We start from the raw sequence: 71,855 nt of genomic DNA, 5'->3' as shown, positions 1-71,855 counted from the left end.
CTTTACTTCATTTGTCTCACGGAAAACCCATCCCAACCAGAAAAAAGCCAGGGAGAGAGGAATGGCCTAAAACAGCTAAAGCTTTCTATGGCTAATCTTCAAGTCCATTGCCAAAAAGTTTAACGAAGGGGCTTCCCTAGTGGCGCAGTGGTTAAGAATCTGCCTGCCAATGCAGGGGACATGGGCTCGATCCCTGGTCCAGGAAGATCCCACATGCCCCAGAGCAACTGTGGCCCACGAGCCACAACTACTGAAACCTGCGTGCATAGAGCCCGTGCTCCGCAACAAGAGAAGCCACGACAATGAGAAGCCCGCATATCGCAACGAGGAGTAGCCCCCGCTCGCCACAACCAGAGAAAGCCTGTGCACAGCAACGAAGACCCAACACAGCCAAAAATAAAAACAAACAAACAAAAATTTAATGAAGATCTGCCACCTAAGCTGCAAATAAAAATATTTGGAGTTGTCCAAATTATTATCAAATTCAAAGACAGAAGAGGAAGGGGCTAAGGAAGGGGAGGATAATGTGGGGAAGGAGAGGAGGAAAAGATGGGGTGGGGAGACGTTAGCTGGGGGAGAAATTCTTTACCTTATTCGTGAGTGTGCGGCGGTGAGGAGCGCTCCTGAAACTGGCATCTCTGAGAAAATACCCACTGGAGGGAAGGGCATTCAGCTCCTCCTGCCAAGTGCACAGGCCACCCTCTGGTCTCTTCCCCTCCCCCGAGCTTGGAAGCCATGACGACTGTCATGTGACCCAGCAAACACAGTCCCTCCAGGGCTGCACGGCCGGGGGCTCCTCTCTGCTGTGGGAGATTCCCAGAGCCCCCCGGCTGACTCTTCCCCATGGCAGGGGCTGCCTTCAGGGCGCGTGGGAGAAAGCCTACCAGGATCTCAGGAGAAAGGTAGGGGGCAGGGGCACAGAGCTGGACCCCGGATGCCAGGGCTCCCCTGGAAGCCAAAGGCGAATTTTCTTTTCAGAGATGGAATAGTTGAAATGACATTTCCTTAAAAGGTTGGTCATATATGTTGCCATACAATAAAAATTCCATTAAACAGACTATGGTTTTCAAGTGCTATGTTTTAGGACCATCCTTTCTCAAACGTGGCACGTGTTTATAAAGTACTTAGCTTTACCTAAATGATCCAAAAGGCAAAAAGAGCCCAGGAACCCTTTCCCCTATCAAAACAGCATACTCCAGTGGGGACTAGGAGATGACTTTTGTCTCTGTTAGGAGATATGTTATTCTTTCCACTTATCTGATGCAGACTTGGAACTCGGTTGAGAAGGTGGCTCTGTGGTCCCAAACAGCCCGGCCGTCTTCTGCCCCCGAGACCTCGCGGAGCCATCCAAGTGCAGGGTGCTGGCTGGTCGTCAAGGCTGAGAAACGCGCTGAAGAAGCAGCCGTTCTGGGAACCGGGGTGCCCTGGGATGATCTGAAGGGGCCCCCCAGGAGTGAACCCAAGATTCCTGCTCCTCCCGGGGTGCTGCGTGCCTGGGTGCAAGGCTGGCCCAGGGCCCCCTCACCCGGCCCTGCACCCGTGTCCCCATGAGAGCCCCGTGGAGCCTCTTGGCCACGTCCTGGGCTCACTGCCCTTCCTGCGACCTCCGATTCCGGCGCCTTCCCCGCCGGCTCTCTGAGGACAAGGACCGGCGCACTCCGCGTCTTGTTCTCCTGCTTCGGGTCGCTGCATAATTGATGGAAAGTGTTCGCTCGGTTCTCTTGTTTGTGCCCCCCAGTCTGGGAGGGCGGTGGCCTGGTCCTGTCACCCAGAGCATGTCGTGCGCGCTCAGCAAAGAGCTGTCGGTGGGGAAGGTTCACCACCTGATATCTCCGCGGTTCTTCTTCCATATCAGCGCGGGCTCGGCTCTTTAGAGGAGCTTGGCCAAGGACCCCTGGGGATGGAAGGGACTTTGGTGCAGCTTGTAGGAGGGCTGTGCCCACAGCACCTGCAGATTCAGACCCCTCCCCCAGCCCCGCGTCCCAGCAGGGCCTCAGCCTCAGAACCTCAACACCCATTCATGCCAAAGATAAAACAAAAATTACCTTAATAAAACAGAAATTGCTATTGATGTTTCCTTAACGTAAGCCTGGGGCCGTCTCCAGCCCTCCCCTCCCCCTCCCCCCACCCCAGCAGGCGCCCGAGCCTGGCTCACCTCCCCTGGTCCCCACGGCCCTGGGTGACCGCGCCGGCGTGAGGCCTTGTCCCCCTCCGCACGCAGTGGCAGAGGACCTCTCCCTTGCCTCCGCTCTCCAGGGGCCCCCTCACTTCAGGACACAGGTGCTGGCTCCTGAGCATGGCAGCCACGCCCTCTGCCCGTCTCCTGGCGCTCTGCGCACGTGCCGGCTCCGTCACCGCTCGGCTCGGTGGGTTTGGGCCCCAGGTGCCTTGCGCTCAGCCGTCACGTTGGACAGACGCAGCTGGGGAGCTGCCGCTTCCAGATCAGCAGCTGGTGATTTGTGAGCAAGTGTCTAGAATGTGGGGGTTCCTTCTTATGGGAAATGATAATACTTACAGCCCTTGTGCATTTAGTCCATCACATTTTACAATGTAAATTCTTCCCTTGTTTGTACATTTTCTGATAGGAAACTCTGCGTGGATCACTTTGCACTTAATCAATGGCTACGGTGCGCGTTCTGAAAACACCGCCAGAGGCTCAGAAAGTAGAGTCAGGTGGATTCAGGGACATAATTCACTGTCTCAAAGCCCGTTGGCAACAGAGTGCAGAGTAGAAAGTCAGCTGGCAGTTATGTTTTATGAGATCTCCCTCCACATGCACCTGATTCTCTACTTGAAAATGACCATGTAGGCTCATTTCCGAGGGCTGCCTCGCTGCCTCCAGGGGATGCTCAGGCTCTGAATTGAGTCCTGAGCCTCATGCAGAACTTTCTGCCCAGGCCAGCTTGAAATCTCTGGTGCCGTGAATAACGATCTACACACGTTCCCAGTGCCTGCAGCCAAGGAGCTGCCCGATCAAAGCTAGGGTAATTGCCTGGTAAGAGTGTGCCTGGGTCACACCGCCTGCTCGGCACAGGTGCAGGAGGCCCTGCCGCTGGTGGACACCTGCGCCCCGCCGACCCTTAGCCACCTCCACCTGAAACTCGGGAAGCTCAAGGTAACTTTCAGTTCTACTCCAGTTACTGTTATAGCTAACTAACATAACACCGAAGATGTCAGCTTAAAACCCAGGAAAATGAAAAAGGCAGGTTTCTCGTAAGGAAGAAACAAGTCACAAGTCACGTATCAAAAATAAAATGCCTCTAAGTAACCAATTAAGCCTGTCTCACCTGGAAAGGAGTGGTGGTAACTGCACCAGAAATCTTCTCTAGTGTCCCTGCTGACCTGGCAGGAATCCAGGAACAGGAGGCGCAGCAATTTGTTCAGTGCAGATCTAGAGTAATTAATTAGCGTCGTTCCTTTAAACCAGGCCATTTTGTGTCCACCTCAGAATATTTATTTCTTGAAGTTTAAGCCACCTGATGAGAGTAAGAATCACATGGTTATACTGATGGTCATGCCTCCAGAAGCAAAATGCTGTGTGCTCTTTATGTGCCTGCCAGGTGCCAGCCTAACTGGGCAGAACAAAAGAGAAGCAAGCCAACAGATCAATCAATTTAAACCCTAGAACAAGAGGGCTTTTGGTTCCTCTGGCCTCAAATCTCTTCTTCAGGACAGTATAAAAGCTATCTCTTAAAATATAAAGTGATTTCCTTTATATTTCACTGACACAGCTCAGAGTTTTTGAGGATGACCTAATTTCAGGAAGAATCACATCATCCTCACTGTTACTTCCACTCCGAGCATGTGAAGTTTGGCCCCATCCTAATGGGTCCCAGTTCACAGACACAGGAGCCCACGGCGTCACACAGGAAGCTGCTACGGCAGCGCTGGCTGGCGCGTGAAGAGGCGACCTAAACCCCAGGAAGGGTGGGGTTGAAGGGATCCTCCAGAGAGACCTGTGCCCAGGGTGGCCCAGGCACAGCCCCCGTGGGTCTGCACAGCTGGAGGAGGGCAGGCTGCCCGTCATCGACAGGGACAGCCGTCTGCTGCTGTGGAGGGGGTCCTGCGTCATGAGGACTGGGGTGCAGACCTGTGGCAGAGATGCCTACGAGCACAGGAGATCAGGGGCCCCCATCCACAGGCAGCACCAGAGCCGGGTGGACACGGAGCCTGGGCGCAGGGTCTGCCCATGAGCCAGAGCCAGGCGCCTCTGCCCTCTCCAGAGAGAGCTGCACACTGTCTGTGAATCGAGGTTTTACCCGGACCCGGGCTGGTTCCCCACCTACAGCAAAACCGGGACCCGAGCAATAGCTCTTGTGGACTGGGGCTCCCAGTCTACATGGGCCCTTATGAGCCTGTTAAGCCGGGACTCTTTAACCCTCACAGTGACCCAGAGACGGAGAGGCTACTGCATTCCCGGTTTACAGATGAGGAAACTGAGGCCCAGCGGCCACAGAACTCGGCAGGGTGGCAGCTAGAAAGTGGGGGAGCACAGCGTCCTGGAGGGGTGGCCGTGCCCCAGGGCCTGTGCCAGGCGGTTCTCAAAAGTTCCATTTCCAGGAGGTTTTCCAGGATAGGGTTTCGTTTCTCTGCTGGCAGACCCCTGGGCCCGGTATCTGGAAAGAGCGTGGAAGGTCATCTACTCCCGTGTCCTGCATCCTGCTCCTGTCCGCTACACTCCCAGCCAGGGTGCTGCTGCCGCCTTCCCACAACCCTGGGTTCTTACCCAAAGTAGAGTTCTCTGTGGACGTGGAGGACGGCAGGCCGCCACAGTCTTTAAAATCACCCTGCAAATGCTTAGAGACAGTCGCGAATCCTAAAAGCCCGTCTTTCCAAGGTAAATAACCTCTGTCCCCTGCACCCTACACACCCCAGCATGTGCTCACTGGCTCCATCATGGTCCTTTAACGTAGCGACCGTGACGGATTATTGTCATGAAGGCGGCTTTTTTCAGAAGTGCTCAATCCTTTTATTACCTGTAGCCTGTAAAATGTTTTCTTGAACAATTATTTAGTGGGTTTGTCACATGTTCTAATACAATGGCATCATTTATTTGCTCAATCAGTTCCTTCTTATTAGGCCACTAGATTAACTGAGAATTTCCACTGTCATAAGTGATGCGGAAACGGACGTCTTTATGCACTAATTCTCATGCAGACTCTTTTCAGCTCTACTCTGTGTGTGTTGAATGAAATTGCTGATTTTTCGTTGTTTCTGACCTAAAAAAATGTCAGCTTAACATCAGTGCCCTCTCCCTGCTGGCTCTAACTCTTCCTCCCGTCTTACAGCTCCTTTCTGCCTGATCATTTTCGTCTGCCCTGGTTTGCCCTCCGGTCTCCCTCACCTCCCCACACAGCGGGTGCCCTTTCTGCCTCCACGCCAGCGCCCCTCCAAGCTGCCCATCCTTTCACACCCACGTCTTCAGCTGAACAGGTGGCTCCATCTCGACGTTCCACACGACTCAGACCCACTGGGGCATGTGCTCCAGCTGCACCATCAATTTGCTCTGTGACCCTGGACACGTCTTCCACCTCAGCAGGGCTAATGATAGTGCCTGCCTCTAAGGATTGAGTGAGATAATCACATTTCATAGATTCTAAGACACACTCGCGCCCCCTACACCCACCCCCCCCCCCACACACACACTCTGTAACAGCTCTGGAGACGGAATACGTCTTACAGAGCACGGCATGGTTTTGCTGGCAGCAGTTTTCTTTCTGGTGGTATATACAGCAATGGATGGCATCTGTCATCAACGGAACGGTGTGTCTGAAGTATTTAGGACGGTACTCAGTAAACGTTCTGACGGTGGTGCGGGTAGCACCCCGCTGTCACTCCTTATTTCAGCAACTCTCCCCGTGCTCACCAGGTCACCTTGTCCCAGGACCTGTGCAGTCCTCACTCCCACCCCTCCGCCTTCCCACAGCCAGCCAGGGCCAGCTGCTCCTGGTTCCTCCTCTCGGACAGCGCCCCCCCACATCCAGATGCAGCCGCCTGCCTCTGGCCCTCGTATTCTCACCTGCACTGCAGCAGTGGGCTCCCAGTCAGTGGCCCCTCCGGTGTCACTCTGATTCCTCCTCCGCCCTCTCTCCAGCCATCTTTCTAATGCACGTGTGAGTGTGATTTAAAACCATTGATGGCTCCCCACTGCCTTCAGGACAAGTCAGAACTCCTTGAGCTACATGTACCCAAAGTCCTGCCTCTGTTGACCTCCCGCTCACCTCTCCAAACATGCCAGGCCACCTGAAACATCCTTCCTCTCCGTCTGGCCTGTGACAACTGCTCTGCCTTCAGGCTCTGTCCCAGCATCACTTGCCCTGGTCACCGCCTCCTCCCACTGCCCTCAGGAGGCTCTGAGTGTCCCCCCCTCGGCCCCCAGTGCATCAACACCACCGTCTGCATGTTCTCCTCTACACCTCACCTCCCCAACAGGGCCACAAGGTCCCCGAGTTCAGGGCTGCGTTTGTTCATCTCCAAAGCCCAGCACCTCCCAACCAGGCACCTAGAGAGGGGTGGGCTTCCAAATGTTTGTGAAACAAAGGAACGAGGGGGACACTCCCGCTCTGGGAGCCCTTCCTGCCCAGATGGCACTCAGCTCATTCTCCTGAAATGGGGACTCTGTCACAGGCTTTAACCCTCTGCATGTTTCAACATCAACGCTGTTCTTTGGAGTCTAAACAGGGAGAAAGGAGAACAAGAGCTTCGTAGAGTGCAGAGAGAAAACAAAATCATTCTGGAAAGGATCACAAACTCAGGGCCATCCTATCGAGCCCAGAGCCAGGACACTGTCACCAGGCACCCTGGGAGGGGCAGACCCGCCGACTGAGAAGGTACGGCGCATTCCTTTTTCTTTCCAACCCATAGCTGTTTGAGACTTCCATTCCCTTCATCACATTCATCAAACATATGGACTTACTGATTCTTTGCTATTTTAGGGCATTTTATTCTGTTGTCAGCAAGCGTATGCCAAGTGGTCATATCCTAGTAACAGAAGACACAGAACAGTGACTCAACTCACGAATTCATCCACTATTTCCTCACCGAGAAAGATTATGAGGAGACAAAAATGAGCTCAGCTGATTGATTATAGGTCGTAGGAGAAAGATGTGGTGAAAACCTTTCTGAATAGGATAGTCTGCATAAACCTCAGTGGGAAATTATGTGATAACCCTGAAATAGCAGTGGCACGCTGTGTCCAGAAAGGCAAAGAAAATAATCTGAACATGTGTGGCAGATAATTTAAACTCTAAACTCTCCCTCTTCATCTCGTCCTTGTTGCTGGAAAAACAATAATTCTGAATGACAAAAAAAGATACTTTAATATTGTCATTAATTATCCTGTTTATGAATGTCCCGATGAATCAAACTGAAGAGCTGTAAAATCTTCACTCACCGCCCCCCCATCTGTATACATGATGTTTCGGGGACTTGCTTTCCCTTGAAATCTAGTCCATCACAGGGAACAATGCAGAGACATCAAAGTTTAAATAAACACTCGGTGCCCAACCCTCACCCCGAGACAGACCCAATGTTTTGGTTTCCCAGCACATCTAAAAGTTATGTTTCCACTATACTGTAGTCTATTAAGTGTGCAGTAGCATCATGTCTTTAAAAAGTACATTCCTTAATAAAAAAACACTTTATTGCTAGAAAATGCTAACCATCATCTAAGCCTTCAGTGAGTCATAGTAGTAACACCAGAGATCACCTAACGGATATGATAATAATGACAAAGTTGGAAATATTGCGAGAATTACCAAAATGTGACACAGAGACACAAAGTGAGCAAATGCTGTTGGAAAAATGGAGCCAATGGACTTGCTTGATGCAGGGTTGCCCCAAACCTTCAATTTGTAAAAAAACGCAATGTCTGTGGAGTACAATAAAACAAGGTGCTAAGACATTCAGAAAACCTAGTTTGCAAATTACATTGAAAACTTGAACAATTTGTTACAAATCTTTATTTTTAATTATAAAACTAATATTTGTTTATTGTAAAAAATAAAATATAAAACAGTACAGAGTGTGTAAGAGGCGGGCTTCTCTTGGTTTGGACCCCTGGAAGTGATCACTGTCAACAACTTGTTTGTGAGCTCTGACTTTTCTCCTTACATAGATTCGCTTGTTTAAACAAAAATGGGATCACATTCTACATAGTTTTCTGTAAGTTGCTCATTTCATTCAATAACGTATCATGGAAATAGTTTCATGTCAGTATATAAAGATCTTTTCCATTCCTTTTTAGCAGTTACAAAGTATTTGTTTTCAGATGTGCCCTAATTTATTTAATCAGCCCCCTAACTATAGAAATTTAGGTTGTTCCCAGTTTTTCACTATTCCACATGAAACTATGATAATCATCCTAGCCCATATGGATCTTTACACTTATTATTTCTGCAACTTATATTCCTAGAAGTGAAATTGTTCAATCGAAAGGTATGCACATTTAATTTTTCGATGCTACCAAACTGCCCTTGAAAAGAGTCCAGCAATTTGCACCTCTACATGCAATGGCTTCACCTGAAATATCCGTTTCCTCACACTCTTTCCTTCTGATTTCTTCTATGGATTAAATATCTGTTCATACCTTTGATCAATTTCCTACTGGTGTATCTATTTTAGTTTTTAATATGTATTGTTAGTATTTACTTTTTCCTATTATCAATGTCACAAATATTTTTCCCACGTTATTATTTATCATTTCACCTAGTTTATTTTTAGGTCGTCAAATCTGTCACTATTTTCCCTTATGGCATCTGGTTCTTGTGCCATACAGAGAAAGGGCTCTCTCAAGCTAAGATTGGAAAAATATTCTCTTATATTTTCCCTTAATTCTTTCATAGTTTTCTTGATTCACTTTAAATCTTTAATTAATATAGAATTTAATAAATATGGAATTTTTGTACGTTGTGTAAGTCTGAGATATAAGTTCATTTTCCCCAAATTTATTGCTTAAAAAACACCAGTTTGTAACATCAAAAGCTTTTCCTATTCTTTACACTTGATACAAACTGCTTTCCAGAGGTTTACAGTGGCTCACACCCCAGCAGCACAAAAGGCTTCTCCTAGGTCCTCCCTGACAGAGGGAGGAATGTGCCCATCACATGGGGTCTCCTCACTGACTTCTCTGGGTTCTAGGGCCCTTTTCTATTGGGATCTCATGTATTTATTCCTCTGAAGCCCTCCTTTGGTTTATATCTATCTAATTTGTTTTTTGACATCATTTTATTTTTAATATTTCTGTGTCTTTTTATTTCAGGTTTGTGTCTTCTAAGCAGAACACTGTAATTTTGTTTCATAATCTAGTCTGAGAGGCTTTTTCCCCCAGTTTTATCCATTTATATTTATTGACATAAGTATCATATCATGTTTGCTCTCATTTCTAGTTTTTTGCTTATTTTTGTTTCCTTACTTTTTCCCCCCATTTATTGTTTTCTTTAGCAAATGTCAAGAAAATGCTTGGAATCTGTGCTTCAAATCCATCCTTCATTTATTTACTTTGACTCTCTTGAAATCCCCCTTTTACAAAACAGGAAACAGATAAAGCCCAAGAGTAAAGGGAGATGTTAAGATAAAGTAAAACAAAGAAAGGGAAAACAGAAGTTCCTACTAATAGGGTTTCCTGCACTTTATTTGAAGTGTCACCGGCTCTGCTAAGTGTTTAAGTGTAGGGCCAGGAGCTGCAGGGGGACTAGGACAGGGGCCTTAGGGGAAAAACACTCAGTTCTGACAAAGACCAGACCCTAGGGAGTGGGGCAGGCAGGTTTCCCAGGGCTGGGCCTCCTGGCCAGGTTATCACTGCTCTGTGCTTTCCTTCTTCATGAAAAAACAGACAGGGAAAGCATAAGGAAACAACTGCCAGCTCATTGCCTCTGGATCCCCAGTCGAAATTGTGATCTGAGTGTCAAAATCAAAATCCAAAGACAGCTCTCTCACAAGTGGCCTTCATGCCCTGTTTGAAGTTTCCAGGGCCTCAGCTTCTGTGTGCAGGACGAGGGTGGTGACAGGCACAGGGCAGAGGGACAGACACCCAGCTGTGGAATTCCTCAGTGAAAGACCCCTTCCCTGCCTTGAACTAGCAGGACTTGCTCTGAACTGTGTACCTGAACTTTTCCTTGACAAGCCCTGCCTTCCATCCTTGGAAACACAGGGATTTGGTGAGCCTTCAGGTGGGAGCAGGGGTAGCAGGACAAAACCCAGCTATTTGAAAACTGCAGGTTTAGGGAGGAATGAACTCTGTTTTATAGGACCAGAAAGTCGGAAGACGGTCCAAAGAAATCCCAGTAGCCACCCTTGACCAGATGTCACCTACCCAATGTCCAGTCAGCTGGGTCTGGGGCCTTTGCTGGTCTGGCACAGACAGGATATGCTGCAGTTTATGTTTAAAATTCCAGAAAATATGGGTTTCATTGACTTGGCAGAGAAAACGGCCCTTCCCGCCTAGAGCCCTGATTCCTTCTCCTCCAGAGCAGCGTCTCCCAAGGGAACACTGGACGTTTCTTAAGTTGCCGAAGGGCTGAACTGCCAGCTCGTCTGGATGTCTCTTCAATCTTTTTTTCTTTTTTTTTTTTTTTTTGCTAGTTTAAATGTTAACTTGCAAAATATCTCAAATATTTTGAAGGAAGGATTTCAACTTTTCATCCTCCTTACCCTCTCAAATCATCCTCATTTATCCCTACCTCTAAACTTAGAAATTACTTAACTGATTGATAACTTTTCACCGAGGGAGGATAAGATTTCTATAAGATCAACCAATAAATCCCATTAGCCATCCTGGAACAGCTGGAGCCCTCAGTTACTGGAATTGTGTATTATTCTAGTCTAGCGCCCCAATCCCAAATAACCCACCTACGTGAGAAGGAAACAAAAACCGAACAAACACAAGTGACCTCGAAGAGCAATGGTTCAGTGTTTTTGTAACCAGCGCAGAGGGCTCGGTGGAGACGCAGTGGACGTGAGGCTGACCCCAAGCTTGCCCGGCCCCCATGAGCCTCCATTGCTCATTTGTAAGAGAGAATATGAACCCTCTCCCAGAACTCATGTCAGGGTTAAACATTTGCAAAAATGACTACAAAAGTGCCTGGCATTTACTTGGCAAGCAATGAAATAATGAAATATTATTTCTTTCTTCCTTTACTGTATGCATCTGCCACACAGAATAAAAATACTAACCAAAACTCACTAACTTGAAAGGTATATGCACTCGCCCTGTTCACAGCAGCACTATTTACAACAGCCAAGATATGGAAGCAACCCAAGTGCCCATCAATGGATGAATGGATAAAGAAATTGTGAGATATATAGTTATACATATAGATATTATTCAGCCATCAAAAAGAATTAAATCTTGCCATTTGTGACAACATGGATGGATCTCTAGGGCATTATGCTGAGTGAAAGAAGTCAGACAGAGAAAAACAAATACTGTATGATCTCTCTTATATGTCAAGTCTAATAATAATGATAATAATAACAAGCTCATAGATACAGAGAACAGATTGGTGGTTGCCAGAGGCGGGGGTGAGTGGTGGGAGAAATGAGTGAAGGAGATCAAAAAGTTAAAAAAAAGTAAAGACAGAGCCTTTAACATTTATGCAAACCCTAAATTTTGTTTATCTAAAATCCTTCATTAAGAACACATGGTGGGCAAGTGGTACCTTAAGATATTTGCCCACCTCAAGGATTTTATAATCTTGGTGTGTATGGTATGTGTGTGTGTATGGTATGTGTGTGTGTATGGTGTGTGTGTGTGTGTGTATGTGTGTGTGGGTACGTGTGTGTGTGGTGTGTGTGTATGTGTGTGTACGGTATGTGTGTATGTGTGTGTATGGTGTGTGTATGTGTGTATGTGTGTGTATGGTGTGTACGTGTGTGTGTGGTGTGTGTATGTGTGTGTGTTGTGTGTGTGTGTCGTGTGTGTATGTGTGTGTGTACGGTATGTGTGTGTGTGTTTATATGTATGTGTGTATGTGTGTATGTGTGTGTATGGTGTGTATGTGTGTGTATGGTGTGTGTGTGTATGTGTGTGTGTTTATGTGTATGTGTGTATGTGTGTATGTGTGTGTGTGGTGTGTGTATGTGTGTATGTTGTGTGTGTGTGTACGGTATGTGTGTGTGTTGGAAATCAATGGATGATGAACGACCAGGGATGCCGTTAAGGTTATTTCGATTCTTACTTGAGAATATTGCATGAGGAACAGGGTGACATTTTTCCATAGGTAACTGGATTTAATTATGAAATATTCTTGTATTATCGTTTAATGTGTTTTTTGAGAGCCTACTACTTACCAAGCATTCAGCATCCAACAGGGATTTATTATTTTAGGCTTCTAGTTTAAACTGAAAGAGAATCCAATAGGTTCTATTTACAGGTTTTAGCGATTTAAGATAATGGAAAAAACTAATGTGGCTTATTTTAAGCCATAGGAATCCATCAGTATGTTTATTGAGGTGGTTTTTCAACCTACCCCTTGAGATATATATAAGTTTTGGGAATATTTTGTGATCACATAGGCCATCCCTTGATGGGTTGTTTGCCTGATTATATCTTAACTATGTTGTTCAAATAAATAAAACTGTAAGAATTCAACTCCTAGCGTTTCACGTGAAACACTGATTTGTGCTATGTAGTCCCCCTGACACACACACTGTGGAAGGTCAGGGTAAGCGGACACTCTCCAGGGCAGGACACGGCAGGGAGCCTTCAGTCTCCCCTCTTCCAAGTCCTAATGAGTCCATACCCTTTCCCTGAGAGACCTGGACAGCTAGGTCCCATTACCCCAGACTCTATCCACAGGCAGTTCCCAGCACAGCCTTTCAGGGAAATAAAAGAAAAAATAAAAACTCTGGGGTTTGGCTGACGTCCTAAAGGCCCAGCAAAACATCCAACACCAACAAGCCAACAGGTTCAAAGTGCAATCGTGGAAGTACCAATCTAGTGTAAAAGTACTTTGACCCATTTTAGAAAGATTTTCAACAATGAAATTGAAATAGCAAAAGATGATCTGATTATTTAAATAGATATTTCTCCAAAGAAGATGTACAAATGGCCAATAAGCCCATGAGAAGATGCTCATTGTTATTAGGGAAAATGCAAATCAAACCCACAATGAGACCTCACTTCACATCCACCAGTTGACTAGAATCAAAAGACAGAAGATAAGTGTTGAGGATGTGGGATGTGATGCCAGGATGTGGCAACAGGACGCTCTCCTTCTGCCAGTGGGGATGTGAAATAGAGCGGCCACTTTGGAAAATGGTCTGGCTGTTCCTCAAAAAGTGAAACATAAAGTTACCATAGAGCCTAACAATTCCACTCCTTGGTATACACCCAAGAGAACTGAAAACACATGTCCTCACAAAAACTTGTATAAGAATGTTCCATCAACTGATGAACAAGTAAACAAAATGCCATATAACCATACACTAGAATATTATGCAAGCATAAAAAGGAATAACGTTCTGATACATGCCGCATTGTAGCTGAACATCGAAGACATTATGCTCAGTGAAATAGGCCGGATACAAGCAGCCACATAGCATATGGTTCCATTGTTATGAAACGTCCAGAATAGGCCTATCCACAGAGACACAAAGTAGATTAGTGGTTACCAAGATCTGGGGAGGACAGCCGGGAGCCACAGTTGCGCGCGGGGGTTTGGAGGGGTGACGAAAGCCTTCTAAAATTGGATTCGGAGATGACTGCACACGTTGAATACACCAAAACCACCAAAGTATACACTTCGAAAGGATGAATTTTATGTTATAGAATTATGTCTCCACAAGGCTGTTATTTTTTAAACGGATTATATGATTAATTCTAAATAAAGTAGAATTGTCAATGAGTTTAAATACTCCATTTCCCATGCAGTCTAGTAAATTGGTATTTTACTGTCCTTACCTAAGGAAAGTAAAGTTTGTTTCCAACATGCATTTTTGATCCAACAGGAACTGAAACTGAAATTTAGCAACGACAAATCCTGGGCCTGAAAAGTGAAGTGGAGGGGAGGACTCGGAGCACAGCGTTGGAAGAGAAGGTGTGTGAGAAGTGGTGACGGGAAAATGGCAAGGCCATCACGGCCACCCCGGTCCTCAGAGAGCTGGCCCTGACCTCGGCCAGGGCAGGCCCTCCTCGATTATCACACGAGGACAGCTTAAATGCATGTGAGTCAGCACTCCGAAACTGTGTGTGTTCACAGGATGTGTTTGACCAGATGATGCAGCAAAACTATTTTTTGTGCTTCTTGGGCTGATAGCTGGAAACAAATTATGCAGAGTAATATTGGGAGTTAAGGGCTTTTGAATTGGATTTTGTTTTCTAGTTATTAATTCTTACTCTGTTACCATATTTTGTGCTGTTGTGGATTTGTTTATAATTCTCAGGTGTATTTGTGTAATTTGCCTTAAAAATCTGTGATTATTACTTTAACAAATACCTAAATAAATCAGATTAAAACTCCTCAGTGTGATGAAATTACACCTTGACCCCAAAATGCACAACATAAGACGTAAAAGGAATCAGTAGGTCTTGGTTAGAGTGACTAAGCACCGCTGAGAGGCTCTCAGAATTTGCTTCCTTCCTCTGCACGCCCAGGTAAGATCATGCTTTCCACAACCACAAACATCTATCCTATAGTTAAGGCCTCAAAAAAAAAAAAAAATGATGAAAAGACTCATTCATTTATCAACAAACTCTGTGTATGTGCCAGGCCCTGGGGCAGGCCCGGGGCTCAAGACAAGAAAGACTGACGTGGTCCCTGCTTCACGGAGCTGGACGCTTGGTAGCATCACAGCACCTAGTACTCTAGGCTATACTGAACTCGTGCTGCAGGTTTAGGCTGAATTCTCTACTAAAGCAAAAGAGGAGAACTAGGAGCTCATGTCACTCCTTCCTGCTCAAACCCTTGACAGCACCCTTGAAGATCAAGGGCCCGTCTCCTCTCAGGTTTCCATGTCTATGTGGAATCACCCAGGTTCCTCCCTGCTCCTGGCAGGCAGGCCCTTCAATGACAGTGTTTTTGTTTGTTTGTTGTAAAGCGTGTTTATTTTTTATTTATTTGTTTATTTATTTATTTTATTTATTTTTGGCTGCATTGGGTCTTCGTTGCTGTGCGCAACAAAGTGGGGGCGAGCGGGGGCTGCTCTTCGTTGCGGTGCGCGGGCTTCTCATTGCGGTGGCTTCTCTTGATGCGGAGCACAGGTTCTAGGTGCGTGGGCTTCAGTAGTTGTGGCTCACGGGCTCAGTAGTTGTGGCGCACGGGCTTAGTTGCTCCGCAGCCTGTGGGATCTTCCCGGACCAGGGATCGACCCCGTGTCCCCTGCCTTGGCAGGCGGATTCTTAACCAGTGCGCCACCAGGGAAGCCCCAATGACAGTGTTTAAAATCACGGGCCTGGAATCAGACAGACCTGGATGTGAGTTTTGGCCCTTCAGAGGATTCTCTGAGTGGCTGTGAGATTACTCAGCCTCTCTGAACCCCCGTCCGTAGAGCGAGCTTGTGCTAGAACCTGGCTCTCGACTGCGAGCTCGGCCTTCAGTGTGCTGTGGGGCGGCGATCCCAGAGCCCCTGCAGGCTGTCCACACCCCTTTCCTGTCAGGAAGCCTCAAACTGGGCACAGTACTGTGTTAAGAGTCTTGAGCTCAGTGATAAATTTGATAGAAAATCCCTCCGAGTAGCAATTGAATGCTTGGTTTACGAGCCCTCGTATCTGTCCCTCCTTTATAACCGCGGCAGTTTAGGGCCAACATCAGCACTTCCTGTTGGTAGTCAGTATTCGTCTTGCCTTGATCCTCACCCCAGTGACCACATTACTCCCAGAGCTGAGTTTTAGTAGCTGGGTTTCTGCAGCTTAGTCCTGAAAAACCCAAATGCAATGAATTTAGAAAATATATTTTTGACGTTTGAGTCTCCATGGCACTCAACTCCAAAATCCAAAAAGAAGCTTGGAAGAACACAAGGGAATAAAAAAAGATTTGTTATACCTGATAAGGTTGTCAAGAAATGTCTTATTTCTAGAAAAGAAATGTGTTACCTGTTGAGCTTTTGAAACAATTACTCAACTACCTGTATTCACTAAAGAGACTATTAAAAGTTCAACAAAAGAAGCACAAAAGATTCTGTAACTGGAAACATTGCTATTTGGTCATGAGAACGTAATTCTTTTTCCACCTGCCACTTCCCAGAGAGTCAACAGCTTATAAAGCTGCTGAATTGCTCCATGTGGTCAAGGAGCGGCGCTCCTTTGCTGGGAGCCTCCTCTGGCTTTGGCTTTTCCTCTCTGGCCTCTGCCCACAGAGTCTCTGCTGGGCAAGTGGTCTTAGTCCATACAGGCCCCTTAGGGTGACAACTGGCCACCCAGGAGCTCTTATTTTGAAGATAACTTGAGAAATAAAGAACCAGGTATGTTTTCAGGTGTTTGTCCCATATTACCCTGTGCATCAAATTAGTTTAAATACGTAGAACTTTGGAATGCTTTTAAGTCCCCATAAACGTAATGACCGGGGACAGCAACGGGGGGGGGGGGGGAGGAAGAGGAGAGGGGGGAGCAGGAGTGGGGAGGGAGGGAGCCCCGGGGGCCACCTGCACAGGGCTCTGGGGCCCAGACTGACCCCGGGTAAGACAAGGAGGCACTGCCCCCGGGGCCTGCAGGGCCTGACTCTGCACTTGGGGGACTGGGTGTGAGCACCCCTCCATCCCAGCCCCAGGGCCGCAGCTCCCCAGAAAGCTCCACATCACCCAGCCATGCTCTCATTCTCAAAGACAATTTGGGGGCCCGATTTTGTCTAGTTTTACACCACTTGCTTGCTTCGCCCTCTTGCTTGCTGCTAAATCAGCCAAAGGCCCCAGAAAGGCCACATAAGGCCGCCCTCGGAGCTCCTGGATCCCTGTATCCCAGACGGAGAAGGAGGTCTCTGCAAGGGCAGCCTCCTTTCCTCCGGCTCGGAGGGCACGCAGGCCCCTCCTCTGGTTGCCGAGCAGAGTCCTGAATGTGAGGGAATGTTCTGGAAATGCAGATGTGGGCGCTGGATAGAGTGTCCGGTGCTGAAGGTCTATAACTTCTAACTTCCAGAAACAGTGGTCTGGCCTGTTGGTCAGATGTGCCCAACAGAGAAAGCAAACTCCTGTGAGAAATTCGGGTCCACTGGCCGGGCGGGCAGAACCTAGGGTGCACATTGAAACGATGAAAACTGGAAACTGTGACACGGGATTGAACCGCTGGGAAACAAGAGCAACTGACTTTGAAGATGACGTGAAAGAAACAAACTGCAGTGTGTTCTCAGGCCGTGGTGCCCGTGCAGTCAGGCAGCTCAGGAAGCCGCCGCAGCCCTGGTCCCCATCAGCTGAGACAGTCGCCGTGCGGTGTCTGTCTCCTCTTCCCAAAGTCAACTACAAAGTCCTAAAAACACGCTGTAGAAGCTGAACAACATTTCTTGGTTAGTTACTTAGAAAACAAGTTCAGTTCCACGTAATCCAGGAATAGGTTGGGGAAACCACATAGCAAACTGACCCTGGAAACAGTGGCTGAAACAGACAGGGCCTCGCTGGTCCTCAGGGCCTTTGACCCGGCCCTGCTGCCGGCCTCCCGAGGCCCCTCGCCTGACCCAGCCCCTGTCCGGCCCGAGGCGTCCACGGAACCGACCGGCTTGGCACCCTGGGCCTGCGGGCCTTGGAGAAGCCAGTGGAGGCGCGCCCTCTGGTGGTGGCCCTGGGACCGCAGCCCAGCTCGGGCTGGGTGGGACGGCAGAGCCCCCAGTTCTCTCCCTTCCTACAGTTTGATGAGAACTGTCCAGGAGCCCACAATTCCAATCCCCCAAATTAGCACTCTTTTTCTCATGTTTTTTCCAATATCTTCATCAATTTGTAAATTGTAGCAAAATAATCAATTGTTCTCAACCAAAATGTACTAAGTCACCCAAAATACTGCGGCCTGATAGAGAAGGGTGAACGTACCCCGTCACCACGTGCAACCTGCGCTCAGATCAGCAGCTGTTCAACACGGTTGTATGGGCTGTTGTTTTATAATAAGGGTCTCCAAGTCATGAAATCCAATTTGGGAAAATATTAGAGTCCCCAGGAATTTGAACAGAATTGTGTTTAGAAGCAGCGGGAATAAGATCTGCAGGGAGGAAAAAGCTTCCTTTTACCCTCCGAGGATCTGTGGCCGGCCGAAGAACTGAACTGACAGATAAAATACAGGAGGGAATCATAAAGCTTATTTAATATTTTAAGTGAACATGGGAGTCTTAAAAAGGAAAATGAAAAACTGAAGAAACCAATAGACTCAAGACCTTACGTACCTTTTTAAACCAAGAACGCTAAGTTGTGGGGATGTGACAAGAAAGGGGGCTTGGGCTGGGGAGTGCCCTGTGGAGCCATGACGGGGGCACGCATGGGTTAGTGGAAGATAAGGGTTGTTTCGTAGGTTTGCTTGTAGACCCATTTCCGCCGACTCCGGTCTCTGGTGCTAAGAGCGTTGTCCTCTTCTTAGTGCAGGAGGGCATCCTTCTCAAGGTAAATTTATGCCCTGCTTTTAGGCAGAAAGGGGGAGGGCAGAGAGCCCTCCTGCATCTGCTGTTTCTCCAAATAATCAATAAGCCAAAGTGGTGTACTTTGGGGTGGCATGTTCTGATCCCCTTCAGATCCTTATTAAAACCCACTCAAAATAACATTTCCACGTGAATCACCGCTTACCACGTTGCTGCTGGAAGAGAATTCAGACAGTGGTGTACACACTGTTGTGTCTCTTTCTCCCGGTGTGTTCCTTTTTCACATGGTAGTGTCCTCTGCTGGCACAAGGCACATTTTCTCCGAAGGTGCACAGAGGGGATAGCGCCTGACCTCTGTCACTGATGTGAAAGATCATTGCTTCTCCTCCTTCTCCTCTGGAACACCATGGCATTTGATGTTTATTGAACCCTTTCCCCGCTTCCTAAAGCATCTAGGTTTCCCTTTTTCCAATAGCGTGGGCCCCACCCAGCCCCAGTGTCCCCCAGGGCATCCTACTCTGCTCCTTGTAGGCCTCTGGCAGTGCTGGACAAGACTTCCTGCCCACACACACTTGACATAAGCGTAGAGTCACCAACAGCTTCATGGAACGAGAGAAATGCTGGTGTAGATCGAGCCCCACACGGTAAGCCTCCTTCAAAGTTCTTGTTAAATGTCTCTGTTCCCCTGACTCTGTACTCTGAATTCCACTGCCTCTCCTCCTTTCTCTGCTTCCTTCTTTCGTTAGATGTCCCTTCTTCCCTGGCAACTCCACTCCAGCCCTCAGTTTGCACCTCACACTCAACAAAACCAGGACCTCTTCATCAAGCTGGACCTACTGCCCTTATCAGCAGTTCAGCAACCATCCTTTTGTTCCCTAAATAGGACTCCTGTGGAACTTCCATCCCACGCTGAGTAGCTAAAAAGTATTTGCCCAAAAAAATCTAGATATCTGAGGACCAGGTGTGGAGGAAGGTTCGGCTGCTAATAAGACCATGTGCACGTAGGTATGTACAAGGATGCGTGTGTATCTCTAGCTTAAACACTTTCACACCTTTTTTCAGTGATGTACTGCTGCTATTTTTTAAAAAATTGTCCTTCTAATTAAACTTAAAAGCTTTTGCACAGCAAAGGAAACCATAAACAAGACGAAAAGACAACCCTCAGAATGGGAGAAAATATTTGCAAACGAAGCAACTGACAAGAGATTAATCTCCAAAATATACAAACAGCTCATACAGCTCAATATCAAAACAACAATGTTTTCCTGATGTTTGGATAGAGGTTAATCCCAAATTTGTAGAGTTGTCGTTGTAAAACGACAACAGAATAATTGCAAATCACTGTCTTCCTAGGAATTATCAGTGTCCTTTCAACTTTAGCCAATAGGAGTCTAGCAATTCTTAAATTACTCTCCTGCAGTGGCCTGACCACACCACTCCTCACTCCGGTGAGCGAGATTGCTCTCTATTCTTTTCTGAGTAATTTAAATTCTTGAGAAACCCCTTGAGATGTTTAATATTCTGGTCAGACTGAAAATCCGTGTCCTGTTTTCCTGACTGTATTTCATGGACTGTTTAAGGAAGGGCTCATTAAAGGAAACAGCAAAACAGAGACTTATACACATGCAATTTCACAAAAGTCAGTACTGCATAAAAATATCAGTGTGCAGCTGTTCCCCAGTATTTGGCTGACTTCAGACAAGTTAACACACAAGAAAGGTCATGGGGTAGGGGTTTAGAAGCTCTTGGATGAAGTTGTACTATTGTCTAATGTAATTCATGACTCGATTGATGATATCAGGGTCCTGTTCTCTTTCCATGTGTGATTCTTCATTGTCCCGCTTCGAAGACAGTGGAAATGACTCCTGCTGAAAAACAGGCAATTTGAGGGATGTAAGGGAAGCACCCTGCCCGCTGTCCCACGTCCCTCGCTGGCCCTTGGCCTTTACCACCCCTCAGACACCTGAGCTGTGACCTCTAACTGGTGCATTTAGGTCACAGCTGTAGGCGTGAGGGGGCAAGTGGAGGGAGCCTCATTCCCACCACACACACAGGTGCCCACCTGGTTGTACATCTTTTCAAATTGCTGCTGCCGAAAATGACGTGACCATCCCCGTGCGCGGTGCGTCCAGTGAGCCCTGTGGACACGGGCTGCTGTTTTACTTCACATCCTTGGTTAGAGCCCTGAAGACAAAGGCAGCAGTTGCAAAGTCCACAGAAACATGAAGGGCAGGGAAGGCAGATCCCAGTCCCGACCAAGCGGTTATTCCAGAAAGAAAAGTGCTGCTCCTTCCGAGGCGGAGGCCCAGGGTAGTCAGCCTGGCCTGCAGTAGCTGGCTGGGCCTTGGCACCCAGGACCCCTGAGGACACAGGGCTGGCCACCTGGATACCGAGCAACTGACCGTCCGAGGGGAGGGAGACCATGCCACCTTCCCACTGCCACCGTGGCCATGGAAGGAGGAGGATGGAGTGGGGGGGAGGAGGAGGGGGAGGAGGGGGATGGTTCTGGATGGCCGAGGAGTTTGCCCTTTGGCCAGGCCGACACTGGCCTGGAGCTGCTGGGCGAACAACAGGCCACAGTCCCGAGGGAGGTGAGGAGCAGGTGTTAGTAACCCCTAACTCTTGGTTAGGTTTCATCATATGAATTTTGGGAGGACACAAATATTCAGTCTACAGCAGCCTCCTGGTTTATTCTTGCACTTTTTCCCCTCCTATACCCATTGCCACCTGCTGCCACATCGTCATCACTGATCTTAAAATGACACACCTGGAGCTGAACCTTCCATCACTATGGTTCCCCTACCACACTTACTAACTCACTAATGTAGGCTAATATGGTTTATATATATTTCTAGCAACAGCATTTGATAAAGAAATGATCTTAACTAGATGCGGTGGACTCATTAGCAAAAATTCTCCTGTAACCAAGGGTCCTGCTTGCCCCTTCAGTGCAGTGGCCAGAAAGGGCACAAGACCCTTCAGTAAATCCCTGGGACTCAGACCCCTGTCCTGCAAGGGGGTGACACTGCCACAACCCCCGAGGTGGTGAGGTGAGAGATGTGCTTCACACGAGGCTACTTTGAAAGTGGAGAAATCTCGTTTGGGTATTGGTTACTGCTTAAAGATTCTTGGGACTTTGAAATTAAACTTTTCCAAGGTTTAGATTCTTCACATAGTCAAGTGTCACAGAGAGCATCTTGATTTGCATGCAGTGGAGAAGTTTCTGTAGCTGCCATCAAGCGCAGGAAAGAACGAACTGGAAAAAAGTGATAAGCTGTGCTTTCAAGGGTGTGTTTACTTTATGAAATCCTTTTGCAGCAAAGCTTTTAATACCTGAAGACATTTGGAGAGCCCGGCCTCATGGAATGAAATAAAAGATGTATGATCCTCAACCACATCTGGAAAATGTCAGTATGATTCAGTTCCTGAGGGCTTGTAATCCAAACTGAATTCACTGTTTTATTTTGTCTTTTTAAAAATGAGTTTGATGGAAAGAAAATTTTAGATTATATTTGTGATTTTACTAATTATTCATCTCAAATATATGATTTAACACAGACATATAAGTTAATAAAAAAAAATGTTCAGTGAAGACACTAAACATGAAATTGGGTATGACAAGTCACCTGGCCAGCCTGAAACTCCAGGCCTACCTGAGATTCCAGAAAATTTGTTTGGCAGCCTGGTCACTGCGTTTTAGCCATTCCATGGAGCTGAGTGGGGCAGGAGGTAAACAAGAGCTGTCTTGGTGCAGAGACGTCAAGTGGAGTGGAGCAAACTGTCTAGCCTTGAGATGGACCCAGAAGTGGCTGAGATAGATTTTCTCGCTGCCGGTTTGTGCCGCCCTGGCTTCTTAGCAAGACTTCTGCTACAACTATTGCCACTAGTAATAAATGCCACTCATAACATAATAGAATATCATGTAATGCAATGCAATATACCCTGATAGTCACGCTAATATAATCACAAGAAAGTGTTCAGCATTATTCTAAGCACTTCACATGAATTACCTCATTAAGGCCTCACACACCCCAATCCTATGAAGTAAGGGCTGTTTGACAGATGAGGAAAATGACGCACCAAGAGGTCGAGGAACCTCTGCTCCGGATCTGAACCGAGGCAGTCTCACTTCAGAGACCCTTTCCCACCAGACAGCACACTTGCTGCCTCCCACGGTGCGGCTCTGAGGTTTTCATAGGAACTTCACGTCTGCCTCTGGCTGCCCTCCCCACCCCACGACTACCCTCCAGTAACAGCGGGTAAAGCACTTGCCTACGGTGTTGGAAAGAAAATATGGTCCTGGAAGCGGCGGTCCATGCACTTTGAGTTGGCCTCCAGTAGAAAGGATGGCTTTTGTCTGATTCATTTATATTTTCTTACCCTGACGTAATAAAGGCATGCCTTTGGGTGGCCGACTAGGTTATGTAACGTGGTGAGCCGAGTAACAGCTCCCAAGATGTCCACGCCTAATTCCTGAACTTGTGAATATGGTACCTAAAGTGGCAAAAAGGACTTTTTAGAGGTGACTAAGTTAAGGGTTTTAAATAAGGCAATTTTCCTGGGTAGTTGGGGTGGAAGCACTATAATCACAAGGGTCTTTACAAGTGAGAGAGAGAAGCAAGAGGGTCAGAATCAGAGGGAGGTTTGAAGACGCTGTGCTGCTGGCTTTAAAGACCGGGAGCCAAGGAGTGCAGGTGCCCCTAGGTGCTGGAGGAGGCAAGGGGTCGGATTCTCCCCTAGAGCCTCTAGAAGGAGCACAGCCCTGCCCACACTTTGACATCAGTCAAGACCCACTTCAGGTAGCGCTTGGAGATTAGGAAACAAAATTAGAGCCCTACCAGGGGTGGCTGACTGTTTATTTCCTCTCCTTACCTTCTCCACCAGTGTTTGCTCCCAAGGGACATATAGACTACAAGGCAATGTGAGAAAAGGAACTGGCAACCACGATGGTGTTACTACAAAGTACAGGAGGGACACGTAAGCCCAACTTGGGGGGCTCAAAGGTTTCCTGGAGGAAACGGTTGCTGTCTTAAGATACATGTCTCTCTGCGACTACACGCATGTTAACCTACGGTGAGGAACTGGCTCATGCCGTTGTGGAGACTGAGCAGTGCCAGGGCCTGAGTCAGCGAGCTGCAGACCCGGGGAGCGGACGCTGTGGGCTCCGCTCCGAGTCCAAAGGCGGGAGAAGGTCGATACCCAGCAGGTAGGCAGAGAGAGCAAACTCTGTCTGGCTGCACCTTTTTTTAAAAAAAAATCACGTTTTTCTCCATTACTTTGTTAACTGGTGATTGTATCAAATGGATTTTGAACCAACTTGTGTCTCTGATAAGCAACATGTGTCTTTTTTATTTGTTTGTTTGCTTTTATCATTTGGCGGCGCCATGCGGCCTGTGGGATCTCAGTTCCCCAACCAGGGATTGAACCTGTGCCCCCTGCAGTGCAAGCGTGGAGTCTTAACCACTGGACCGCCAGGGAAGTCCCTGGCTGTACCTTTTTGTTCTATTCAGCTCTTTAATGGGTTGGATGAGGCCCATCCACATTGGGGAGGGCAATCTTCTTTACTCAGTCTACTGATTCAAACGTTAATTTCATCTGAAACACCTTCACAAACACACCCAGAATAATGTTTAACCAAAGATCTTGGCATCCTGTGCTCCAGTCAAGTTGATACATTAAATCAACCACCACAGCCACTGAGGTGTGACCTGAAGTGTTAGTTTTTAAAGCATCATCACTCCGCCTAGTCTGATGAATATAATGTGAAACGTTTTTCAGTCATCAGGAAGAACAAAGCAGGTTCTGACTGGGAACCTCTCTAAGGTATACCAGTGAACAAGGCAATTCTCAGAAAAATTACATACTGTATCACCTCATTTTTGTAGAAAAGAAAAAGAGATATATTTGTAAATGTGCATATGTGCATTCAAAGCACAGAAAGGAGAGTAGAAAATGCACAACAATTGACAGTGATAATTTCTGAGAAGAGGAGGAGGGACGGGTCAGGGGAATGTCCACAGTCTGTATACACCGTCATCATGGGAGTCTTTTATAGAGTGCATCCATGTGAAACTTAAGTGACAAAAAAAGACAAAATCTAAGGAGGTAATGCACAAATAATTATATATAATATCATGAAATGAAAGAAGCAATTGAAAATATGGCTTGAACTATAGCCTGCCATATGCCTACCCCAAGTTAATGAGCATAGAGCTGATTATTACCTGCTGGCATGGAAGGGGTGGGAAAGGAGGAGAAGGAAAGGGAAAGACACAGGAGAAGAAATTTAAAGGGACTGTTTCAAAATATTATCCAGTGTATGTGTATGCATAGAAAAAGGACACGGCAGGCAAATCACAAAAGTAGTGAGAGAAGAGTTTTTGAGTACATGGAATCTTTATGGGAAGCTTTATGTTCTTTTGGCTTCTCTGCATTTTCTTTCTTTCCTAGGATTTTATATTGATAAAGGTTGTATCTACTTTTAAAAGGCAATACAGTACATGGTCTGAAAGTCAAAAAGCTCAAAGACATACCCAGGGAAAAGTCTCTCCCACGTCCACCATCGTTAAACTTCCAGCACTTCTCCCAGAAGGCATTGCACTGTTGCCAATGGCCTAATTTGTCCTCCCGGGGATAGTTTAATGATCTTTCTACCCATTCTTTAGTTAGTTTTCTATTTTACCCAAACAATCACATATGATAAACACTTCCCTATCCCATGTTTTTTCCCCCTTAATATATCTTGGAGGTTTTTCCATATCCACATGTAGAACTGCCTTGTTCTTTTAAACAGCTGCATGGTATTCCACTACGTGAGTATGCTGTGACTTCTTTAATCAGTTTCCTACCTGATGGGTTGTTAAATTGTCCCTAATTTTTTGCTTTTGCAGACAATGTTGTAATGACTATCCATATGGGACAGGTCACTCTGCACACATGCAATATGCATCTCTATAAGAGGTTTCCCAGAATTGGAAGTGTTAGGGCAGAGTATATACATGTTTAGTTTTGGAAGACATGACAACTTGTTCACCATAGAGAGTATATCAACATCACTCACAAAGACAATATATGAGGAGACCTGTTTCCCCTACTCTTGCCAACAAATTGTCACCAAACTTTTTGATCTTTGCTGCTGTATATAAAGTGATACCTCACTATTTTAATTTTTCTTCTTATGCGTGAAGTTGAGCTTTCTTTCATATGTTTAGAATTCTCTTGCATTTCTTTTCCTATGAACTGTAGTTTCATGTCATTTACCCATTTTTTTCTCTTGAGCCATCAGTCTCTTTATATTGGCTTATCACATCCAAAGGAAATTAGCATCTTATGGTAGATTTCAAATTTCTCCCTAGCTTGTCTTTTGACTTCATTTACTGTTTGTCTGTCTACATTAAATTGGTTTTAGGTAATGAGAATGCATTGCCTTTATTTTAAAAGTTGAACTTCATTATGGGGAAGGAAAGGTTCAGCTTATGTCATCTCCACTTCAGTTGCTTCCATGTCGCTTGATTTCTCACTTGGGTAGTACTGACTGTTCCCTGTTAGTCCCTCCACTCCTTCCTGAGTCTTGCATCTTTGCACTTGGGACTTACATACCTACACACGTTTCCTTCTACTAGACGGAGCATTTTACATGTGCAGAGATTGCTCTCAGGTCGTGTGCATAACTTTTCATCTTTGCACAGCTAACTGCTGGCACCATGTTGTGCAGATTAAGTCAAGCGAAACATATTTGTCACATGATGTTTCTTGCTGCGTTCAACTTGTCAGAAAAAGGAGTTTTTAACAGCTTTATTGAGACATATTTCATATACCACAAAGTTTAAAGTGTAGAGTTCGTGGCTTTTAGTTTATTCACGGAGCTACGCAGCAATCATTACAATCCATTTTAGACCATTGTCATAACCCTGAAAGAAGTCCCAGACCTTTTAGCGGTCACTTGTCATCCGCCCAACCCCATCCCTCACTCCAGCCCCTGACAACTATTACTCAACTACCTATCTATATTGATTTGCCTATTCTGGATAGTTCATTTAAATGGTGTTAAAGAAAAAAATATTCAAATGACATTTGTTAAAGCACTGTAAGATGTTACTCAAAGGTGGAGAACTACCAACACAGGTATAGGGACCATTGAGATGGAAATCTGCAGTGAGGGAGAGATTGGGGTCAACTCAGAACGCGGCACGGGCACGTGGGAATGCATAGCCAAGGAGCCGGGTCGGGGGCCCACCAGTAGGAAGTGGCTAAGAGGAAGCATCAGGGGTTAGGATTCTCCCTGAAGGCGGGCCAGGGTGATCAGATATCACCTGGGAGATTGTAGTGGATGAGGAAGGTACAGGGTGGGGGATTCTGGCTAAACTGACTTATCAGAATTCTTGCAAAAATTGGACAATGCAGAAAGGAACGTGGAAGTCCAAAAGCCAGGCCTAGCTGAAAAAAGTTCGGGGAGCCTGGGCAGACTTTGGTCAATGAGAGAATCTGTCAACGGAATCATACAACATGAGGTCCTTTGCGGTTGGCCTCTCTCACTCAGCATAAGGTTCATACATGTGTCAACAGCTCATTCACTGTTGCTGCTGAATAATATTCCACTGTATGGATCCAGGGTTTTAATAGCCCCGCTTTTCCAGTTCTTACTCGTTTTTGATCAGAGGTTCCTCTACCTGAGGTTGAGGAATGAGCCTCTGGGCTTTGCCAAAGGACAATCTGAAAGGGACACTTGGCCATGGCGACCACAGGCAGAACTTCTACATCACGTGCCCGGACGGCGTGTGCGCCCACCGGTCCGCACAACCAGCCTCTGAGGTGGTTACCGCCGTTTTTACACGGGAAACACGAGTCACACTTGGAACCACGGAACCCGCGGGGCCGTGGCTGCCAAGCTCCCGACTCCGAACGAGCTAATTAGCGAACCGCGCACGGACACGTCATTGGCTGCGCGTCCGCGGCGGCTTGAGTCGCAGAGGAAAGGCGTCTACGGCCGCACGAGAACCCCGGCCACCCAAGGGCCAAGAGACAGCCTCGGCACTGACGGCGCGAAGCCCGTTTCCGTCGCCAGGAGGGACGCGGTGGCGGAGGACTTCCGGGGCGGGGCCGGGCCGGGAGCGGAAGTTTCCGGGCAGCGCGCGCGGTCCGGTGGGGTCGGTCCCGGGCTTGGGGCGCGGGGCGGCGGCGGCGCGGGGGCCGGGTCTGCCCGGCGGGCAGTAGGAGGGCGGGCGCGCGCCGGACCCCGGCCACGCAGCCATGAACCTGGAGCGGCTGCGGAAGCGCGTCCGGCAGTACCTGGACCAGGTGGGCGGCCCGATCCGGGGAGCGCGGGCCGGGGCTCGGGAGGCAGCAGGGGCGGCTGCTGTCGGGGTCTTGGCGGCGCGCGGTCCTAGGGGCCTGGGCTTTGGTTCGGGGTAAAGCCCCCGAAGGGAGGGGTCGAGCCCCCCGCCCTCTGCAGCCGGGAGGCTGAGGAACGCTGAGCACGAAGCCACTAATGCGCGCGGCGAGCCTTACACGTGTTCAAGCCCCGCTCCGCAGCCGACCCACCCCGGACACAGAGGTGCTCAGTACATGCTTCGTGCCAAGTGGAAGTTGAAGGATTATCTTAGGAGGAAAGTTGCGGGGTGGCCTTTGAATTTAGCTAGCTGATAGAAAATTTTTGAGAACTTTAGTTGTCATTCTTATTTGGCCGAATTTAACTGAATAAAGATAAAAACAAATCTGTAGTCTCAAAGTCAGTGCTTTAAAAAGTTCCTGTTAACTACACTTTCATTCCCTGCACTCCTCTTGAATGAACAGCAAACAGTGTTTAAGGGAAAGAAATGTTTCCAGAATCAGCAGCATCAGTTTAATCTGCGATGTCACTTAGTTTTTGTAAAATGTATGCTCTCCCAATAAATTGGAAACCAAGAAGGGGAGAGAAAGGGGTGTTCACTGTGAACTGTTCGATGTGAAATGTAGCAGCTGAATGTTTGCAGCACGCTGAAGGGCTGTGTTTTGGTTTGCCATAAGTCAGCTGAATTGAATAAATGCTTCCTGCGCACTTTTTCTCTGGCTCTGGGGATGCAGTGAGGAAGGAGACAGGCCTGGTTCCACCCTCCAGGCACTAACATTGAGCAGATTTGTAACCGTCCCAGTAGCATTCCTCCTCCCAAACTGACTGGCAACAGAGTTGCTGGTTTGCATCCAGGAGGACTGAGGCAAAGACTGAGAACCTTACTAATGGCTAGATGTTGCAAAATGATCACTTAAGTTACCTCCTTCTTTAGATACCTGCTGATGTAATTTTGCAATGTATAAGTTAAAAAAAACTACCTTCTTCAACTGTATATATCAAAGGTCTTCCAATAATATTTTTATTGCACCATTGAACTAAAACTCACCTACCTGAGATATAAGATAGAGATATGATTGATAGACCTTTTACTACACGTAAAAAATTACTGTCCTGAGATGTTGATTTATTATATAGCATTCTAATAATATTATCTGTCTGTGTAAAACTATTGAAGTAACAGGGCAATTACCGCTTTTTTTCTGTTTTTGGATACAGCAACAGTATCAGAGTGCTCTGTTTTGGGCGGATAAAGTAGCCTCACTCTCTCATGGTAAGTGACAGGTTCTAATTTTTTTTTCTGATTTCTCTATCCTTAAAAATCTTTCTACTTTACCTTGCACCTCTGACCATTTATGTAATTTTCCCTCCAGAGGAACCCCAGGACATTTACTGGTTGGCTCAGTGTCTTTACCTGACAGCCCAATATCATAGAGCAGCTCATGCACTTCGGTCACGAAAACTGGACAAAGTAAGTGATTGTATGAACCTTAAAGCTTTTTAAAAATGTTATTAGATTAGTATTTTAGGTATATGTTCTTTTTATGTCAAACTATTTTTAAGGATTCAATTTTTCATATTAAATGTAAAGAGAAAATTTCTTGTGTACGCTTTTTTTGTTGTTTGGCTGCGCCGCGCGGCATGAGGGATCTTAGTTCCCTGACCAGGGATCGAACCCGTGCCCCCTGCATTAGAAGCGCAGAGTCTTAACCACTGGACCGCCAGGGAAGTCCAAGAGAAAATTTCTTATTCCTAATCTCGGTCACTTTGTTTTTTCCTCCCCCCAACCCCCTATCTAATCACTAAGTTTTGAAAATTCTGTTTCCTAAATAGCTCTGAAAGTATGGATAGTCCTTTCTATCTCATTACCATTCACACACGTCAGGCCTGTAATTTGTCTGTTTTGTTGTTTTAGCCTCTCTCCTTTCTCTTTTCTCCAGTAACATCTTTCCCACACCCCACCTTCCTTGTCTCCAGTTCATCTTTTAAACTGTCAAAGGGTGGTCTTCCTAAAACAGGTCTGGTCACATCACTCACAGTGTAACTCAGTGATTTCCTATTGCCTACAGGATAAAGTCAGATGCATTCATAGGCACCCCAGGTGCTTCTTGATTTCTCTCCAGTCTGTGTCTGACCCACCACCACCATCAGTGCATGGAATGTGTATCCAGTCATGCTGACTGCTTGCAGTTCCTTAGATGTGTGACAGTTATTCAGACTCAGTGCTGGAATGCTGACCAACTCCTAAGTTACCCTCTCCCCTGGAGATGTTTTCTTATCCAACTGGTTAGTATTTTTTATGCGATTCTTTCATAGTTTATGAAAGAAACTATGTGCTGTGTTTATGTCTCCCCTGCCACAACCTCCTTGAGGGCAGGTCCCTATTCCTTTTTGAATCCTCGGTGACTGGTAAACAGTAGGTTCATGATGAATATGGGTTAAAAAGACTGTTTTTTTCCTCTGCGAGAGTAAAAGAGGAATTATGAAAATGGCTTTCTTCACTTCGTGGTTATAGTTTTCTTTTTGATTGAAGATGCATATTATCTTGATCACTTTTTTAATAGATTAATTTCTTTCCTAGTTGTATGAAGCGTGTCGCTACCTTGCAGCTAGATGCCATGTAAGTGTGCTCTCAGTTTGTTTTATTTGATAAAGGTTTAATGAAGTGAATGTTACACATCCCTCCCATGAGTGTGAGAATTCAAAATACTGACTCCATTAACTAAAAGCTCATATGCATGAAGAAAATTCTACTTTAGACATTTTAAACTTAAGTAATGAGTGGGTATAATATTTATTACCCTTTTAAAATCTACTGCGATTGTGTATCTAGCATCAGAAGCCATGGTTGACAAACGCTGTTTCTGTTTTCTACACAGTTTGCTGCAAAAGAACATCAGCAGGCTCTTGATATTCTTGATATGGAGGAGCCGATCAACAAAAGACTGTTTGAGAAATGCTTGAAGGATGAAAGTAGCTTGAAAGACCCCTCCAGTGACTGGGAAATGTCACAGTCCTCAGTAAGTAATACTGCAATAACCATGCTTCCGTAACATCAGTAAGAATTGCCCACATGATAGGGCAAATGTAAATCGCCTTCTTTTACTTGAGTACAATCATGTTAAAATGGTTTGATTGCCAACTTACTTAATTTTCCCAACCCAAGAAGATTCTGAGACATTTCTGGGCCATCAGTTAGAAGTTGTAATTGTGTCCTCAGATGCTTGAATCTGAAATAGGCAGACTTAAGCTCTTTCTTCTTACATTTGATACCTTAAACTCCTCCCCACAGGTGGAATAATATTTTCCCTTCTTACTGTATTTCAACAGTGGTTTGTACTTACCCCCGAGAAACCTTGATTACCTTAGACTGTTTCTTTCCAGGGAGTGCTGTGGTGTTACCATGTATGTTATTTTGTGTATTTCAGTTTGTATACTTCATACCTGCATAAAATTGCAAATTCCTTGCTGGCAGAGATTACACTGATACAATGTAACATGATCAATAACATCCACGGTCAGATTGCTAATCTGGACTGTTACTCTTTTCTTTTTTTTTTTTTTTAACAGCTTCCTTGAGATGTAATTCACATAGCATGCAACTCATGCATTTGAAGTGCCTAGTACCTCGGTTTTTAATATATTCGTTGAGCTGTACAACCCTTACCATAGTCGGTTTGAGAACATTTTTTTTTTTACTTCAGCGAGAAACCCTGTACCCTATAGCTGTTACCCACCAATCCCCCATTTCCCAGTTGTTCTTTATAACATGTCTATGAAGGAACTTGGTTACTCTACTGTTCATCTCAAGAAGGTGGGAATACTATACATTCTTAGGTTTTTTTCTTTTTAAGAAGCACATTTTTTTGTGAAGAAATACGTTTATGAGGGAGTTGAGGATTATCATTATTCTTGGACCTCTTATCCATTAACTGCTAAGAAATGCATGATTTATTTGTAATGCATTTATTTTATGAGTTTACTTTTTTTAATAACTCATAGGATACTGCATAGGTCTAAGATTCTCTCATAATGTCCTCTACTATTTTTGAATTGTGATTTTATGATGAATCCCATTACCAATTTTACTTATTTATTTTTTTAGTGGTTTGAGAGACGGCAATTTTTATTTATTTGTTTATTTATTTTTGGCTGCGTTGGGTCTTTGTTGCTGCACACAGGCTTTCTCTAGTTGCGGCGAGCGGGGGCTACACTTGGTTGCGGTGCGTGGGCTTCTCTTGTTGCGGAGCACGGGCTCTAGGCACGAGGGCTTCAGTAGTTGTGGCTCTCGGGCTTAGTTTGCTCTGTGGCATGTGGGATCTTCCCGGACCAGGGCTCGAACCCGTGTCCCCTGCAATGGCAGGCAGATTCTTAACCACTGTGCCACCAGGGAAGTCCCCATTACCAATTTTAGCTGCATCTCTGGACCATCTTTAAGCTCACTTATTTGTTTTTTGAGGTTCAGAATCTGGAACATAAATCAGATTTCTACATCCTCCTGTTAATGGTAGTAGTGAAGTGGCTGCTGTGTGAGCAGCTTACCATGTGCTGCCTACAGATGGTACCACCTCTGATCCTTACAGAGCCTGTGAGTTAGATGAGGGGAGGAAACTGAGTCACGAGAGGTTAGAGCATTGTCCAGGGTCACTCGTAAGTGTCACAGCTGGGATTTGAGCTCAGGTCTGTCCAGTTCCCAAAGGCCATGCTCCTAACCCCTGTGCTGCATTGCTGCCGGTTTTCTAATATTTACTAAGGTTCGTTCATTGAGATCTACCTGTCAAACGGTCTTCGAGTTTGATTTAATATACGTATGCTCTGTATGCTGTCTCTAAATCATTACCCTATTTGAGACAGAGCAAGTAATGAACAAAGTAGCAGTAAGGTGTAAGCGAGTTATAAAGGTTTGTTGAAGTGAGGAGAGCCTAAGGAAGATAGATGAGAGAAGTTTTACTTTGCTTTTATGTTTCTATTAATTTATATTGTGTCTGACATTGGATGGAGCACATCCTTTTAGATGTAAAAAAAAAAAAAGAGTCTTAGCCTTCAGACAATATATGATTTTTGATAAGAAATTAATTTCAGTAGTGCTGACTTAGTATGTCACTCATCATTTTTCCAACAGATAAAGAGTTCTATTTGTCTCTTACGAGGAAAAATCTATGATGCTCTAGATAACCGAACCCTCGCTACTTACAGCTATAAAGAAGCTTTGAAGCTTGACGTCTACTGCTTTGAAGCATTTGATCTTTTAACATCACACCACATGTTGACAGCCCAAGAAGGTTTGGAAACCCAGGTGTTTTTATGTTTAGCACAATTAATACTGTTTGGATTTTTTTTTTTTTTTCTGAAATCTGTAGAATCAAGTGCAGGCTCTTATGTACAGGTTTAAATAAACCTATTAACTTCCTTCACATCTTCAAACATGAAGCACATGGCAAAGTACAGTATTGTGCAGTGCTTCTTGCAGTCAGAATCTTCAGGGATTGTGATGGGATGAGCGATTTAAAGTAAAGAATTCAGGATCTGATTCAGTGATTTCAGTGTAAAGAATTCAGGATCTGATTCAGTGATTTCCAACATGGCTGCACTGTAAACCCCCAGGAGTTTTAAAAACATCCTTGTGCCGGTCCTAACTCCAGACCAGTCGAATCAGAATCTGGTGGTGGGGCCCTGGCATCAGATGGTTTACAGCTCCCAGATGATCCTAAGGTCCATCAAGGGCTGAGAACCATTGACCTAGTATGTTGCCAATGGTGTGAGGTGGGTAAACAAGAGAAACAGAGAAAGTGGAGATGTTGTATTCATGGCATTCAGACATTTTAGCCTAATGCGTGGTTCTCAACCAGGGTGATTTTGCCCCCTAGAGGACATTTGGCAGTATCTGGGGAGAGTTTCATTGTCACAACTTGCCGGTGGGTAGGGCATGGGAGGTTGCTGCTGGCATCTAGAGGGTAGAGGCCAGAGGTCCTGCGAACGTCCTGCAGTGCGTAGGACAGCCAGCATGGCAGAGAATTGTCCCCACGGTGTCTGTAGTGCTGAGGCTGGGAAAGTGGCTTGGTGGTTCTCAAGTCTGGTGATGACTAGTATTGCCCGGCAGGTTCATGCAGAGCCCTCAAGGTGATTCTTATTACCTGGGTCTGGAACCACTGTCTTAGTTTTCTCCAGTTCATTCTATCTTGTTATTTTCTCTTTTGAGCTCAATTTACTTAAACCAAGAACTATAGAAGAATATTTTTCATTGCTGATTTTTTTTCCCCATAAATACTGTGAGGACGTTCCTTTTTTCTCAACATTTTTTAGAAAAAGAACTTCTTGAATCACTACCTCTTAGCAAGCTCTGTACTGAAGAACAGGAATTGCTACGTTTTCTATTTGAGAACAAATTGAAAAAGGTAAGTAAAAACACAAAGTTAGTATTTGCTTTGTATAAGCATCTTACTTCATTAAATTTGGCCTCTATTCTTTCACAGGTTAAGAATTTAGAAATTAATTTTTATTAGTTTAGCACAGTTGCAAGAACAGATTCAGATTATTTAAAATATATGATGTGATTCCTGAAAAAGCTTCCCAAAATATCTGTCTTCCTCCCAGGAACAACTCATACTTTTAAAAGATTGAACTATCAGATAATCAATGATGTGTGAAAATGAGGATTTTTTCCTCATGCTTCCTGAACTACTATTTTGTAAAATACTTCCTACCATGGAATTCTGTGATAAAATTGAGAAGAGAATTAGACTTGCTGAGAGGAGTACTGATGATACTTGCAGTTAGAAAAGTTTCGAGCATCTCACAGGTGTCATTGTGTTAAACCTTGAAACACTCGGGCCAAGTTGAGTCTGCCTTTTGATTCGGTGCTGCACACTGAGTCATGTTTGCATTTCTCTGTTTCAGTATAATAAACCTAGTGAAACTGTCATCCCCGAGTCTGTAGATGGTTTGCAGGAGAATCTGGATGTGGTCGTGTCTTTAGCTGAAAGACATTATTATAACTGTGATTTTAAAATGTGCTACAAGCTGACTTCTGTGTAAGTACATCCACTTATTTTTGTGCAGGAACGTAGAGTTTAGTCCATTTTACGTGAGAAATGTGTGGGACCTGCTTTCTGAATAATGTCAAACTGATGGATGATCATTTAAGCTGCCTTTTCCATTTGCAGAGTATGGGGGGGGGGAGGGTGGGTGTCATCTCAAAAGAGCGATTGACTGACACAGGTATATACACATTTGTTGCTTTATTCTATTAACTCGGGAGTATCCGTGTCCCTCCCAGGAGATAATTTGCAAGTTTGAGAATACTGTCTGGCACATAGTTTTATAAAGTCTGTTCTTTGTTAAAGCAGAGGCTAATAAAATCCTATAGGTACTGGGTGTTAGGCTCACTAACTGGCCAAGCCTCCTCCCCCAGCACCAGTCTTTCCGTGTGCATAGTTCACACTTGTCCTTTATATGTACTGTTTTTAATGGATCTTTGGGGTTGCTTAAAATCCTTGAATTCACAAAAATTTTAATTGACAGATAGTTAGGATTCATTTAATATTTCGTATTATTTTTGATCCTTCTAAATAATTAGGCCACTTATTTTATGTGGTACAGTTCTGTTAGTTTAAAGTACATGTATGTGGTGATGTTTATTTTTATTGCTTCTGAATAAATCAGGATTTTCCCTTTCATTTAAAACCTAATCATTGCCTTAACTGAACAAGTCTGAAGATAATGGAGTTAAGAAAGTAAAAATGTATTGTAGCCCACAGTATTGTATGTAATGTGGTAATGCCTGTTTGAATAAGCATAGCTAATTGCAATGAGTATGGTTACATACTGTTTGTACGTATGTACATAGTGTGTTTCTTTAACTTTTAGAGTAATGGAAAAAGATCCTTTCCATGCAAATTGTTTACCTGTACATATAGGGACACTTGTGGAGCTGAATAAAGCAAATGGTAAGAATTTTTTTTAATTAAAATAATAATTTTTAAGACAAAACATATTCTGTAACTCTGGAAATTTTGTCTCACAAATCCTGGATAATTCAGATTGCAGGTTAACAACTGGGGGAAGAAATGCTTATCAAAGTTACCAGCAGTCTCTTCTGTTATCTCAGCAGAACACACTGTTTCTATATCCCTAATTCCTGCTTCCTTTTCTCAAATGTAATTTGTGCTCCAAGGTATGTTAGCTTTAGAGTATTGGGTGGCAGTTTTGCCTTTTTTCTTTTTCTTGTAAAATCCATAAGAAAGCTGGTATGGCAAGAGTCAGTAACTGTTTAGAAATTGGAAGGGGGCAGATTTTTTACTCACGTTTTCCATATTCTAGAAACATTTAGAGGGTTTGGACTGTATTTGCCCTTAAATCTTCTAAACTGACTCATCAGCTCAGTCAGGAGGAAAGCTAGCCAGGCAGCCCAGCTCTGGGGCCTTGCTGCTCCAGGTGTGGTCTGTGGACCAGCGGCGTCACGTCTCCTGGAAGTTTGCTGGAGGTGCCGGCTCTCTAGCCGCCCTGGCCTGTTGAGCCCTAGGAGACGTCGTTGTGACATGCCGGGGCTTTGTGTTACTCGGGAGCAAATCATCTTGCTGATTCGATGAACGGGAGACTTTGGTCAACCAGATTGGCTGTGGGTGGTTGAGACGGTCTGTAATAGGCCCGTGGAGTAAGAAACCTGGGCTTTAAGACAGGCGAGGCCCTTTGAAATAGCCTCTTAAGCACGTGGAGTGCTTTGTTGTGTGCCTCTCATCCAGGCCGCTAGTCACTCGATAAGCGCTCAGCGCCCACTTAGTGCCTGGAGTGGGGTGAGGGATTGGAGGTGGGGGTACATGAAACAGCCGTAGTATCTGCTCCATGGAGTTTCTATATGGCATTAGGTAAATGGATTTTGTATCCAGGAAGAAAGAAAAGTATGAAATCATTGCTGCGAGAACAAGATTTATATGATTGCGAAGAGCTGTAACTGGGGGAAACTCGTATCTTAAAGTTCATTTGCTGTGAATAATTTTATTCTTTTTTTTCTTTTTCTCTAATGTAGAACTTTTCTATCTTTCTCATAAATTGGTGGATTTATATCCTAGTAATCCTGTAAGTAAATGTAAACTTTTTTTTCCCTTATAGTGTCTTTTTTCTTACCTGAACTTTAAGAAAATACTTAACAGGTGTTTAGACAGAGGCTAAATTTAAATTCAAGCAAATAATGTTTTATTTTAAGGTGTTGGAGCAGAATCTCCTGGTGCTTATGATAATTAGAAGCAACATTCACTTTTTCAATTCATGAGAGTATATTTTTTTAGTATATAACTTAAAAATCTTTATTTTTTATGATTACAGAAATTATATATGCTTATTATTTTGAAATAGCTAACATACAGAAAAATTAAATATTGAAAGTGAAAGTCATACTCATACCTCTCATAAGCAATGCTAATAACTGCTTGGTAGCTTTCTCACATTACATGTATGATAACTTACTGAATTATGCACTGAATTGAATCATTGTGTCTTCCAAACTGCCATGGATCAGAATGAAGACCTAGAAATTGAAAATGGAATCAGGAACCATGTCCTTAAAGACAAAAGTCAGGGGTCAGGGTTTAAGTCTCAGACAAGAATCTGCACCCCAGACCAGTGTGAAAACAATTTATAAAGAGGCGAAAGCAGTGCAAGAGAAGTCAGCTAAAGAGGTGGAATCTGTAGAACCAAGGTGGGGCGGGGAAGACACAGTGCAGGTGGGAGGCTGGGACTCAGGCTGGCGTTGCAATAGGAAGAGATTCAGATGCTGCAGGGAGGCAGTGGGAAGCACCTGGAGCAAGAGCTATAGAGAATCTGGTCTCTTTTCATCCAGGACCCTTAGTAGACAGCCTGTCTCAGAGAAGTTTCTGACTTGAACTAGAATATATGCTGGGACCTCTGACTTGTTACAGATTCCCGGTTCAAGGTTAAGCGTCTTTGGTCATGGTATGTTTTCAACTTTTTAGGTGTCTTGGTTTGCAGTGGGATGCTATTATCTCATGGTTGGTCATAAAAATGAACATGCCAGAAGATATCTCAGGTATGAACTTACTGTCTTCCTCCCTCTGTAGTGAACCTATAGGAAGTAATTTCTTGGTCATCCGCTTTAATGCAGTAATTAGTAGTACTTTAAAAGCAGTATGAAAGAATAAATGTTTTCTTCAGATTCCATTCAGTTGCATCCATTATTTACCCTGCTCTTTATAAGATGCCATGAGGCGAGATAAAAGTAGTCAGTGGTATAGACCTTGTCCTCAAGGAGCTTATGACGTATTTAAACTTTTATTTATAAATGAGAATAAATATGAAGAAATAGGGAATAATACAAAGTATTTCGAAAGTTTTTTTATTTATAGAGATACTATTAACCTCTTACTCTTAGGACTTCTTTTGTTAATAGTTGTGAAATTACATGACACTTTATGTGAGGTTAGGGTCACTAAGTGTGACTATAAAACAGAATTCTTGGCATAGTAACCTGGTTTATGTAAGGATCTGCTGTGGTTTTAGCTTGAGGAACTCCATGCAGCCCAATCAAGCTGCTTAACCAGTGTTATTCAATTACACAAGTACAGAAAAATGTCTAATAATACCTGTGATTTCCTCCATGTGAACAAAATAGAAAATGGATCTGTGGTAAAGTTCATAAACTTTGGACACAGACTTGAACTCTAATCCAGATTCTGCCACTTATTAGCTATAATTCCTTGGGAGAGTTCATTTCTCCGACCTTCCCTTTCTTCTGTAAAAATGGGAATGATGTAGTTGTATGTCAGGATTGTTAGGAAAATTGATAAGATGACAGGAGAGGATCCTGCACTAGGAAAAAATTAGGGTGAGCTCTCTGATTAGTTGACTGTTGCATTTTAGAAAAGGGGTGCTTGTGTTTTTTTCGGGAGCAGGATGATTCATGTTATAATAGCTCCTTTGAACTATGCTTCTTTGACTTAGTGTGCTTATTCAGTGATGAATTCTGCATGAAACAGGGAACATTTGGGTAAAAGAAAACTTAGAAAATAAAATGCTAAGAAGTGGGAATCTCACCTTCTGTATTTTCTATGTTTTGTGATGTGTTCTCTTTATTCCTTATTGTGGGTCACCTAGTTGAAGACTATTTAAGACTATGTAAATAGTCCAGTCCATGGAACCAGCATGAATCTCTTAATCATCTGTAGGACGTCACTTAATCTTTCCAGCCTCAGTATACTTATCATTAAAATATAAATAGTAATTTATCTTGAAGGTTATGAGAATTAGGTGATGCATATAAGGCACAAAATAGGCCTTCATTAAGTGGTTGCTGCTACCACCGTTTATCTACTAGGTTTTGAAATGAAGCTCTTGGATTAAGTAATATTTGTAAATTCTATACAGAAAGCTAATGCGTTCCACTATAGTACCTAAGAAGTTGTGGACCTCTCCTAAAATTACTTAAAAATTTGCTTGTACTATTAAACATTTTATTTCAAGTGAATTAACATAAATGTCACATTAGTGTTTAATATGTTGACAACTCATTCATTAATTCTGATGTCCTTGAAACCGTGAACTTACATAAAATTAACCTAACAATTTAAGAATGAATATTACACACTCGAATCAAATCTCTTGTTTTAGCAAAGCTACGACGCTGGAGAAGACCTACGGGCCGGCATGGATCGCATACGGGCATTCTTTCGCAGTTGAGAGTGAACATGACCAAGCGATGGCTGCTTACTTCACGGCAGCGCAGCTGATGAAAGGGTGCGCAGAGCGGGTTGATTAAGCAAAGCGAAATTTTATTACTACTCTCTCTGCCATTTGGTTGATAAACTGAACAAAAGAATAATGTATCATGTTAGTAGCTTATGATTGTGAAATAACTATGGAAGTGAGAGGGAAAGAAGCTGGTGTAGTGATTTTGCCTAGCGGTTTATCTTAACCAGTACAAAAGGGGACTAGCAAGTTAGGCTAAGGAAACAGAATAGGGTGGAAGCTGTTTTCCACATGCTCATGTAGGAAGGAAAGTATTCATGAGCAAAGTTATTATTTACATCCTACTTATGTCCAGAAGGTATTCATGTGGCTTAATTCATCATTCAGATTGAGGACTGAGTTTGCCAGTGTTGTAGATTTATATCCGTGTTAAATGTGTTGGTATTAACTGGTGTGCCCTAAGAGCATGTTACTTTGGGGAGCAGAGTATTGCTGTTATTCCTGTTGACGTTTTGGATTTGCCATCGGTTTTACTTTGCCTTGTTCTCTTGTGCGGGCTGCTTCTGCTGTCTGCCGCCCCACCTCTGTGTGGAGAGGTAGTGGGAGTGCCGGGGTGCAGAGGGCTGGTCTGGAGCCAGACTGCCTGGTGATCTTGGCGAGCTATGTACCTCTTGAAAAATAGGAATAATAGCAACACTTAACACCTAGGCTTACTGTGAGGAATAATTGAGGTAATTCCAGTTAAAGACTTTGATCAGTTTCCGACACATAGAAAGCACTCAGTAAAAGTTAGCTGCCTTAACTTGTTTGCTTGAATTTCCTCTTGTTAGGTTTGGGTTACCTTTCCAGACTGTCAGACTCATTTTGGCACCCAGTTCTGCGTCTATATTATTTATGGCCCCAGCTTTTTTAGTTGTGTTAAATTTGATATGTATGACTTTGATATCTAACTAGCTGTCCATGAAAATATTGTAAAAGACATAGCTCCCTAACTGCGTTAGTCTGCTCATAACAAAACGCCATACCCTGGGTGGTTTAAACAGCAGCAGTTTATTTTCTCCCGGTTCTAAGGCTGGCTGGCCGGCTGGCTGATTGGGTTCCTGGGAGGGGGGTGGGTTCTTCCCGGCTGCCTTCTCACTGTGTCCTCACAGGGCAGAGAGCTAGGTCTAGTGTCTCGTATAAGGGCACCAGCCCCGCCGTATTAGGGCCTCACCTTCATGCCCTCATATAACCTTTATTATTTCCTCACAGGCCCTCTCTCCGAATATAGTCACTGGGGGTTAGGGCGTAACATACGAATTTGGGGGCAGACACACATTCAGTCCGTAAGTCCATGATACTAACATATTACTAGAGTAATCCTCCAGATTAAAGTTGTTCAGCCAGTGACTGATCCACCTAAACGGTCCTCATACCCCGTCCATCCTATTCACCAAGACATGCGAGACCCTTTCCAGTGCCCTGCTGAAGCTTGGCTCCAGTGTCTGCCCATACCCCTAATCCATCAATCTGCTAAACCGGCAGCAAATAATAACTTACTGTGGGTTGTTTCTTATGAGGAAATGCTAGAGTCTGCTAATTTTATTTTGCTATTCTGGGTGCTCACAAACCCAGAACAGTTATTACTAGTTATTAGTTAGTTACTAGCTAAGAGTCAAAACCAATGATAATTAATGACATGATTAATACTTTTAATGTTTCCCAGTCTGACACTTTTCTAATTAAATTTTCAAATCAGCTCATCAGGATAGACATTTTTCTCTCAGTTTCACTTTTTCATCAGAACAGCTTTTATCCAATCTAGTTTGGATTAATACTGACTGGGGCACTTTCCAACACTAACAACCAGTTCTCTGCTTCTCCAGACACCAGCTGGGTCCTACAAGTCCATTCAGTTCTGACACTAACTACCCAGTGTTAGTGCAGACCTCACAGGTTAAGGGCCCAGTCCCACAAGACTGCCCCTCCCCACTCCAGATGCCAATCGCAAGTCCTGGGTCACTTGTACTTCTGACTGTCTGGCCACAAACCAGGGGCTCCTGCAACCCCCTCCTAAGGTTTGATCATTTGCCAAAATGACTCACAGAATTCAGGAAAGCATTTTGCTTATTATAAATGATACAACTCAGGAAGAGCCAAATGGAAGAGATACGTAGGGCAGGGTACGTGAGTGGGAGTGCGTGGAGCCTCCATTCCTTCTCTGGGCACCATGCTCCCAGCACCTCAGTATGTTCACCAACCCGGAAGTCTTCTGAAGCTAACTGTTCAAGAGTTCTTATAGAGCTCAGGCTCCAGCCTCCCTTCTAGGAGGTCCGTGAGTGGGCCTGAAAGTTCCAGTGCTCTCATCACTCGGTCTTCCTGGTAACCAGCCCCACTCTGAGTCACCCCAGTGGCATAAATTGGGAGCGATCAGAAGGGGCTCATTAACAGAAGACACTCCTCTCACTCAGGAAATCCCAGGGCTTTTAGGAGCCCTGTGCCAGCAACCAGAGACAAAAACCAAATGTATTTCTCACTTTACGGCACCAACTCAATTTCAATAGAGCAAGTAGAGAAGGGTTGCAGACAAAAATACATTTGTACTATCTTATCCTAACTTATGTGGTTACTTCGCCTAAACTCTATTTGTTCCTGTGGATTTGAGTTACTATCTTGTGTCCTTTGAGGACTCCTACTAGTATTTCTTGTTGGGTAGGTCTGCTAACAACAAATTCTCTCAGTTAGACGTTGTTATGATTATTTCCACGTGTAATGTTATTTTTCAAAGAAGCTGTGAGAAGAAAGGCGAGCAGGTGTATATTTATGTCGTTTGTTATGTTGACCTTTTTTATCATTTCAAGTTCTCTTCATTTGTCCTTGTGGATTTGAGATACTGTCTGGTGTCACTTCCTTACCCCAGTACAGCTTTGCTCCTGCCACTTCCTTTGTGCCGTTAGTGGTAAACATTACATTTCTACATACGTTAGGCCTAATCATACTGTTTCATACAATTGCTTTCTAAGTCAGTCAAGAGAAGAAAGATGAAATGTAATCACTTCTGCTGGTACTGTGTTTTTCATGTGGATTTGAATTACTGTCTGGGGTCACTTCTTTCACCCTTAAGAACTTCCTTCAGTATTTCTGGTAAGGTGAGTCTGCAACAAAATTTCTCAGTTTTTTTGTCCCTGAGAATGTCTTAATTTCACCTTCATATTCAAGGGATAGTTTTGCTGGATATAAAATTCTTGGTTGTCCTTTTTCTTTCAGTACTTTGAGTGTCATCCATTGCCTTCTTGGCCTCCAGGTATTTGGTTAGAAGTCAGGTGATCAGGGATCTCATGTGTTATATTTTGTTACTGCTTTAAAGATTTTTATTTACGTATTTATTTAGTGTTTTTCAGTGGTTTGACTATGGTTTGTCTAGGTGGGGATTATTTGGGAGTTTTTTGAGCTTTGGGGTGTGTTTGGCCTAAATATTCTTTGGTTTCAAATATTTTCTTTACCCCTTACTTTCTCCCTTCGCCTACAGGGCTCTCTTTATGCACATGTTGGGATGCTTGGTGGCGTCTCACAACTCTATGCAACTGTTGTTTCCTTCATTCTTTTATCTTTCTGTTCCTCAGACTGGGTAATCTCATTTGACCTTATTCATGTTCGATGATTTCCTCTGCCTGTTCAAACTGCTGATGAACCCTTCTAGTGAATTTTTTATTTAGTTATTTTGTTTTTCAACTCCAGGTTTTCTGATCGTTTGTTACAATTTTTATCTTTTGTTGTTCTGTTTGGTGAGGCATTGTTCTCATAGATTAGTTTTGTAGACATAATTTCCTTTAGTTCTTTGCATATTTAAAATAGCTTATTTAAAGTGTTTTTCTAGTAAACCCAGTGTATGGTCTTCCTCCAGGGTAGTTTCTATTGCCTGCTTTTATCCCCTTATATATTGCCATACTTTCTTGTTTCTTTCCATGTCTCTTTATTTTTTGTTGAAACTGCACATTTAAAGTAATATAATGTGGCAATTCTGGAAATCGTATTTACCCTATGCTACCCCAGGGTTTGTTGTTGTTGCTATTTGTTGTGGCTGTTTGTTTGGTGACTTTGCTGGGCTTTTAAAAATTTTGTAAAGTCTGTGTCCTTCGTCATCTGAGGCCACTGAAGCCTCTGCTCAGTTAGCTCAGGGCTTCTTTTCATATCTTGAGCTGAGCTTTCCCCCCTTTTCTGAAGGACCCTGTACGTGTATAGGGGCATGTCTTCAGTGTTCCCATGGTTGGCAATTCTGCCTTAGCCCTCTTCAATTCCTGCTTGCACTGAGCCTCAGAGGCATCCAGAGATGAGAGATTAGGGCCTTCTCCAGCCTTTCCTGTGCGTGCATATGGTCCTGTGTGTGGCCTTCTGGTGTAGCTGCCTCAGGTTAATGTTAAACAGTTACCACTGATTGTTTTCAACAAATGCCTTGGGGGTAGACATTTCTGTGCATGAGCTCTGAGCCAGGTCAAATAAGACAGCTGTGAATGGGGCTTTTCCAGGGAGCTGCCAGATGTGTCAAATAGTGACAGGTCTCTGTCTGACAGGGGTATTTCAGAAGCTCCAAACTAATTTTTGTCCCCTCCAGTGGCTGTCAGACTGCTGATTTTCTAGGCTAATGTGAGCTGGGGAAAGGGAGATGGGAATCAGACAAGTTAAATGTCATAGAGTTTGCTGTTCTTACTGAGACTCAGCTGTTTTTCTAGAATAAATACCCCTCAGATTGTTGTAAGCCTTTGGTTAACTTGCAAAGTTCTGGAAAAGTTTATTTTGACAATTTTTGGCAGTGTTCTTGTTGCTTCTATGGAGGAATAGATTTTTGGAGCTCCTTCCTGTGCATTTCTTATTTCCTCCAGGTACATCCATAAAGGTTCTTCATGACCCTTCTGTAGATACTACAGTTGTAACTTCAGTCGTGATTCTAGATTAGAGCCCGGGCACCTCCCAGCCAGGCAGTCAGTATTCACTGACATTGTCAGATCCATCTTTGGGGAAAGGTTATCTTACTGTGATCACTGGTCTGACAGGGTGAAGAGATGGAAATTCAATTAAAACTAGTTACTCTGCCTACAACTGTTTTCAGAGGGTATGAGAGTAGAATACACATGACATAACTCAGAGCTCTGCAGCATAGAACTGATAATAACCGATAGTGGAGACCCACACAAGGGGTGGGTGGTCTAGCTGGAAGTCCGAAGCAACTGCATAGAGGCAAGTGGAATTGAGCACAGCCATGAGGGTCTGTGTTGCTGAGTCAGTGAGGGAGGAAGGCAGTCTTGGCTGGGCCTGGGTGCTGGCACAGTGGGGCCTGCCCTCTGCTTTACAGGGGTTTTGTTTTGTCTCTTTACTGTAGAATAATGAAAAGTAAGGGTGAATAGGTTGATGGTAGATTTTAGAAGTGGCAGCTGATTAGTCTAAGAGCCTATTAGATATCCATTAAATATTAGTAAATGAAGTGTTAGAAAACAAGCGCTCTATTTTTGGCTATGTTAAAATTATTTTGCAGACAGGATTTGAAATCTGAACTATAAAGTTTTGAGTGTTGAATATGTGAAATTTTCCAATATTTTTAGGTGTCATTTGCCAATGCTTTATATTGGATTAGAATATGGATTGACCAATAACTCAAAATTGGCTGAAAGATTCTTTGGCCAAGCTCTAAGCATCGCACCAGAAGACCCTTTTGTTATGCATGAGGTTGGCGTGGTCGCATTTCAGAATGGAGAGTAAGTACTGAAAGGCCAGAGGCCCCTCTGTTTCCTTTTTGTACAGAGAGCAAAACCTCACTCACCAGAGTTTAGCCCATCAGAGTGGCTCTTCATAGACATTTCATTTTAGGAGAAGGAGGCGAACAGGTAAAAAAAGAAAATAGTGAGTGTTATCTTGGAATTCTTTAAAAATACTAAACCTGGGTTTTGGTCCCCTTTGCTGTGAGCTGTCACACGCTCTTAGGTCCTGGACTGGACAGTTGTTGCCAACTCTGTTAAGTCACTGGACCCCACAGGGTGGCCTGGAGGCACTGCAGAATCCCTAGTTGTCTCTTTGTTGACTAGGAATTGGATTCATACATTTGAGAAAGATTTCTCACAATTTTGGAACAAAAATGTTTCCTTTGCAGATAATCCAAAAATTAAGCCAATTAGAATGGCCCAGTCTCTGAGTTTCCTGGTCAGTAGTTGAGGCTTACCATAGTCTTGGATATTTATAGAATAAGCAATTCAGTGTCATACTCAAAGAGGGAACTATCTGTAGTCCTTTGCACTGAACTATACTTAAATTTTAAAACAGTAAATTAGTACTACTGTAGTGTTTTTTGTGGCATTTGTGTGTATTCTAAAAATTCGATTATCTAATATTTATAAAAGAGTTTGGAGCCTTTTAAAATAATCTATAGTAATCATTTCATATACAGTCAATTTATTTATAGTCTATTTATGCCCTTTTCCCTTTTTTGTGCTTTATGTTGGTTATTTCACAGTTTAAAATGATCCCCAAGTGGAATGCCAAAGTGCTGTCTAGTGTCCTAAGCTCAGGAAGGCTGAGATATGCCTTGGTCAGAATACAGGTGTTAGACAAGCTTTGTTCAGGCATCAGTTACAGTGCTTTTGGCTGTGAGTTCAGTGTTAACACATCAACAATATACATTAAGTAAGGTGTTGCCAAACAGAAGCACATGTGAAACCAGGTACATTGAACAGTTGGTGAACATGTGAGCAGAGGATTGTAGTTTTTCCACTGGGAGCAATGGTTTGGTGTTGGCTAAAGTAGTGTTAACAGTGCCTTTATAGAACCTAATTACTGAGAATATGCTGTATCTCCTAAAATCTTGAACTCTTATGATGTTAATGCCATAAAAGTAATCATTTATCTCACTTAAATTTGACTTTTAAAAAACTGTTTACAGAAGTTTACCTCATTTCATTTTAATATTACTGGAAAGAGATATTCAAATTTTTCTTAAAATGTTTATACATGCTAATTTTGAATAAACTGCAACTTTTTCCCCCTCTATTTTAGATGGAAAACAGCGGAAAAATGGTTTCTCGATGCTTTGGAAAAAATTAAAGCAATTGGGAATGAGGTATTCTATATAATATCTGTAATACACACACACACTCATAAGTGTGTTTAGTATTGAATGAGGAAGATAATATTAGACCGTCTGTCTTGCCTAGAATATAATAACCTGATATTTATCATAGCAGATGTTTGTTAATGTTTGACTTGTCATGGTATGAAGTGTTTTATTACATGGTACAAAATGAGTCTTTCTAATTGAGAGGGTAGGTGTTGGCTGTTTGCTTCTTAAGAGGCTCTAGTTTTGATCTGTGGGTGTAATCAGAGTATATTCGATGATTATTTGATACGGGGAATATGTGATTATACATGGAAGCTGGTAGGCACTGTAGCATCTGACTTGTCCTTGTCTAGAACCTCTTTGACCAATGGGTACATGTAGCAGCAGATCCCACTTCCGCAGGAATAGGGCCAAATGTCATTAAAATTAGACCTATCATTGCTCTTCCTTACCTGATACTTAGTATATATTTAGATCTTTAACCAGGTTCTGTCATATGAGAGGTGCATGAATTTGTGCTCATGAATTAACCTTCTAGCTATCATGGATGTGTAAACACTGGTATTATATTAAATGCTAACAGTTTTGGACACTGTAAACTTCTGTAGGTCAGAGATTTGCATGTTGTTGCTCTTTGGTTCCTGATTCTTTTTATTCACGCCTGTGTTGTCTTACTCTGTTCTGATGATCACTTCCCAGTGTCCTTCTGTTCCTGCCCCCAGGAACACTTGCCCACAGCATACATCTTCCTCGGCTGTAAGTTCCTCTTTACTGAGACAGACACAGCTCCCCTGGGCTCCCTGCCAGGTGGCAGTTTACTTGTCCCTGTAGACACAGCTTTGTTTATTTTGGTCTCTTCTTAATTGTCATATGAACTTAAAAACACTATATATCTGTGTGTTTGCACATGTATGTATATAAAGCAGGTCTTCCACAGCTCAGTCTTGGGTGGTCTGGATAATACATGTGTTTCTGTTGATATAGGGTTGCCACTTATCACCTTGCCCATTTTCAAAGAACTGAATACCTTAGGACCTTGCTCCTCGGACTGGGCCAGCCGCATCAGCGTCACCTGGGAGCCCGTTAGAAGTGCAGAACTTCATATCTGCTGAACCAAAATCTGCAGTTTTAGCAAGATCCCCGGGTGATTCTCATGCACAGAAAAGTTTGAGATGCACTGTCATAAACCACATTTAAAGTTGAAATTATATACATCTTTGATGATCAGAAGACACTTTGGATTCTTGCAGACATTTAAAGTAATGGTTTAAATACAAAAGCACAATACTATTAAACTTTCAAAATGCTCATTAAAAAGTTATATGAGGGGCTTCCCTGGTGGCGCAGTGGTTGGGAGTCTGCCTGCCAGTGGAGGGGACACGGGTTCGAGCCCTGGTCTGGGAGGATCCCACATGCCGCGGAGCAACTGGGTCCGTGAGCCACAGTTACTGAGCCTGCGCGTCTGGAGCCCGTGCTCCACAACAGGAGAGGCCGCGATAGTGAGAGGCCCGCGCACCGCGATGAAGAGTGGCCCCCACTTGCCACAGCTAGAGAAAGCCCTCTCACAGAAACGAAGACCCAACACAGCCATAAATAAATAGAAATTAAAAAAAAAAAAAAAAAGTTATATGAGGAGGGGAAGATATTGTGTGATCTAGTTGTAAACTGCAGCAGATGTCAGAGTAGCGCAGGAAAGCAGTTGTGCCTAAGAATCGCAGAGGGTTTGTTTCATTCACATGGGCGGTGCCTCCCAGAGCTGGGCTCAGGGGAGTTAGAGGGTGTGACCAGGTCTGTTTATTCCCTTAGTTCTGACTTACTGCTGCGTGTCGACTGTGTCCTAAGCTCTGAGCTAGGGGCTGGGAGGCAACAGAAAACTGGTTTGATGTTGATGCCCTCGGATCAGTGCAGATAAATAAATTGGCGGTAGTAATACAGTGCACAGAAAGGGCTGTGATTGAGGAAATAAAGGACTCCACACAGACTTGATGGTCGGTCAGGAAGGCCTTCTGGGTTCAAGGAAATGCACCTCAGTCCTAAAGGATGGGTGCTAGCCAGGCAAAAGTGAGGAAAAGGGTATTTCAGGTATAGAGAATGGTATGTGCAAAACTGGAGCTAATTCAGTATGGCTTGGATTTTCAGTTCACGGAGAACGTCAAGAAATGGGGCAGGAGGGGTAAGTGTGGGTCTCCAAGGGCCTTGAAGGTGATGTTAGAGTTTGCACCTTGTCGTGAGGTGGCGGGACAGTAGGAGCTTTAAGACGGGTGACATGGTCAGACTCCTATGATGGGGCCCAGACAAGACGTGTTAGTGATGGGGGTGGCATTCTGGTGAGGAGGCTGATAAGCCATTCTTGGAGGGGTCAGGGGTGACATGGTGCTGTGTGCTGAATGGCGGAGCACCAGAAGGGGTGAGGTCGGGGAGCTGGGATGACAGGGGAGAGGGGATGAGAGGTTAGCATGTGGTGTGTTGGACTTGAAGTGCTTGTGAGGCTTCTGAGTGGCAACGTTACTAGGCAGATGGAAAGCTCTGGGCTGCAGGTACAGAATTGGAAGTTCTTTGGCATGGATGGGCTCTTTGACAAAATAGTGCTAATAAAATAACCCTCAGGAAGTGTCTTCTAGTAGGAAAGCTGGAAAAACAACTCAACACTCTTGCCTAGTGCTGTGCAAGCACCAGGAGAGAGCCCCTCTCGCACAGATGAGTGAAGTCATGCAGTGCAAACGGGCCAGGCTGAAAAGTAGCTTGTAATCATGGGTCTGATGTGCTTTGTTTTAGGTAACAGTTGACAAATGGGAACCTTTGTTGAACAACTTGGGCCATGTCTGCAGAAAACTTAAGTAAGTGAAGTAAAGCATTTTCAGAAATATTCTTTGTGACTAAAAGTTTACTTAATTTTGTGTAGCTCTTTTCCATATTTTTATTTAGCTTTCTTGTACTTGGCTACTCAGATATAACAAGCACAAAACAAATGTTTTTATTACCTCTCTTGGTATAATTTTATTTTAGAAATATATTGAGAATTATAATAACTTCTATTTTCTAGAATTAAAAAATTTTAGTGTTCAAAATTAATTTAGAAGAATTAGGACAGTAGGAGCTAATTAAAACCATATCCATATCCTAACTCACTCTTCTCCTCCAGATACCAGTTTTGTGGTGCGATGATTGTTGTGATAATAGATGACAATTGAAAAAGAGATTCTTTGGTTAAATAAGTTTGGGAACCTCGAGGTTACTCAAAATTTAGCAGGTTTTTCAGGATTTCTTGCAGTCTTTACGATGCATTATGAACTGCAGCATTTCCCAAACATTATTAAGCACAAAACCTTTTTTCACAAGAGTTTTTACAGAGCAAGTATTGCAGAGAATTTGGGGAAATGCTGCTCCAAGTAACTCCTGTAGACCTTAAAGCAAAACCATTTGGTTGCTTTTAACCATCCCTGGTGTAGGAGGCATGTCTTCACGTAAAAGAGGTCTTGCTGTGCGATGGGGCACAGGCCCAAGGGTCAAGGATGGGATTCAGCTGGTAGCCCTGCAGGAGTGCCCACCCTCAGCTGGAAGGCAGGAAGACACACTGAAGATACACAGTGGATGCGAAGGACCGTTGCCGTCTAGACTGTTTCTCTGATATAGGAAAGTGGTTCTTACGTGGTTACATCAAGGAGTACCCACTGTACCCACTGACAGCTTTCTCTCTTTCTTCCTATTCTCCTCTCCTCCCTTGACTCCCTCGTCTTCTCTCCCAGGAAGTATGCTGAAGCCTTGGACTATCACCGGCAGGCACTGGTGTTGATTCCTCAGAATGCGTCCACCTATTCTGCCATAGGGTATATCCATAGTCTGATGGGCAACTTTGAAAATGCTGTGGACTATTTCCACACAGTACGTCTTTCGTCTTTTGTTTGTACCTAACTTTAAATCTGGTTAACAGTTACCACTTTTTTTTAAAGATCTTTTCTAGGCAATGTTTTGTTACTTTACAGAAGTGCAGTTTAAAATTTACATTTTAAAATTCCTCAGGCAACCTTGTATTTTATTCTTTTCTTTGCAGAGAAAAGTACGTGAATGTTGTGTAGTACTCATCACATTAGAACAGATGTGAGCCTTGTCCTGAGTGTCAGTGAGAAACACAAGTGTCCAGGAGTGTTTGTCAGTGCAGCTGAGCTGGGTGTACATCTAAGGAGCCCTTTGGGAACTCCATTCTTTCTATTTATGACTTAAAAGTAATTCCCTTAGATCATGTTTATAGATGAACAAAGCTTGTGCATTCATCACTGGGAAAGACTCTCCCCTTAATCCATATGCAGTATTTCATCAGCTCTAAGCCACCGTTAATAAGCAAGATGACCACACACAAAAATACGCTGCCGTTTACACTTTATCATAATTCTTTCCTATCACTTAGTTTTTCTGTACTTAGAAAAAGTGCTCTTTTGGACATATTAAGACATAGATTTTTATCAGGGATCACTTTTACTACCTACATAAAAAAGAAGGTATAAGTGAAATAAATAGTTAAGATATTCAGTTCTTCCCATTCAGAGTTTGCTCCTTCTAAATCACTTTTGTACCAGGTGGTCATTCCTGTTTTCCCAAAATTGTGTCCGTGTGCCAGTACACATGCCCCATTTCACTCAGGTTCCTCCCAGCCAGAGACATTGGCTCTGTCAGAAAGTGTCCCCAAAAGGTTGTTAGACAACAACCACAACTCAGATATCTTCTGTAGGTGTTCTTCAGGAGGTTTGTGGTCTAGTCTGTGCTGTTGATGTGGCCGCCAAGCCCACATTGCTGTCACGGACTCCCGTATCATGGCTGCGACCGGCGGACAGCAGTAGTAAGAAACCACCTGTTGAAAGACTTCCCAAGTTCAGAAATGCTAGAATTTGAAAAAATGTGGGTCTTAGAATCGATGAAATAACTGTTTTTGGAGAAAGAGATAAAATATGAGAAAATGCAATATTTCAAAGATAAATTTGTGAGTGATAGATTCGTAACTGATTTGCAAAGGTTGGTTAGAGATTTTCAGGTAAGGTGAAGTCCTGAAGTGCCACTGAGATAACCAGAATACTTTGTGAGCAGGCAGAAGTGTTTAGAAGTGTTAATAGTTTTTGTGATCTTTCAAATGTCTGTATTTGAACATTGTGTAATTTACCTCTCTTCTATGATTTAATTAATACAGAAGTCTTCAAAGGCTTTTTGTGGAGATACAGGTTTTAAAATCTTTTTGGAGGAGGGGATTTCAAACATAAACAATAGGATAATGTAATGACCCTCCATGTACCCATCACCCAATTTCAACAGTCATCAACTATTGGCTACTCATGTTAACTGTATCCCCACTAACAGCCTCCCTCTACCTCTACCCTGGGTTCCCTGGAGTATTTAGAAATGAGTCCTGTGGGAATGTTTTACACCAAAGAAAAGGAAACAAATTTTCTTGTAATAACCGTGCTGAATCTTTTCTGGCAGGCCCTTGGTCTTAGGCGAGATGACACATTTTCTGTTACAATGCTTGGTCATTGCATTGAAATGTACATTGGTGATTCTGAAGCTTATATTGGTAAGATTATGATTATTCTTATTGATGTTGTATTCCATTTTTTAGATTGTTATATATCTCTTTTTAGGTTTCTCAAATTCTCATGTAGAGTTCTAAGTTCATTTTTCTAATGATTCTAGCTACATTAATATTAAGAAACTCCATTTATTTCAGTGGAACAACGTGTGGGAATTAATGATTCATTAAGTATCCATTCAGTTTAAAGTTGAGTACTTGCTATGTGCAAAATACAGTTATAGAATTTGTGTAAAGCACGGTGATACACAACAATCAATCTAATTGCATAATTGAAAAAATCTTAAGACAGATTTTTCTAATAAGTAAATGAAAGGGCTCTTGCCTTAATATTTTACAATGCAGAGTATAGCACGTAAATCTTTGCACTTCAGTGGACTGTTAGGTTGGCTTACATTCACATTACAATGCTATGTAATTCTTTAAATTTTTTTTAATGATTAGCAAGTCATAAGGTAAGTTGGTATGGAGTTGCTGTACTGGGGTGCCCACTTAGTTACGAACATTGTAAGGGAAAGAACATTGCAGTGAGGTTACATCTTGAGATCTGGACTTTGGGGTAGGCAAAGACTTCTTTAACAGGATGTAAAAGCATAAGAGGAAAAAGTGTTAAATTAGGCTTCAATAAAATTAAAAACTTGAGAGCAAACTGGCACATTAGAGACTGAGAGAAGTCCCTCACAATACATAAACTCATCAAAGAACTTGCGTCTAGAATACAAAAAATCCCATGCATAATCCTACAATAAGTAGAAATTCCATCAAAAATGGACAAAACACTTGAACAGGAATTTCACCAAAGAGGTTATTCAGGTAATTACAAAGCAAATGAAGGTGCTCAGTATCATTATTTATCAGGAAAGTGAAATAAAAACCATAATGAGGGCTTCCCTGGTGGCACAGTGGTTAAGAGTCCGCCTCCCAGTGCAGGGGACACGGGTTTGAGCCCTGGTCCGGGAAGATCCCACGTGCCGCGGAGCACCTAAGCCCGTGCGCCACAACTACTGAGCCTGCGCTCTAGAGCCCGTGAGCCACAACTACTGAGCTCACGTGCCACAACTACTGGAGCCCACGTGCCTAGAGCTCCTGCTCCACAACAAGAGGAGCCACTGCAGTGAGAAGCCCGCGCACCGCAATGAAGAGTAGCCCCCGCTCGCTGCAGCTAGAGAAAGCCTGCACACAGCAACAAAGACCCAACGCAGCCAAAAATAAATAAATAAATTAAATTAAATTAAAACAAAAAAACAAAAAAAAACACACCATAATGAGGCACCACTATAAACCTGCCAGAATGGCTAAAAGTGAAAAATACTGACTGGTAGTACCTAGTGTTGGCAATGGCACGGAGCAGCTGGGACTCTCGTGTATCATTGGTTATTGGCGGGGTTATAAACAGGTCAGACCTCTTTGGGAAACTGTTTAACAGCACATCTGCTAAAGTTAAACAGGCCTTTGCTGCCTAACACACCACTCCGGCCAATTTCCCACAGTCCTGCGGGTCAGTTCATGGCTCTCTTGCTGGTCTTCTTCACTTGGAGGGGCTGATGGTCCAAGATGGCCTCATACACAGGGGGACCTCAGTGACGCAGCTGGGCTTCTCCATGGGTCTTTAGCCCTGGCTTCTTTACATCATGGTCGTCTCAGGGTCCTGAGGGGCAGGAACTAAAGCATCAGGACCCCTTGAAAGCTGGAAGTTGCACAAATCACCTCCATCACATTCTGTTTCTCAAAATGAGTCGTGATTAAGTGCAGCGTCAACACAGGAGGGCTTATTCAAGGGCGTGGGTGCTGGGAGGTGTGATTCATTGGGGGCGATTGAGGCAGTGACCTTCCATGCTGATCTTACAGTGTAGCAGCTCTGCTCCCAGGTTTATGCCCAAGAGAAGCAAGTGCCTCTGTAAGCCAGAATTCACACGCAGGATTGTTCATAGCAGCTTCTTTCCCACAGCAGCTCGCTGGAAATAACCGAGGTCCACCAATAGGAGAGTGGAGAACACTGCACAGTTAGAAGAACTAACGACTGAATTGTGTTGTAACATACATGAGTCTCACAAGTTTTGACCAGAAAAGAATATATACTGATTAATTCCATTTATACGAAGATTAGTAATAAGCAGAACTAATCAGTGGTGATAGAAGAATGAGAGCAGTGATTAAAAGGGAAGGTTCACTAGAGGGGGCCTGAGGTGGTTTTCTAGGAGCTAGAAATGTTCTGTTTTGGTCTGGTGGTGGTGATGTGGATGTGTACATATGTGAAAATTCATCCAGCTGTGCACACTTCACAATTTGTATGTTATGGCTCAATTTTTAAAACTTAAAAAAAAAAAGACCTTGGGTTGAAATCTCAGCTCTGCCACTCAGTAGCCCTGTGGCTTTGGGACAGGTGTGAGCCTCAGTTTCCACATTTGTCCAAGGAGGAGTTGTGAAGCTTAAATGCAAAAGTCCTATAAGGCTAAGAGAGGTGTGGAGATACAGTACTGAATAAGACGGACGTTTTGCCTGTCCTCACAAAGGTAATGGTCTTACAAAGGAGATTTCCAAGTGTATTGTTCATTACATATTATTTTATTTTACTGAGGTAAAATTGACATATAATGTTATATTAAATTCAGGTGTACAACATAATTTAATACTCGTAAGCATTGTGAAATGACCACCACAGTAAGTCTAGTTAATATCTGTCATAACACATAGTTAGAAAAAGTTTTTTCTTGCAATGAGAACTTTTAAGGTCTATTCTCTTAGCAACTTTTTTTTTTTTTTTTTAATTTTATTTATTTATGGCTGTGTTGGGTCTTCGTTTCTGTGCAAGGGCTTTCTCTAGTTGGCGGCAAGTGGGGGCCACTCTTCATCGTGGTGCGCAGGGCTCTCACTGTCGCGGCCTCTCTTGTTGCGGAGCACAGGCTCCAGACGCGCAGGCTCAGCAATTGTGGCTCACGGGCCTAGTCGCTCCGCGGCATGTGGGATCTTCCCAGACCAAGGCTCGAACCCGTGTCCCCTGCATTGGCAGGCAGATTCTCAACCACTGTGCCACCAGGGAAGCCCTCTTAGCAACTTTTGAATATGTAATACAGTATTATTAACTATAATCGCCTTGCTGTACTATTTTTATCTTTAGAAGACTTGGACGTTATTATCTGTTAAAACATCTATTACTGAAAGCTATTAGTTTGAACTTTGTAAAATTGTCATTTTGTTTATGTTGGGAATGATTGGACCTAATACATCCATTATTCTCACGATTTTGATCTGTAGAAAATGTATTTCCCTTCAGTGTGTTTCTGTATACCTGAGGCTTGTGACGGCACCAGGGCCAAGCGCCAGCCGGCAGTTCTCCGTGTGCAGCTGAGGAAGCACCGCGCACAGGCTCCTGTCGGTGCCAGACTCGCTTTGGAGATGGGGAGGCTGCTGAGCCCACTGGAGCTGAGCCTGCCTGTGCTTCTGGGAGTCTCCCCGCAGTCTCCCTTCGTCACCAAGACCAAAGGAGCACGGGCACGATGGGAACGTTTCTCCTCCTTAGCTATGCGTGTGCTGTTACAAGGACATCTGACCTAAATGATAGAGCAGTGTTATGTACTGGTGGAAATGACAGGTAAATGGAATTTCTTATTTTGTTTTTACTGTGGCATTTCTCTCTTTTTAGGAGCGGACATCAAAGACAAATTAAAATGTTACGACTTTGATGTGCATACAATGAAGACATTAAAAAACATTATTTCACCTCCGTGGGATTTCAGGGAATTTGAAGTAGAAAAACAGACAGTGGAAGAAGCAGGGCTTGCACCATTAGAAACCTCAAGGAAAACTCCAGATTCCAGACCTTCCTTGGAAGAAACCTTTGAAATTGAAATGAATGAAAGTGACATGATGTTAGAGACGCCTATGTCAGACCACAGTACGTGATTCCAGACGGGTCCCAGTTCCCCTTTGTCCTAGAGTAGGTCAGTGTTTCCTCTCATCCTTGTCTTAAAAATTTCCCATTTCTCAACATGCATCCAGACCCCACCTCTGCATTTAGGAATGGAGACCTGCCTTAAGAGACTGGATTGCACACCTTTGCAACATGTTTTCTGATCCTACAGAACAGTTATACAAAGTGAAATAAAGAAGGTAAACCAATGTCTTAGGTCGTTTTTTCTTTTTCAATAGACTTTTATTTGGGGCTAATTTTGAACTTACAGAAAATCTGCAAAGGTAGTACTGAGAGCTTTCATGTACCCTCACCCAGTTTCCCCCATTGTTAACATCTTAAGTGACTGTGGGACTTTTATCATAACTAAGAAATCCACGTTGGTTTCTAGTAACCGAACTCCAGACTTCTTTGGATTTCACCAGTTTTCCCGTGAATGTCCTCTTTCCGCGCCTGCATCCGGGGGCCACACTGCAACTAGCCGTCAGATTTCCTAGGCTCCTCCTGGCGGTGACGGTGTCTCAGACTTTTCTTATCTTTCGTGACCTGGACAGTTTTGAGAGGACTCGTCAGATATTTTGTAGAATGTCCCTCAGTTTGAGTTGTTTCAGGTGTTTCTCATGATTGGACTGGGGTTTTGGGTGTGAAGTACCTTTCTCACCACATTGTGTCAGGGGTACATGTTATCAGCATGACTTACACAGGAGGTGTGGACCTGATCACTTGGTGACAATGGTGTCTGCCAGGTTTCCCCACTGCAAAGTCACTATTTCCCTCTTCCCACACTTTAGAAGCAAATCACTAAGTCCAGCCTACCCTCCGTTTGACAAGGGGTTTAAGTTAAGCTCCATCCCCTGGTGGTTTCATCTGTTCTCTACCATTTCTTCACTTTATTTATTTATCCGATTTATTTATCAGCATAAACTCATGTATACATATTTTCTATTTTAGGTTATAATTTTATAGTAACGTTATTTATTTTGTGGCTTCAATTGTTTCAGCTTTGGCCATTGGAGGTCTTTCAGCTGGGCTCTTATGTCCTTGTGACGTGCCTCCATCCGTTTGTTTTTTCTTCTCGTTTTTCCTTTATTTTGGTAAAATGTATGTATATAACATAAACTATGGACTTTAGTTGATAATAATGCATCACTCTTGGTAACAACTGTACCGCATCAATGCGAGATAGGGATATGGGGAGACGGTTAGTATATGGGAACTCTGCTTTCTGTCCCATTTTTCTGTAAATGAAGAAATAAAGTGTGTGCATGTGTGGATAGGTAGCCATTTAAATCATTTTCAAGTGTATAATTCAGTGGCATTTATTTCCAACTTTTTTTTTTCACTCCAAACAGAAACTTTGTACCCACTAAGCAGAAAGTCCCTCAGCTCTGGTAGCCTCTAATCTAATTTCTGTCTCTGAATTTGCCTATTCTAGATAATTTCATGTAAGTGGTATCACACAATATTTGTCCTTTTGTGTCTGGTTTATTTTACTTAGAATAATATTTTCAAGGTTTATCCACATTGTAGCTTTTATCAAAACTTCATTCCTTTTTATGGCTGAATACTATTCCAAAATATGTATATTTACCACATTCATCTGTTGACGGACACTTGGGTTGTTTTCACCTTTTGGCTGTTGTGAATAATGTTGCTATGAACATGGTTGCATGATTGTCTGGGTCCCTGTTTTCAATCCTTTGGATATATACCTAGGAGTGGAATTGCTGGGTCATATGATGATACTGTGGTTAACTTTTTGAGGAGCCAGCAAACCTTTCTCACAGTGCCTGTACCATTTTACATTCCCATCACCAGTGCACGAGGGTTCCAATTTCTCTGCATCCTCACCAATGCTTTTTACTGTTTTTCTGTTTTGTTTTGTTTTGTTTTTTACTGTAACCATTATAGTAGGTGGAAGTGGTATCTCATGTTGGTTGATTTGCCTTTCCCTAATCACTAGTGATGTTGAGCATCTTATCCTGTGCTTATTGGCCATTTGTATATCTTCTTTGGAGAAATGTCTATGCAGATCGTTTGCTTACTTTAAAATTGAGTTGTTTATCTTATTGTTGTTGAGTTGTTGGATTTCTTTATAGATTTTTGATATTAAACCCTTATCAGATACATATTTTGCACACACTTTTTCCCATTCTTTGGGTTGTCCTTCCACTCCCTTGATAGTGTCCTTCAATACGCAAAAGTTCTAATTTAATGAAATCCAATTTATCTATTTTTCTTTTGTTTTTGACTTTTGTAGTCTGCATTTTTGGTGTCATTTAAGAAACTATTGCTAAAGCCAAGGTTATGCAGAGTTTCACTTCTGATATTCTGAGATTTTTATCGTTTTAGCTCTTAAATTTAGGTCTTTGATCCATTTTAATATTTTTAAATGTTGTAAGTTAAGGGTCCAGCTTCATTCTTTTGCATGTGGATATTCAGTTTTCCTAGCACCATTTCTTGAAGAAACTGTTCTTCTCCCATTGAATAGTCTTGGCATCCATGTTGAATTGATGATAAATATGAGGGTTTATTTCTGGGCCCTGAGTTCTATTCCATTGGTCCATATGTGTATGCTTATGCTAGTACCACACTGTTTTGTCAACTGTAGCTTTGTAGTGAGTTTTGAAATAGGGATGTGTGAGTCCTCCAACTTTGTTCTTTTTCAGGATTGTTTTGCCTATTATAGTCCCTTGAATTTCCATATGAATTTTAGATTTTTTTTCCATTTCTGAAAAAAAAGCCACTGGGATTTTGATAGGGATTTAATTGAATATGTATGTCTTCTTAATATATGTCTAATCCATAAACACACGATGTCTTTTCATTTATTTGTCTTTAATGTGTTTTCAGCAGTGTTTTCCAGTTTTTGTTGTACAAGTCTTTCACCTCCTTGATTAAATTCATTCCTAAGTGTTTTATTCTTTATGATACTATTGTGAATAGAATTGTTTTCTTAGTTTCCTTTTTGTTTTTTTTGTTTGTTTGTTTTTTGTTTTTTAAACATCTTTATTGAAGTATAATTGCTTTACAATGGTGTGCTAGCTTCTGCTTTACAACAAAGTGAATCAGTTACACATATACATATGTTGCCATATCTCTTCCCTCTTGCATCTCCCTCCCTCCCACCCTCCCTATCCCACCCCTCTAGGTGGTCACAAAGCACCGAGCTGATCTCCCTGTGCTATGCGGCTGCTTCCCACTAGTTATCTATTTTACATTTGGTAGTGTATATATGTCCATGACACTCTCTCACCCTGTCACATCTCACCCCTCCCCCTCCCCATATCCTCAAGTCCATTCTCTAGTAGGTCTGTGTCTTTATTCCCATCCTGCCACTAGGTTCTTCATGACCTCTTTTTTTTTTTTTTTTTTTTTTTTTCCCTTAGATTCCATATATATGTGTTAGCATACTGTATTTGTTTTTCTCTTTCTGACTTACTTCACTCTGTATGACAGACTCTAACTCCATCCACCTCATTACAAACACCTCCATTTCATTTCTTTTTATGGCTGAGTAATATTCCATTGTATATATGTGCCACATCTTCTTTATCCATTCATCCGATGATGGACACCTAGGTTGCTTCCATGTCCTGGCTATTGTAAACAGAGCTGCAATGAATATTTTGGTACATGACTCTTTCTGAATTATGGTTTTCTCAGGGTATATGCCCAGTAGTGGGATTGCTGGGTCATATGGTAGTTCTATTTTTAGTTTTTTAAGGAACCTCCATACTGTTCTCCATAGTGGCTGTATCAATTTACATTCCCACCAACAGTGCAAGAATGTTCCCTTTTCTCCACACCCTCTCCAGCATTTATTGTTTCTAGATTTTTTGATGATGGCCATTCTGACCGGTGTGAGATGATACCTCATTGTAGTTTTGATTTGCATTTCTCTAATGATTAATGATGTTGAGCATTCTTTCATGTGTCTGTTGGCAATCTGTATCTCTTCTTTGGAGAAATGTCTATTTAGGTCTTCTGCCCATTTTTGGATTGGGTTGTTTGTTTTTTTGTTATTGAGCTGCATGAGCTGCTTGTAAATCTTGGAGATTAATCCTTTGTCCGTTGCTTCATTTGCAAATATTTTCTCCCATTCTGAGGGTTGTCTTTTGGTCTTGTTTATGGTTTCCTTTGCTGTGCAAAAGCTTTTAAGTTTCATTAGGTCCCATTTGTTTATTTGTGTTTTTATTTCCATTTCTCTAGGACCTGGGTCAAAAAGGATCTTGCTGTGACTTATGTCATACAGTGTTCTGCCTATGTTTTCCTCTAAGAGTTTGATAGTGTCTGGCCTTACACTTAGGTCTTTAATCCATTTTGAGTTTATTTTTGTGTATGGTGTTAGGGAGTGTTCTAATTTCATACTTTTACATGTACCTGTCCAATTTTCCCAGCACCACTTATTGAAGAGGCTGTCTTTTCTCCACTGTATATGCTTGCCTCCTTTATCAAAGATAAGGTGACCATATGTGCGTGGGCTTATCTCTGGGCTTTCTATCCTGTTCCATTGATCTATATTTCTGTTTTTGTGCCAGTACCAAACTGTCTTGATTACTGTAGCTTTGTAATATAGTCTGAAGTCAGGGAGCCTGATTCCTCCAGCTCCATTTTTCGTTCTCAAGATTGCTTTGGCTATTCGGGGTCTTTTGTGTTTCCATACAAATTGTGAAATTTTTTGTTCTAGTTCTGTGAAAAATGCCAGTGGTAGTTTGATAGGGATTGCATTGAATCTGTAGATTGCTTTGGGTAGCAGAGTCATTTTCACAATGTTTATTCTTCCAATCCAAGAACATGGTATATCTCTCCATCTATTTGTATCATCTTTAATTTCTTTCATCAGTGTCCTATAATTTTCTGCATACAGGTCTTTTGTCTCCTTAGGTAGGTTTATTCCTAGGTATTTTATTCTTTTTGTTGCAATGGTAAACGGGAGTGTTTTCTTAATTTCACTTTCAGATTTTTCATCATTAGTATACAGGAATGCAAGAGATTTCTGTGCATTAATTTTGTATCCTGCTACTTTACCAAATTCATTGATTAGCTCTAGTAGTTTTCTGGTAGCATCTTTTGGATTCTCTATGTATAGTATCATGTCATCTGCAAACAGTGACAGCTTTACTTCTTCTTTTCCGATTTGGATTCCTTTTATTTCTTTTTCGTCTCTGATTGCTGTGGCTAACACTTCCAAAACTATGTTGAATAATAGTGGTGAGAGTGGGCAACCTTGTCTTGTTCCTGATCTTAGTGGAAATGGTTTCAGTTTTTCACCATTGAGGACAATGTTGGCTGTGGGTTTGTCATATACGGCCTTTATTATGTTGAGGAAAGTTCCCTCTATGCCTACTTTCTGCAGGACTGTTATCATAAATGGGTGTTGAATTTTGTCGAAAGCTTTCTCTGCATCTATTGAGATGATCATATGGTTTTTCTCCTTCAATTTGTTAATATGATGTATCACGTTGATTGATTTGCGTATATTGAAGAATCCTTGCATTCCTGGAATAAACCCCACTTGATCATGGTGTATGATCCTTTTAATGTGCTGTTGGATTCTGTTTGCTAGTATTTTGTTGAGGATTTTTGCATCTATGTTCATCAGTGATATTGGCCTGTAGTTTTCTTTCTTTGTGACATCTTTGCCTGGTTTTGGTATCAGGGTGATGGTGGCCTCGTAGAATGAGTTTGGGAGTGTTCCTCCCTCTGCAATATTTTGGAAGAGTTTGAGAAGGATAGGTGTTAGCTCTTCTCTAAATGTTTGATAGAATTCGCCTGTGAAGCCATCTGGTCCTGGGCTTTTGTGTGTTGGAAGATATTTAATCACAGTTTCAATTTCAGTGCTTGTGATTGGTCTGTTCATATTTTCTATTTCTTCCTGGTTCAGTCTCGGCAGGTTGTGCATTTCTAAGAATCTGTCCATTTCTTCCAGGTTGTCCATTTTATTAGCATAGAGTTGCTTGTAGTAATCTCTTATGATCGTTTGTATTTCTGCAGTGTCAGTGGTTACTTCTCCTTTTTCATTTCTAATTCTATTAATTTGAGTCTTCTCCTTTTTTCTCTTGATGAGTCTGGCTAATGGTTTATCAATTTTGTTTATCTTCTCAAAGAACCAGCTTTTAGTTTCATTGATTTTTGCTATTGTTTCCTTCATTTCTTTTTCATTTATTTCTGATCTGATCTTTATGATTTCTTTCCTTCTGCTAGCTTTGGGGTTTTTTTGTTCTTCTTTCTCTAATTGCTTTAGGTGCAAGGTTAGGTTGTTTATTCGAGATGTTTCCTGTTTCTTGAGGTAGGCTTGTATTGCTATAAACTTCCCTCTTAGAACTGCTTTTGCTGCATCCCATAGGTTTTGGATCGTCGTGTCTCCATTGTCATTTGTTTCTAGGTATTTTTTGATTTCCCCTTTGATTTCTTCAGTGATCACTTCGTTATTAAGTAGTGTATTGTGTAGCCTCCATGTGTTTGTATTTTTTACAGATCTTTTCCTGTAATTGATATCTAGTCTCATAGCGTTGTGGTCGGAAAAGATACTTGATACGATTTCAATTTTTTTAAATTTACCAAGGCTTGATTTGTGACCCAAGATATGATCTATCCTGGAGAATGTTCCATGAGCACTTGAGAAAAATGTGTATTCTGTTGTTTTTGGGTGGAATGTCCTATAAATATCAATTAAGTCCATCTTGTTTAATGTATCATTTAAAGCTTGTGTTTCCTTATTTATTTTCATTTTGGATGATCTGTCCATTGGTGAAAGTGGGGTGTTAAAGTCCCCTACTATGATTGTGTTACTGTCGATTTCCCCTTTTATGGCTGTTAGTATTTGCCTTATGTATTGAGGTGCTCCTATGTTGGGTGCATAAATATTTACAATTGTTATACCTTCCTCTTGGATCGATCCCTTGATCATTATATAGTGTCCGTCTTTGTCTCTTGTAATTGTCTTTATTTTAAAGTCTATTTTGTCTGATATGAGAATTGCTACTCCAGCTTTCTTTTGATTTCCATTTGCATGGAATATCTTTTTCCATCCCCTCACTTTCAGTCTGTATGTGTCTCTAGGTCTGAAGTGGGTCTCTTGTAGACAGCATATATATGGGTCTTGTTTTTGTATCCATTCAGCCAGTCTGTGTCTTTTGGTGGGAGCATTTAATCCATTTACATTTAAGGTAATTATCGATATGTATGTTCCTATTCCCATTTTCTTAAATGTTTTGGGTTTGTTATTGTAGGTGTTTTCCTTCTCTTGTGTTTCTTGCCTAGAGAAGTTCCTTTAGCATTTGTTGTAAAGCTGGTTTGGTGGTGCTGAACTCTCTCAGCTTTTGCTTGTCTGTAAAGGTTTTAATTTCTCCATCAAATCTGAATGAGATCCTTGCTGGGTAGAGTAATCTTGGTTGTAGGTTTTTCTCCTTCATCACTTTAAGTATATCCTGCCACTCCCTTCTGGCTTGCAGCGTTTCTGCTGAAAGATCAGCTGTTAACCTTATGGGGATGCCCTTGTGTGTTATCTGTTGTTTTTCCCTTGCTGCTTTTAATATGTTTTCTTTATATTTAATTTTTGATAGTTTGATTAATATGTGTCTTGGTGTGTTTCTCCTTGGATTTATCCTGTATGGGACTCTCTGTGCTTCCAGGACTTGATTAACTATTTCCTTTCCCATATTAGGGAAGTTTTCAACTAGAATCTCTTCAAATATTTTCTCAGTCCCTTTCTTTTTCTCTTCTTCTTCTGGGACCCCTATAATTCGAATGTTGGTGCGTTTAATGTTGTCCCAGAGGTCTCTGAGACTGTCCTCAGTTCTTTTCATTCTTTTTTCTTTATTCTGGTCTGCAGTAGTTATTTCCACCATTTTATCTTCCAGGTCACTTATCCGTTCTTCTGCCTCAGTTATTCTGCTATTGATCCCATCTAGAGTATTTTTAATTTCATTTATTGTGCTTGTCATCGTTTCTTGGTTCCTCTTTAGTTCTTCTACGTCCTTGTTAAATGTTTCTTGCATTTTGTCTATTCTATTTCCAAGACTTTGGATCATCCTTACTATCATTATTCTGAATTCTTTTTCAGGTAGACTACCTATTTCCTCTTCATTTGTTAGGTCTGGTGTGTTTTGACCCTGCTCCTTCATCTGCTGTGTGTTTTTCTGTCTTCTCATTTTGCTTATCTTACTGTGTTTGGGGTCTCCTTTTCACAGGCTGCAGGTTCGTAGTTCCCGTTGTTTTTGGTATCTGTCCCCAGTGGCTAAGGTTGGTTCAGTGGGTTGTGTAGGTTTCCTGGTGGAGGGAACTAGTGCCTGTGTTCTGGTGGATGAGGCTGGATGTTGTCTTTCTGGTGGGTTCGTCCACGTCTGGTGGTGTGTTTTGGGGTGTCTGTGGCCTTATTATGATTTTAGGCAGCCTCTCTGTTAATGGATGGGGCTGTGTTCCTCTCTTGCTAGTTGTTTGGCATAGGGTGTCCAGCACTGTAGCTTGCTGGTCGTTGAGTGAAGCTGGGTCTTGATGTTGAGATGGAGATCTGTGAGAGATTTTCGCCGTTTGGTATTACGTGGAGCTGGGAGGTCTCTTGTGGACCAGTGTCCTGAAGTTGGCTCTCCCACCTCAGAGGCACAGCCCTGATGCCTGGCTGGAGCACCAAGAGCCTTTCATCCACACGGCTAAGTATGTAAGGCCAGAAATTACTGCAATAAATATCTCAACTCCATGGACAATTTCCTAGTGTGGTCAAAAGACAGAAGTAATTCAATAGCTCAGCAGTCCGTCCAGTATAGTGACAATCATTCTCCAGTAGCTCCTCTCAACCTGCGGCACCCAGCCAGCCCTTAGTTTCCTTTTTGGATTGTCTCATTCCTAGTGTATAGAAATACAACTGATTTTTGTTTGTTGACTTTGTATCCTGAACATGTTCATTAGCTGTAACAATTTGTGTGTGTGTGTTCGTTCTTCAGAATTTTCTGCGCAATAGGATCATGTCATCTGCAAGTTGAGATAGTTTTACTTTTTCCTTTCCAATTTAGATTCCTTTTATTTATTTTCCTTACATAACTGCTCTGGTTAGAACTGCAGTATTTTATTGAATAGAAGTGGCAAAAGTAGGCGTTCCTGATCTTAAAAGAAAAGCTTTTAGTCTTTCATAGATGTCCTTTTTAGTGTTGGAGAGGTTCTCTTCTATTCCTGGTTTATTGAGTGTTTTGTTTAATCAGGAAAGGGTGCTGATTTTGTCAAATGTTTTGTTTTGGATCAGTTGAGATGTTCAGGTTTAATGAGTTCTAGGATTTCGGAGCTGTTCAAGGAAAAGACACAACCATAAATGGCAGTCACATGCTTTATTTGGGGTAGCTTTATCTGAGCCCTGTTTTGACAGGTTGCAAGAGGGGGTAGCCCCTTCCAGAGACAGCAGCATGAGGTCACCACCCAGAAGGGGAAGAGGGCAATGGAACTCCTGGGGCAGAGGGAAGTTCCAGAGGGGCTCACATGTCTCCATGATGGAGTAGCAGCATGCAGGGGGTCTCTGGGTTACAGAGGTACAAAGTGCAGCAGCACCTTGGGGTCTTTTTTGTCTTATTTACAGCTACCAGACGCTGGGTGTAGTTTTGATGAGTATGCAAAATAGGCTCTAAATGGCTGGAAATACGCTTGTTTGGGCTGTATATAAACAGTTGCATGTGAAAATTTTGATTTGGCTCTGGTGGACTTAAGCTAACCATCCTAGCCTGCTGTGAAGAAGTAAACAACATCAGGATCAATATACAGGGGCCATATTTGAGTCATTTGTGTAACATCTTTCAGGTTTTTTTCCCTTCATTCTATTGATTTTCCTATGCTGTACCACCCTTGCAGTCCTGAGATAAGTCTTCAATTTTCTTGAAATGTTTGAGAATAGATGTTAATTCTTTAAATGTTTGGTAGAATTCTTTAGTGAAGCCCTCTGGTCCTGGGCCTTTCTATGTTGGAGGGTTTTTGATTACCGATTCAATCTCCTTACTTGTTATAGCTGTTTCTTGAGTCAGTTTTCACACTTTTTATGTTTCTAGGAATTTGTTTTATCTAGGTTATTCAGTTTGTTGGTGTACAGCTGTTCATAGTATCCTGTTATAATCCTTTTTATTTTTGTAAAGTCAGTAATAATTTCCTCTCTTCCATTTTATGATTTAGAAATTTGAGTCTTCTCTTTTTTTTCTTTGTAAATCTGGTAAAGATTTGTCAATGTTTTATGGCTTTTCAGAAAACTAACTTTTAATTTTGTTTACATTCTCTGTTGTTTTTCTCATGTGTATCTTATTTCCACTCTAATGTATTGTTTCCTTATTTCTGCTAGCTGTGGTTTTAGTTTGCTCTTCTTTTTCTGGTTCCTTAAAGTGTACAGTTGGACCATTGAATTAACACTTTTTTTTTTAATGTAGGCATTTATAGCTATAAATTTCCCTCTGAGCACCATTTTTGCTGCATGCCATAACTTTTCCTGTTTTTGTTTCTATCTGTCTTAAGGTACTTTCTAGTTTTCCATGTGATTTCTTTTTTGACCCATTGGTTGTTTAAGAATGTGTTTAATTTCCACATGTGTGTGTTTTCCAGTTTCCCTTCTGTTATTGATGTCTAGTTTCATTCCATTGTGCTTAGAAGGATATTTTGTGTGATTTTAGTCTAAGTGTATTAAGACTCTTCTTGTGGCCTAATTTATGGTCCCTCTGGAGAATGTACCCTGTTCACTTGAGAAGATTGTATGTTCTGCTTTTGTTGGGTGGTGTGTTCTGTATATGTATGTTAGGTCTAATTGGTTTATGGTGTTGTTCAAGTCTTCTATTTCCTTGTTGATCTTCTGCCTCGTTGTTCTTTTATTAAAAGTGGGTTGTTGAAGTCTCCAAATATTATTGTAGAACTGTCTATTTCTCTCTTCAATTCTGTTCATTTTTGCTTCATATATTTGGTACTCTCTTATCAGATGCATATATATTTATACCTGTTACAGCTTCTGAATTCATGTGAAATAAGCAGGTGATCATTAGTATGTCTTTTTAAAAATTTTTTTATAAAAGTATAGTTTATGTACAATATTACATACGTTACAGGTGTACAACATAGTGAGTCACAATTTTTAAAGGTTATATTCCATTTATAGTTAAAATTCTGGCTATAGTCCCTGTGTGCACAATACATCCTTGTAGCTTATTTATTTTGTACATAATAGTTTGTACCTCATAATCCCTTACTCCTATCTTGCACCTCCCCCTTCCCTCTCCCCACTGGTAACCACTAGTTTGTTCTCTGTATCTGTGAGTCTGTGTCTTTTTTGTTGCATTCACTATTTGGTTGTATTTTTTAGATTCCACATATAAGTGGTATCATACGGGATTTGTCTTTCTCTGTCTAATTTATTTCACTTAGCCATAATATGCTTGAAGTTTGTCCATGTTGTTGTAAATGGCAAAATTTCATTCTTTTTTATGGCTGAGTAGTATTCCATTGTGTGTGTATCTATCTATATATATATATAAGCATACATATATATATATATATATATATATATATATATGTCTAACTTCTTTATCCATTTTTCTATTGACAGACACTTAGGTTGCTTCCATATCTTGACAATTGTAAATAATGCTGCTATGAATGTTGGGGTGTGCGTATCTTTTTGAATTAATGTTGTTGGGGTTTTTTCGTATATATACTCAGGAGTGGGATTGCTGGGTCATATGGTAGTTCTATTTTTAGTTTTTTGAGGAACTTCCATACTGTTTTCAATAGTGGCTGCATCAATTTACATTCCCATCAACAGTGTACAAGGGTTCCCTTTCCTCCATATCCTCGCCAACGTTTGTTGTTTGTGTTCTTTTTGATGATAGCCATTCTGACCGGTGTGAGGTGATATCTCATTGTGGTTTTAATTTGCATTTCTCTGACGATTAATAATGTTGAGCATCTTTTCATGTGCCTGTTGACCGTCTGCAGTCTTCTTTGGAAAACTGTCTGTTCAGATCTTCTATCCATTTTTTACTTGGGTTTGTTTTTTAGATATTAAGTTGTGTGAGTTGTGTATATATTTTGATATTAACCCCTTATCAGTCATATCATTTGCAAGTATTTTCTCCCATTTAGCAGGTTGTCTTTCTATTTTGACGATGGTTTCCTTTGCTGTGCAAAAGCTTTTAAGTTTAATTAGGTCCCATTTGTTTATTTTTGTTTTTATTTCCTTTGCTTTAGGAGACATCCAAAAATATTGCTACGATTTATGTCAAAGAGTGTTCTAATTATGTTTTTATCTAGGAATTTTGGGGTTTCTGGTCTTAACATTTAGGTCTTTAATCCATTTTGAGTTAATTTTTTTTATATAGTATCAGAGAATGTTCTAATTTTATTGTTTTATATGTGTCTGTCCAGTTTGCCAAGCACCACTTATTGAAGAGATTGTCTTTTTGCCATTGTATATTCTTGCCTCCTTTGTCACAGATTAATTGACCATAAGTGTGTGGGTTTATTTCTGGGCTTTCTATTCTGTTCCATTGATCTATGTGTTTTGTTTTTTTGCCAGTATGATGCTTTTTGATTACTGTAGCTTTGTAGTATAGTCTGAAGTTAGGCAGCATGATTCCTCCAGATCTGTTCTTAAGATTGCTTTGTCTATTTGGGGTCTTCTGTGTTTCCATACAAATTTTAGGATTATTTATTTTAGTTCTGTGAAAAATGCCCTTGGTATGTTGATGGGATTGCATTGAATTTGTAGATTGCTTTGGGTAGTATGGTCACTTTATCAATATCAATTCTTCCATCCATGATCATAGTGTATCTTTCCATCTGTTTCACCTTCAGTTTCCTTCATCAGTATCTTTTAATTTTCCAAGAACAGGTCTTTTACCTCCTTAGGTAGGTTTCTTCCTAGGTATTTTTTTTTAATGTGATGGTAGATGGGATTAATTCCTTAATTGCTCTTTCTGATAACTTGAAGTTAGTGTATAGAAATGCACAGATTTCTGTATATTAATTTTGTATCCTGAAACTTTATTGAATTCATTGATGAGCTCTAGTAGTTTTTTGGTGGCGTCTTTAGGATTTTCTATGTATAGTGTCATGTCATCTGCAAGCAGTGACAGTTTTACTTCTTCCTTTCCAATTTGGATTCCATGTATTTATTTATTTATTTTCTTGTCTGATTGCTGTGGCTAGGACTTCCAATACTGTGTGGAATAAAAGTGGTGAGAGCAGGCATCCTTGTCTTGTTACTGATCTTAGAAGAAATGCTTTTAGCTTTTCACCATTTTGTATGATGTTAGCTATAGGTTTGTCATATATGGCCTTTATTTATGTTGAGTTATGTTCCCTCTATGCCACTTTCTGGAAAACTTTTATCATAAATGGATGTTGAATTTTGTGAAAAGCTTTTTCTGCATCTATTGAGATGATCATATGATTTCAATTCTTCAACTTGTTAATGTGGTATATATCACATCGATCAATTTGGGGATATTGAAAAATCCTCGCATCCCTGGGATAAATCCCACTTGATCATGGTATACGATCCTTTTAATGTATTGTTGGATTCAATTTGCTAATATTTTGTTGAGGATTTTTGCATCTATGCACATCATTGAGCCTATTTTCTTTTTTTGTGATATCTTTGTCTGGTTTGGGTATCAGGGTGATACTGGCCTCATAGAATGAGTTCAGAAGCGTTCCTTCCTCTGCAGTTTTTTGGAATAGTTTGAGAAGAATAGGTGTTAACTCATCTCTAAATGTTTGGTAGAATTCACCTGTGAAGCCATCTGGTTCTGGACTTTTGTTTTTTGAGCGTTTTAAAATTACTGATTCAGTTTTATTGCTGGTAATCGGTCTGTTCATATTTTCTTTTCCTCCTGGTTCAATCTTCGGAGATTGTACATTTCTAAGAATTTGTCCATTTCTTCTAGGTTATCCATTTTATGGGCATTTAGTTGTTTTTAGTAGTCTCTTATGATCTTTTGTATCTCTGTGGTGTTGGTTGTAAATTCTCCTTTTTCATTTCTGATTTTATTCATTTGGGCCCTCTTTTTTTCTTGATGAGTCTGGCTAAAGGTTTATCAATTTTGTTTATCTTTTCAAAGAACTAGCTCTTGCTTTTATTTATCTTTTCTATTTTTTTAAATTCTCTTTCATTTATTTCTGCTCTGATCTTTATGATTTCTTTCCTTCTACTAATTTTGGATATTGTTTGTTCGTTTTTCATTTCCTTTAGGTGTAAGGTTAGGTTACTCATTTGAGATTTTTATTGTTTCCTGAGATAAGTTTGTACTTTTATAAACTTCTCTCTTAGGCCTGTGTTTGCTGTGTCCCCTAGATTTTGGGTGGTTGTGTTTTCATTTTCATTAGTCTTGAAGTATTTTTTTATTTTCTCTTTGATTTCTTCAGTGACCCATTGGTTGTTTAGTAGCATGTTGTTTAGCCTCCAAGTGTTTGTGTTTATTGCAGTTTTTTTCTTGTAGTTGATTTCTAGTCTCATAACATTGTGGTCAGAACAGATACTTGGTATGATTTCAATTTTCTTAAATTTACCAAGGCTTGTTCTGTGGCCTAGCATATGACTTATCCTGGAGAATGTTCCATGTGTACTTGAAAAGAATGTGTCATTCTGCTGCTTTTTGATGGAAGGTTCTTTATATATCTATTAAATCCATTTGGTCTAATGTGTCATTTAAGGCCAGTGTTTCCTTATTGATTTTCTGCTTGGGTGATCTGTCCATTGATGTAGGTGGAGTGTTAAAGTCCCTTGCTGTTATTGCGTTACTGTCTTTTTCTCCTTTTATGTCTGTTAATATTTGCTCTATGTATTTAGGTGCTCCTATGATGGGTGTGTGTATCTACAATTGTTATATATTCTTCTTGGATTGATCCCTTGATCATTATGTAGTGTCCTTCTTTGTCTCCTGTAACAGTCTTTATTTTAAAGTCTATTTTTTCTGATATAAGTATTGCTACCCCAGCTGTCTCTTGATTTCCATTTGCATGGAATATCTTTTTCCATCCCCTCACTTTCAGTCTGTGTGTGTCTTTAGATCTGAAGTGAGTCTCTTGTAGGCAGCATATATATGGGTCTTGTTTTCATGTTGATTTCAGCCACTCTGTGTCTTTTGATTGTAGCATTTAGGCCATTTACATTTAAAGTATTTATTGATATGTTCTTATTACCATCTTGTTAATTGTTTTGTGTTTGTTTTTGTAGGTCTGTTTCATTCCTTTCTTCTTTTGTTCTCTTCTGCTTTGATTTGATGACTACCTGTAGTGTTATATTTGGATTCCTTTTTCTTTTTTGTGTGTATCTACTACAAATTTTTGGTTTGTGGTTACCATCAGGTTTTTATATAGCAATCTGTATGTATACATGATTGAATTAAGTTGCTGATCTTTTAATTTCAAATGCATTTTAACATCCCTGCTTTGGACTCTCCTCCCCTCACGATTACTATGTTTGATATCATATTTTGCATCTGATTGTTTTCTGTATCCCTTAACTGCTTATTGTGGATATAGATTATTTTACTGCTCTTATCGTTTAACCTTCCTACTAGCTTTGTGCTTTAGATGATTTCCTACCTCTACTTTATGTTTGCCTTTACTGATTAGCTTTTTCCTTTCGTAATTTTCATGTTTCTAGTTGTGGCCTTTTCTTTTTCGCTTAGAGAAGCTTTACATTTCTTGTAAAGCTGGTTTGGTGGTGCTGTACACTTTTAGCTTTTTATTGTCTATAAAGCTTTTGATCTCCATCAAATCTAAATAAGAGCCCTGCCAGGGAGAATATTCTTGGTTGT

At 42.3% G+C, this 71,855-nt stretch overlaps 1 protein-coding gene across 2 annotated transcripts; it reads left to right on the top strand.

Annotated features, from left to right (window-relative positions):
* Positions 1 to 27,670: 27,670 nt before the first annotated feature.
* Positions 27,671 to 56,285, top strand: CDC16 (cell division cycle 16). Of its 2 annotated transcripts, XM_061170683.1 has the most exons (18): positions 27,671 to 27,782; positions 29,032 to 29,086; positions 29,187 to 29,284; positions 30,395 to 30,433; positions 30,693 to 30,833; positions 32,936 to 33,095; positions 34,117 to 34,208; positions 34,711 to 34,844; positions 35,680 to 35,759; positions 36,839 to 36,888; positions 37,782 to 37,855; positions 39,433 to 39,558; positions 45,087 to 45,239; positions 46,531 to 46,594; positions 49,367 to 49,428; positions 50,338 to 50,473; positions 52,061 to 52,151; positions 55,810 to 56,285. In XM_061170683.1, the coding sequence occupies exons 1-18, from the start codon at positions 27,735 to 27,737 to the stop codon at positions 56,067 to 56,069; spliced, it is 1,863 nt and encodes a 620-aa protein (XP_061026666.1). In that variant the 5' UTR covers positions 27,671 to 27,734; the 3' UTR covers positions 56,070 to 56,285. The 2 variants fall into 2 exon arrangements, with proteins under 2 accessions (XP_061026666.1, XP_061026667.1); XM_061170684.1 differs by lacking the exons at positions 27,671 to 27,782; positions 29,032 to 29,086 and adding an exon at positions 29,883 to 30,099 and having other exon boundaries at positions 29,208 to 29,284.
* Positions 56,286 to 71,855: the final 15,570 nt, after the last annotated feature.

Source organism: Eubalaena glacialis, chromosome 16, assembly GCF_028564815.1.
Source record: "Eubalaena glacialis isolate mEubGla1 chromosome 16, mEubGla1.1.hap2.+ XY, whole genome shotgun sequence".
Classification (NCBI taxonomy): Eukaryota; Metazoa; Chordata; class Mammalia; order Artiodactyla; family Balaenidae; genus Eubalaena; species Eubalaena glacialis.
This window is presented reverse-complemented; position numbering and strand designations above follow the sequence as displayed.

Bases quoted from the DNA above. Each gene is read 5' to 3' on its own strand.
- CDC16 (XM_061170683.1), top strand. From the start codon at position 27,735: ATGAACCTGGAGCGGCTGCGGAAGCGCGTCCGGCAGTACCTGGACCAG. The intron at 30,834-32,935 runs GTAAGTAATACT...TTTTTCCAACAG, and splicing joins GGGAAATGTCACAGTCCTCA to ATAAAGAGTTCTATTTGTCT. The intron at 35,760-36,838 runs GTAAGAATTTTT...TCTCTAATGTAG, and splicing joins GGAGCTGAATAAAGCAAATG to AACTTTTCTATCTTTCTCAT.